General features: G+C 44.2%; 1 protein-coding gene across 4 annotated transcripts; it reads right to left on the bottom strand.

Moving 5' to 3' along the window:
- Nucleotides 1–18,497: 18,497 nt before the first annotated feature.
- On the bottom strand, nucleotides 18,498–50,364 carry AMTN (amelotin). 4 transcript variants are annotated; one of them, XM_069230283.1, is made up of 10 exons: nucleotides 50,283–50,364; nucleotides 50,121–50,189; nucleotides 44,672–44,716; nucleotides 42,797–42,853; nucleotides 38,712–38,795; nucleotides 36,068–36,148; nucleotides 32,400–32,498; nucleotides 27,110–27,145; nucleotides 25,416–25,442; nucleotides 18,498–20,870 (listed from the first exon to the last, which is right to left on the bottom strand). In XM_069230283.1, the coding sequence occupies exons 2-10, from the start codon at nucleotides 50,172–50,174 to the stop codon at nucleotides 20,286–20,288; spliced, it is 1,068 nt and encodes a 355-aa protein (XP_069086384.1). In that variant the 5' UTR covers nucleotides 50,175–50,189; nucleotides 50,283–50,364; the 3' UTR covers nucleotides 18,498–20,285. The 4 variants fall into 4 exon arrangements, with proteins under 4 accessions (XP_069086384.1, XP_069086382.1, XP_069086383.1 ...); XM_069230281.1 differs by having other exon boundaries at nucleotides 38,712–38,798; nucleotides 50,294–50,363; XM_069230282.1 differs by having other exon boundaries at nucleotides 50,294–50,363.
- Between the last annotated feature and the right edge of the window lie 21,725 nt (nucleotides 50,365–72,089).

Genomic DNA, 72,089 nt, shown 5'->3' with positions numbered 1-72,089 from the left:
GGAATTTATCAAGTTGATTGGAGATTAGAGTTTGGTATATCTTTGCAATCTTATGCTCTCTCAGGTCTCCCGAGATAATCTTACTATAGCGGATTCAATTCAGAGAGGTCAATCAGTGCCACTACATATGGTGTAATGGCATAAAGGAGTTGTATGTAACAATGGAACTGACTGTGGTGAAGCTCATATTGCATTTGTAGAGTTTGAAGGGCTTTGAGGACAGTCCCGCTCACTGTATCACCCAGGGTAGGGCTCTCTACCAGGTCCCATTTCTGACTGTCCTCCAGTTCAGCTGCCTGCGGTTGCATGCGGCCCCACCAGAGCTGCGTTGGCTCCGTCAGCCTCCCTCACCACCCCATCTGTGAGAGAGTATTTTTCCATTGACTAAGAACTACTCTGGTAGCTGGGGGGAGGCCACCGAGGCTGCCTCCACTATACAAATATGAAACTAGAGGGCTGTCTCCTATCACCCACCTCGCGGACGCTAAGGCAGGATCACCCTAGAGGCCATTGCACCACTCATTAATGATTTTCAATTGTGAGGCTGGGTAGTATGATTTGATGTCGGCCGCTGAGATGCCTCCACAGTACGTAGATTGAGAGCATTTGCTGAGAACAACACAGGAGGTATCACCATTCCAAAGAAAGCTATGGAGGGTAGAGTTTAGTTTTCGAAACCACTGTTGTGGGATGTCACATGGGACGTTTTGTTATTGGTACAAGAAACAGGGTAATGACACCATTTTAAAAATGGCTAATCTTCCCATCAGGGAGAGAGGTAAGACCGACCATACCCGAACATCCTCCCTTAGGTGGGCCAGTACAGGTTCCAAGCCACAGTGACATCAGGGGACATAGATACACCTAGGTAACAAAAGCCCTCCACTGCAATCTGCTGCTCCAATGCCCAACGAAAGCCCTGCGGACAGCCATTTTCATGGAAGACTGTAAATTTGGATATATTGATTAGAAGGCCTCATGTTTTGCCAAATATGTGAAAAATGTGCAGGATGCAGGGCCCAGTTTGCTCAGGGTCAGTCAAGAAGAAGAGTATGTCAACAGTGTATAATGCTATTCAGTTCAAAGTCTCCTCCTCCCATTCAAAGCTGTTCACATGAGGGTCCATCTGCACTCATACTGAGAGGGGCTCCATAGCAAGAGCAAACAGCAGGCGGGGACAGGGGGCATCCCTGTCTCATCCCCCTCTGAATCCTGAATGCACCTAATCTGGCTCCGGCCACTCACACTGTCAATAGCAGGTTGGTGTATAACAGGTTAAGGTAGGAGAGAAATGTAGGGCTGAAATCTAAACAACAAAGGACAGCAAATAGGTATTCCCAGCTCATTGAATCAAATGCCTCATCAATGTCTGCAAGATGGACTGACCCCTGTCCGCCTAGACTATTGGCCAGTGCTAGCATGTTATATAATGCCTAATATTGTGCCAGGTAGCGTAGTGTGGAATGAGCCCAGCCTGTCCAGATGCACCAGTGAGCCTCAATAGACTGTTAGCCAGCGCTTTCACCAGTACCTTCACCAATCAGGTTCAGGTAAAAAAATTGGTGGTAGGAGAAGTGATCTTCTGCTGGTTGATTCGGCTTAAGAAACACCACAATTCTGTGTGCCTTCTGTCTGGAGGCAGGGCAGCGCAATTAACAGTGGAACGAATCAACCGCAGTATGAGTTCCTGAAGTTTAGGCATGTGGGCTTTGAAAAAGTCACACTGAAAACCATTAGCCCTGGGACTTGCCAGCAGCATGGCTTTGCCAGAGCTGACAACAGTTCCTCTCCCATGATGTCCTCTTCCAAAGAGTCGTGGTTCACTCATGTAATGGTCTTAAGGGGAACGGCATTTACAAACTCTGCTATCTGCTCCTGTCCGTGACTGGACTTCCCTCTGAAGGCGAGAGGCACCACCGAAAAGCTTGGCACAGAGACCCATACAGAGCTGCAGAATGATTGGTGAATGATCCAAGAGGCCTCATGCCAGTCTGGTGATGCCAGAAATTCATGGAGATAAGAGTGTGGTATAAAGAAGTAGTCTAAACAGGAGAAGGAGCCATGTACCTAGAAGAAGAAGCTGTATCCCTCCCTGGAGGGGTGGTGAGTCATCTATACATCTACCAGACCAAGAGTAGCAACAAAAGGAGGCAGGTAGGTAGTCAGAGGCTCCTGGTGCTGACTACGTAGATGCCACTGGTCTTCCAAGTGAACCAAGAAGCCATTCCAGTGACCCCCAGCATTGTGAGTCCCTCAGAGAATTCTCCCCACAACCTAGTTATCAAATCATTAAATGACTTGCTCAGAGGAGGTGGCGTGAGGCACAGAGAAAGGTAAGGGGTTCCCCATATAATGTTCCCGTCACAGCAGTGTAGCTTTCCTGTGAGTCCACCCATGTCTTAATGTGTTGGAAAGGGACTTTGTTTTTAGTCAGAATACTCGTTTCCCTTGAGCCCCTCATAAACCCAGAGTGAAAAACCTGTGTGTAGCCAGAATCCGCCATACAGGGGACCTTGTTGCCCCTAAGGTGGGTTTCAGGGAGGAGTGAGACATCCACCCCTATTGTCCAAGCGTATTTCAGAACCCCACCTAGTTTCATCTTATCAAGGAGGACATTTACATTCCAGGACACAACATAAAGTTGTCCTTGGGTGAGAGTTCACTCATGGTGTGCTAGGTAGGGACACTAGACAGTTCAGGTGGGCAGAGTGAGCAGCGCGCCTCGGATCTGTGTAGCATGAGCAAGAACACAAACAACTCCCCAGCTCCCCACATACTTTGAGAACACGAAGTTTCTGTTGTAGGGTAGGCTGTCACCAGGTCCCAACAGACAACCCAGTTAGACCCATCCCAATGAAATATGCCGCCCTCATTGTTTTATGGTTATAAAAGTCTTGGTCCGTATCGGGGCACAGAGTCAGCACTTCCTGGGGGCCCAGTGCTCACCAATGTCATCAGGGACGAAGCATGGCAGCAGAGGCCGAAGTGACAGGGGAATCTCTTTCCCCGACAAGGCCCACCTTGAGAGCTCCTCCAATTTTGGCTGGGGTCTTGGAGGATCAGCTGTACTCCCCCCCAGATGAATCGGAGTCCGGGCACGAAGGGGTGTGTGGTTTCAGGTGTACCCTCTCATCAGTCCCTTGAAAGACCTCCTCTGGTGTCTCAAATAAGAGTGTTTCAGACTGGGACATCACCTTCAGTTTAGCTGGCTACAGCAGCATGTATTGAATATTGAGGTCGCAAAGCCACTTTTTAGCTGCTAAAAAGGATTGCCTTTCTTGTTCCACCGTCCTGGTATAGTCAGGAAAGATCACAATGGTATGGGACTGGAATGTGATCTTACCTTGGAGCCGGGCATGCTTAAGGATAGCACTCTGTCCATGTAATTGAAAAGCTTCACAATATCTGGTCTAGGCAGGGCTCCGGATGGAGGGTGGCACATCAGAGCCCAGTGAGGTCGCTCAACCACAAAGCAAGAGGATATTACCCCAGGAGCATAAGGGATTGGAACCATTGATCTAGGAAGTGTTCTGGTGTTGCACCCTCACACCCTTCCAGATATCCTCCAAACCATGGGTTATTGCTGTGGGCCTGTAGTGTGGTTGGTTTTATGTATCCTTTGAGCGTTAGCTTCAGGCTTTAGGCCTTTGTGCACTTTGCCCTGGATGTATTTTATTCATTTGCTGGCAGCATAGAGCCTCTGTGCACTTTGCTCTAAATGCTTTTTATTAGGCTTCGTACTGTTATTTTTCAAATAGCCAGTTCTACGGTTTTGTTTTTTATTCATATCACACTGTTTTGCCTACTTCAGCACTGGAGTTCTCCATAACACATTCACTCTGTGCTTCAGTCAAGGATACGGTCTGGTACATTGCCGATAGACGTGGTAGGAGTTTAGACTTGGCAGTCCTGCGTAGGGACATTTTGTGATCACGCTGACATGTTAGTTATAAAATCACTTCCTTGTCCCAATACACGTAAGAGGGAGATTCCGACCAGGGAACCACAACTAGACGCTGGCTGCCTCGTTGCAGATGCTGAACCAGATCACAGGTCTTTTCTCAGGTATGAAGGCTGATGTCTCCCCAGTGATTCAGAAAGGCAAGCTAGAAGCTTAACATGCTGTGCTCTAAATAGAACAAGCAGAGGGAGTGTAGAAACTGTTAGGCACTATGATAGCTTTGTTCTTATTTTTTACTCTCCTGGTGACTATTGTGTTGTATTGTTCTGGTTATTGCGGCTCACGCCTTATTATCTAAAATACAGTTGTTTTATTAAAACATTATATAAAACATATACGTTCTTTGTCATTTGTATATGAGATCATATTATAAATGAGAGAGTTGGTTTGGATCTGAGTGACCACGACTTCCCTGAGAAGTTCCAAAGATGTCATGCGCTCGGCTGCCCAATCATTTCTTCCCCGTGGGAGAAATGAGGCACTGCTAGTTAGCCGGAGCAAAAACCGGATTTAGGGTGACAGAGTTCCTTACACGTGGGTCAGACTCAGTCCCCCACACCGTTATCGATCCTGCTGCCTAGAAATCCAGTAGTCTCATTTAGGATAATGAGAGCCCACCTGGCATGGCGCCGCCAACGATTGGTCTGGCTCTGATTTTTAGGGTCCGGCTGACTCTCACGGTCTCATACAGTATATATATTGACTCCTTGGTTCCGTATACGGAGACGTCCGTGGCACTAAAGCCTTCCGCCACCGCAATATAGGTAGATCCTATTAATTGCGGTTGGTTGTTCAAGCTTGAACTTTAAAAGGAAAACCCCGATATTGGTGTGCCTTCTCTGATCTAGTGCTCTTTTTACAAATGGCGAATCCTAATGTAGTGAATATAGCAATCAATATGTGTCATCCGCTCACAGGACATCTGATAGCACATGGAGTGACGTTCCAGGGGTGTCCGGTCACTTTTGTGGTGGACTCCCATGCAGCCTATAGAACAGAACTTTTTTATTCTTGGGTCGTATTTCCGGCAGTTGATGGGGGTACAAATACTTTTCACGAATACACTGTTGCGAATATCCCTGGACAGTACAGGGCTTACGCATACTTAGAGATACCTTTATCTTATCAAGAACACCATAATTGGCTTGATGGCGCCCTCCCACACAGTAGCACAAGTGAGGTTAGGTCCACTGAGTAATGATGGTCCGACCTGGGCTTTATTGGCTACTTACACACCATATCCTGCGGTTGCAAATTTGGCAGTGGCTGACGTGCGTCGTTTATATATAGACTTAGCAACTACATACAGAAGACTTGTTCAGTTTGTAATGCAAGCATTAAATACAAATGCAGCGCGTGCTGCTCCGGCGCACCCACAAGCAGTGGTTCCGGGTATCAATCCGGCCACTGTACACTCAGTTATGGGTAAGGTACCGGCTAAACGTGAGGAGACTCCATTTTGGCTGGTGCAAAAAATTAATATGCTGGAAGCAGTATTTCCCCATACGGGACCTCAGGATAAACATAGAATATTGACGATGTGTTTGCCGTATGGGATGGTTCCTCCGGTGGACCTTTGTAATACCTGGGGCACGGTGTTTGCCGCGCTCTACTCTACGGCACACGGTACACCGACATTAGCTAATTTACCGGAAGTGCTTAAACAAATTCAAGATGAATCTGGGGCTGCCCCTGCCTTAGATTTGGGCATGCATTTGATGGGCAATTTTGCAGCGGTTTCTTCTATTATTTTGAGTAATCTCAAGGGAGAGGCAGTAGCACTAGCAGTGCGAATGCGTCTTCGGGACGTTCCGCAGATTAATCAGGAGCCGGAACTTCCGAGAATAATAGCAGAAACATATTCCAGTATTGGTCGCGATAGCCTAGGGGCTAGACCACAAAAACCCCAATTACAGGGTAAAAATAATAAAGATAATGCTAAACAGCAGCAACCTGAGGGTACTAAAAAGCGCTGGGAAAAGAAACAGCAAACACCTAAGAAAGATGGGGGACAGTCTCCGCAACCGGAGACCCCACAGAATAGGTATAATCTCAGGAATAGGGATAATTTGAAGACGCCTGATTGATATCAGTATACTGATACATGCCAATCTCGTTCCTTTCATGGACTCCTCAGAGAAGAGAAGTGAGAGAGGTGGGCGGTCAGAGCAGAGGACGGAGTACGTGAAACCGAGACAGGATTCACAACGCTCAACAGAGGTTTCTGTTAAACAAGAAGAGAAACCGCTGCAACAAAAACAGCAATTTAAAAAGAAGAAAGTGGCAGCAGTCTCAGTTAGACATGCCGCTCAAGAAGAGAGTTCTCTTGACGAACAAGACATGGGCGTTAGCACTGTTAGACAGCGCGGCAGAGGTCACAATAGTTGGCCGGAGTCTTCTAGAGCATCTGGAGGTGAAAGCAACTGATAACTTCATACAAGTCGAAACGGGGGATATGCGAGTCTCTGATCCTGATAGGGTTTATCAAGTGACTCTACGATTAGAAGGGGACATTGACCGCATTGTACACGCCATCTTTTGGGACCATGTGGTAAAATCATATGATGTTCTGCTGGCCGAACAGGATTGGCCACCTGACTTTGTTTGCGACTGTCCGGTTGGGGAGGAGGTTATTACACCTTCCTTCTCACCACTTGTTCCGAGAGAACTAGCGGAGTTCTATGGTAAAACATGGGCTCTAGCACAGGCTCCCGCCCTATATAGAAATAACGTGCGGTGGGATAGACAATCACCTTATCATGTAATTCCAATAAAGGGCGAACCTCAGCCACAGCCGTAGTATCCTATCAAATTTGAGGCAAGGGCATCGGTTAGGAAAATTCTTACACAATTGGAGTACCAGGGTGTAATTGAGCCCTGTGTCTCGCCGATGAATAATCCCTTATTTCCGGTTGCTAAACCGGACCATTCATATAGGATAGTGGTGGATTAAAGACATTTGAATAGTCATACACGCACATATGCAATACAAAATTCACATAGCGCAGCTCTTATGAATAATATAGTGTGTAAGAAATACAAAACAACGTTAGATATCTCAAATGGATTTTTCTGCCAAAATATAGCGCCCGAAAGTCGGGACTATACCAGTTTCAGTGCGTTTGGCTCTCAGAAAAAAAATTGTTGTTTGCTTCAGGGGTATAAGAATAGTCCAGGACTGTTTTCGGCTCGTGTGACTGAAATGCTGCACGAGTTGGACCCTGAAGCGTTATCATATGTTGATGACATATATCTGACAGACAATGAGATTCTGCAACATCTAAGGCGTGTATCGCTCATTGTTGTGGGGTTTGCTGATATTGGCTATAAGTTTAATTTTAAGAAATCAAAGATTGCCTTCCTCAGCGTCATTTTCCTGGGATATGAGCTGTCGAGTGAGGGCAAGAGCTTAGCGCCACATTTTTTGGAGAAATGTGCTTTATTGCAGCCTCCTAATACGGTTCGGAAGCTCCAGTCATTGTTGGGGTTTCTGAATTTTGGCAGAACTTACATTCCTGATTATGCTACGCGTATAAAGCCCTTATACGAATTGATTCGCCCGAATTTTTTGAGTAGATTTTTGTCGATTGAGCATACACACATACTACGAGAGTTACAGACTGATCTCTTAGCAGTTAAACACTTACACACACGGGACAATAAGACACATTTAGTCATCAGGGTGATACCTGGGGCTGTTGGGTTTATGTGTGTCACCTTTAATGAGGGTGAGACAGTCCCGATTGCATACAAGTCCCACTTGTATTCTGCTGCGGAACAACGATTTGCACAGATTGACAAAATACTCACTGCAGTACAGATGGCTGTGATTAAAGAAAGACTGCTTGCCCAGGGCCAACGTATCATTGTCGTTTCCCCGATTCCGGCCTTAGAGGCAGTTACAAAAGCGAGTGTTCCTAATTCGAAAGCTTTACACCCGCGATGGACACAATGGGCTACGTCTTTGACAGCCACTGATGTAGATTACATATTTGACCCTAAACTGCAGACTCAAGAATTTCTTCAATATGAAATGGAGTACCCAGTTCCTGCTGGTACGTTGCCTATTGACCAGTTTCAAGTGGTCATGTATACCGATGGCTCTGCGCAACCAGCGGTTGGGACAAAACAACAGTATTCTGCTGCATGTGCGGTGGTGAGCGGCACTATGGAGGGGGAAGTGTTCTGCCCCCGACATACTTATACTAAAACCTTGGGAGATTGCACGGCACAGCTGGCTGAGCTCAAAGCTCTATTGTTAGCGTTGGAACACGCGGATCCGGCGATTTTGACCTTGCTGGTCTGTGACTCCTATTACTGTGTTCAGTCTTTCAATGAATATCTGCACTATTGGAAGTTGAACGGGTTCAGAGATTCTAAAGGCAACACCATTAAACATAAATTGTTGTGGGGTAAGGTTGCGGATCTGAAAGAAACGCTTCCTAAGGTCCATGTTGTGCATACACTTGGACACCAGCGCGTTGGAATACATGTTGCTGGGAATACTTTGGCTGATGAAGCCGCAAAGTCAGCGTGGCTGTAGCCACTGTGGCCGCAGTGACTCGTTCAAGTTCCAAACCAGACACAGAGATTTCGGCTGCCATAAAAACTACGGCTGATGGCACGCCATTTCCTAAAGGATTTCCTTCTAAATATAGTTACTGCTTGAGTAGTGCGCTGAATGCTGTTGTTAATATTCCAAGCATTGGTGTACGTGAACTACCCAATAGAATTGAGAGACCTCAATTAATTTCTGCAGCACATGAGGGGGTGGCGTCTGCACATGCTGGTGTGGCTGCCACGATTTCCCTTTTACAGGCTTGTTACTGGTGGTCTGGTCTCTATAAAGAGACAAAGCAATATGTCCTTTGTTGTGACGTTTGTCAACAGATTAAAGCTTCGTCGGCTAGATTCCCGCAGCAGACGCCCCTTCTGATTTCAAATAAACCTTTACAGTGTGTGTACTTGGATCATTGTGGTCCGCTGACACCAGATAGTGCATACAAATATATATTGGCTGCTGTAGATAGTGCTCCAGATTTGTGTGGGTATGGCCACAACGCTCGGCTGATGCTTGAACTGTTATTAAAGATTTGCGCATCTTTGTCAATACATTTGCAGTCTTTTAATTCGGACCAGGGCCCTGCTTTTGCCTCTAAGGCATTCAGGGACACCATGGCTTCGTTGGGGGTCCAACTCCAATTCTCGTCTCCATTTCATCCTGAGGGAAATTCTGTTGTGGAGTATTTAAATTGTGATTTAAAGCAATCCTTAACAGCCAGAGTTATAGGTACGGGTCGTGATTGGCTAGCCCACCTGTATGGAGTACAGAGAGCACTTAATAACTTACCTAGAAGGTCACTGGGGGGTCGTACTTCATATGAGTGCCTGTTTGGAACACAAATGTATATTCCTGATCTAGATGGTCCTGTTGTGGAGGCGGCAGTTACGCCCTCTGACATAAATGATCGTGTCACTGTTTTGCAGGATTTACAACAATTCCGTGAAGATAACTCTTCTGCAAGTGCTGCCTCCTCAGGAATTAAGGATGAGCCAGTAACACCTACTGGTTGGATACCCAGGATTGGAGATCTAGTGCGTGAAAAGGTCGCAGTAAAGAAAGAATTTGGTCCTTCTTATCGAGCACCTGTCCCTGTGTTAGGGGTAAGCGGCACGAGAACTGTGATTTTACCGCCGCTGCAAGGGACCAAAGGAAATCGCTTTGTTTCCATTGATAATGTCAAGTTACAACATGTGGCCGATTCTGCACAGCAGACCAAGAGGGTCACCCAGTAGTTCCGGAATCCCTCTCACTACTGGGGAAGAAGTCCCGCTGCAGGTGATTTACACCAACGCTGTTTCCTCTCCGAGCTTTGGGAGGGTGGATGATGATCTTGCGATTGTTCCACAGACGACGATTAATATGGAATCTTTTGATCAAGTTGCTGTACGTTCTACTGATGTTTCTGAACATGTGGTTTATAGCGTGCCTAGACGAGAGCCTCCATCTGCTTCTTTGTTCACAATTGCATCTTTTGCAAGAACTGCCTCTGGCTGCTTCAATGACGCTGATGATGCAGTGTCCAGCTCCTCGTCCTCGATGTCTTCTGTCCGGGGTCCACGTATGCTGCTAGGTTGGCTAAAACGCACATATTTTGTTTTTCCTTGGAACTATTTGTAGCTTTTTATGGCTGTAATGACTCTTTTTTTATGGTTGGGATTTGTGGTTACTTTTTTTCTAGTAATACATGGTCATTTTCTTCCTGATCGATCTGACATTGAGCACGTGGAGACTGTATTAAAACCACATTTTTCGTCTCATATGGTTCGAAGAGACTTGTTCAATGTAAACATTTCTGCAATACCGATTCCGGATGGGATTGTGTGGGATAAAGTAATGTTTGATATATATGGTCCCACTGAATTGATTCAAATACCGTATGTCCTCGAGTTATCAATGAATGATATTGTTATACCAGGCATTGTTTCTGATGATTGGGATGTGAAGACAGTAGATTCTATGCCAACAGATTTGCAATATTATACTGTCTATGACGATGAAGATGCTTACCAATTTAGAGATAATCATGGTGACATGTTTTGCGACAACTATTATGGACACCACTTTATTCATAAAGCTAGTAGCCCTAAGTCCGTATTTAATTATGTGCAATGGGAACACTGCTCGACTCCTCCACAAGGGAGTTCGAAAACGTATTATGATAAATTTGCATATTTTTCTGGGCATGATCAGCGAAATGCTAAGTCTTACTATTTTAAAGTTGCACTGTATTCTAATAAGCAAATGTTATTGACCGATACTAAATTACTGTATTCAAATTTGTTTGTATCTAAACTTTCGGTCGAGGGGTATGAATACTGGTTTAAGACTGTTGACTTGAAAAGTGTTTGGGGTTCGAAAAATTGGCAGATGCGAGGCAGGGACACATTATTTCGAGCATGTATTATCCCTGTGCAGATGATTTTCCTAAATTACACCGTACAACAGACTAGCTGTTTGGGCTTGGCAACAATTAGAGAGTTAACTTTGCCTAGTATACCTGTCCCTTCCAAATTAAACAACTGGCAGCACTATGTGAATGCTACTTTTAGTGAATTTGCACATTGGGTCCAGAATGGTACGCTTAACACTTCATCGATACATCCGGGCGGGTGGTTATTATGGCCTGTAGACACTAATAAGTGTCATCAACGTTTTGTCACCTCTTCAGGGGGGTTCAGGACTAGTAGGGCAGACCCTCGTTACATTTCACCAGAACATGCTGATGTTATAACTACACACAGCGTGGGGAAGCTTTGTCAGCAATGGTTGAAATCATCCACGCTCGATGCAGTTAAGTCACATCTCACGTTACTGTCTCATGATACTGATTTACAAGATTTTTTGTCAGGTCCCAAGGTACCACGGAAGAAAAGATTTTTATACAAAGTTTATAATGAGATTTGGAAGCTTTCACAACAGGAGGCTGCAGCCCGGTTGAGGCAGATTGATCAGGGATATCTGCTGCAGACTTTGTCTGTTGTTGATAATGGCATGCATACCCTTTCTGACCGTGTTTACACGATTGCACAGCATTGTTTCCTCTGCTATTGACATTATTAAATCGGACATGTCTTCTTTATATCATGGGCAGAGTCAGACGCGGTCCATCATGCAGCTGGGTTGGACTCTTCAGACCTTGAAGGCAGGTCGCGTTCCATGGCAGCACATTCGTGCCAGAGAGATCTTTGTCTCCTTTAATTTGACTCGTCAACAACAGCTGATGGCTAAAAAGGAAGCGACGTATGTCATGTTGAATATTGAGAAATTGGAGAAACTGCCTTTCACGGTTGCTGAGATTCCGTCATCTGAGTGGTTGATTCATGGGGTTATTAATCTGCCTATCTCCTCTCTGCAATTTACTTCTTGTTTGAAGCACATTCCGGTGGGTAGATATGAACTATTGGGAGACAGTTACATACACGAGGTGTGGGAGCTTCCCTTTCAATACAGATGTATTAATAGTTTGAGGGAGGTTTTTCTTAGCGGTAGTGAATGCAAAACTTCTGTCAGCCATTCTATGGTTTGGAAACAGCTGTCCTTGCACGGAGCGTGTAACGCTTCGATTGCTAACTTAGCTTGTTATCTGAAGGGAGTTCCAGTCCCAGTTATTAAAAACACTTTCCAGGTGCTTTCTAACGGCAGTTACATTGTTCTTAACAGCGAACGCTGCTGTGGCATGCGTGCCGGAATAGTTTACGTTGTCGTTGTCAACAAGGCCGTTACGTGCTGCGGGAATGTGTTGTTTCCCTGCACTCAAATTAGGGAGGTGGCGGACATCTGGCCTCATATTGCTACTTCCAAGGTTAATTTCGACAAGTTGAGTCGACTAAAGGCTTTATTGTTTCAAAAGCATGTGGCCCTTACATCTGCCAGCGAGACCTACGCACTTCAGGTGGCAAGGTCATCAGCGGAAATACAGTCCCTTTTGAATACTAACTTTCCGAGTCATTTCGGTGAACTCGTGAGACGTATATTTAATGCATCCAGCACTGCTGGTATTGTACATTTTTTCAAAGCCATTGGTGTTGGTTTTGCTCACACCTTCTCTTCCATATTCGGTTTGATACCTTCGGCTATACACTCTATTTTCGGAAGCATTTTTGGGGGTTTCCCGATTACTTTGGCTTTATTGGCTGGAGTCTTGCTGTTGTTGCTATTTTTTCGCAATGGCTGTCCCGCCACGAAGAGATCCTATATTGCTGATCCCGTCAGCGCAGCTGTGTCGTGAACGGATGATGCAGCATTTTGGAGCAACACTCCTGGGCCATTTGGAGTGTGACTGGTCTCTGTCATTCAGACCGGTTTTGGATTGTGTGCAACCCGTGTTTCGGTGCCTTTGGTGCTCGTTTGAACATGCACTGGCTCTCTGTCTCTCACTGCGGCCCCCTCCAGTGGTCGATCCTGATCTGTTGATGTTCCCGATTAGGGCTCATTCCCAGACTTGTGCACTACAGTTGCGTTTGCTTCGTGAGGCAGTTTATGAGATTCCCTTCCTGGAGGAAGATGGTTTTGTCTCATTCATAGGCCCTGCACGGGGTGCCGCTCTGAATGGTTTTGGGGCTTTGGAACACACCTGCTCGATGGTACTTTGTGGCGTGGATCTTCCGATATTGACATATATCGAAGTGGAGGAGCTCCTACTCTCTATTGCTTCTGTTTAACAATTGGATTTTTTTTTTTCCTCTCCTGCAAAATTGACATTATATTGAATTTGGCTTTATTGTCACATGTTTTCTAAATTTATGACTTTGTTGTCTTCTGACCTTGTCGAAATATGTATATAATTTTAGGTATTGTTTATATCTGGGGCATATTTTTATATTATTGGAACCACTTGCTACCGACAAGGGGAGGGTGTAGTGTGGTTGGTTTTATGTATCCTTTGCGCGTTAGCTTCAGGCTTTAGGCCTTTGTGCACTTTGCCCTGGATGTATTTTATTAATTTGCTGGCAGCATAGAGCCTCTGTGCACTTTGCTCTAAATGCTTTTTATTAGGCTTCGTACTGTTATTTTTCAAATAGCCAGTTCTACGGTTTTGTTTTTTATTCATATCACACTGTTTTGCCTACTTCAGCACTGGAGTTCTCCATAACACATTCACTCTGTGCTTCAGTCAAGGATACAGTCTGGTACATTGCCGATAGACGTGGTAGGAGTTTAGACTTGGCATTCTGGCGTAGGGACATTTTGTGATCACGCTGACATGTTAGTTATAAAATCACTTCCTTGTCCCAATACACGTAAGAGGGAGATTCCGACCAGAGAACCACAACTAGACGCTGACTGCCTCATTGCAGATGCTGTACCAGATCACAGGCCTTTGCTCAGGTATGAGGGCTGATGTCTCCCCAGTGATTCAGAAAGGCAAGCTAGAAGCTTAACATGCTGTGCTCTAAATAGAACAAGCAGAGGGAGAGTAGAAACTGTTAGGCACTATGATAGCTTTGTTCTTATGTTTTACTCTCCTGGTGACTATTTCAATCCAACTGTGTTGTATTGTTCTGGTTATTGCGGCTTACGCCTTATTATCTAAAATACAGTTGTTTTATTAAAACATTATATAAAACTTATACTGTCTTTGTCAATTGTATATGAGATCATATTGTGAATGAGAGAGTTGGTTTGGATCTGAGTGACCACGACTTCCCTGAGAAGTTCCAAAGATGTCATGCGCTCGGCTGCCCAATCATTTCTTCCCCGTGGGAGAAATGAGGCACTGCTAGTTAGCGGAGCAAAAACCGGATTTAGGGTGACAGAGTTCCTTACACGTGGGTCAGACTCAGTCCCCCACAACGTTATCGATCCTGCTGCCTAGAAATCCAGTAGTCTCATTTAGGATAATGAGAGCCCACGCGACAGGCCCAGCCCGCCACATCTTCCACTCTTGTTGCCAGCTCTGTAGTCGCATCCATGAGTCTGGTTACCATCTGTTGCAGAGTATAGATAGAGTCTTCCACCCCAGATACCTTGGCCTCTGCCTCTGTATCTTGTTCAACAGCCTTCCTCAAGTCTTGGTGCAGCAGAGTAACATCTGTCCCCACTGGTTCAATCTTAGCATCCAGCATTTCTCTCAACTGGGCGATAGCTGCCTGGGGTGTGGCATTATCTTGGGTTGGGCCATCTTGTCCATTCATCCTCAGCAATTTGAGCTGCCCATCCCCAAGTGTGCATACTTGTCCAGGGTACTTTGGCTCCAGGAGGGATTTTTGCCTTAGACATGTTAACTGTCACAATAGGGGATGTAGAAGCCACGTTGTTGTAAGTTATCTCTCCCGCTCTGACCTGCCTTGCCACAACTGCAATGCAGTGTGTGTGGCATCACGAGCAATCAGATCTTGGGGTCCTCTCTGGCTGTGTGGTCATGTAATTGTTTTCAGGGCTTAGGGGGATGAGCCAAGTCGTCCAAGACCAGGCCAGGGAGGCATCCTGCTGCTGTCCTGGCTCAGCTGTTTCTGCCTTAATGGGGTCCCATGCCAAAACTATGTAGAGGTCCACCAGGAGCACAGAATAACAGTCACACTGGGCCCAGGAAAAAAGCGAGTAATACCATTGCACTCCCAGCTTCAGTATTCATCCCTCTGGCCCCTCTGGCCCTGCTCCTGCTCCTACCTCCTCTGGGGCCAACTCTCCCATACCACAGCCTGCCCTGCTCCCTCTGCGAGCCATAGAGAGTTATCTTCAGAAGAGGGGTTGGGGTCTATAGCCCACCGCCCCCAGTGTCCACGTCATGTTTCACATGACCTTGTCTGGCCAGCACAGCCGCATCCAGGAGCCCAGGCCCAACAGGTCTCTCTGATATGATGGGGTGCAGGTGGTCACCACAGTCCGGGGGTAGCGGCGGGCCCTCCGATTGCACACCCTACTCCAACACCAGGGCAGCAAGGGCCATAGTGGGGCAGGTCGCAGAAGCTGTCTGAGACCTTTAGAGCGACTGCACCTTCCCAGCAGCCTCAGCTTCCTTCTCTCAGCTCGTGGGGGCGCAGGGGACACTTGATATTGGAAATAAGTCACCCCACCACTTCAACAGCTTCGCTGGCCCTTTGTGAAGTGGACAAGGGTGCTTCTGCCCCGAAGTGGACCAGGGTTAGGGAGTATGTAATGCGACCATGAGGATCGGTATTAAGCCACAGCTGCAATGTTCGCTGCTCAATCCGCTCACATCAATGCAATCTTACTAAGGAAAAGGGGACATTTGTCACTTTTTGACAGATGTCCTAGATCTACCCAAATCAAAATAAGGCTCTTTATCTGCCTAAAGGAATCATTCAAAACGTTGATATGTTTAAGTGAAAAACTTTTGGGAAATGATTGCCACACACTGCTTTATTTTGTTTTATAGCTTACAGGACAGGAAACCACTGGCTCAAATTAAGAACAGTGGATGCACAGGCGTGCTCACCCTGATTATGGTTCATCACTGTCTGGGGCCCCTGATGGCTATTACATCCTGGGGACATAACTGTCGGGAGGCACTGATTTATAGTACTGCTATATTTCATTGGTGATCGTTTCTTTCTGTTACCATTGGACTCATTGTTGCTTGAGATCATAGATGTTTATGCATACTGCCGGAAATTGATGCTTGTGCCCAAACTGATACTCACACCTCTCTGTGCAATTTATGTTCTGTACTGACTTGGAATAATTGATCCTCATTCATGCCAAAGCCATTGATGTTTTTTGCACGTGGAGCAATTCATAATTATTACTGCCTGGGGCCATTGTTGGTCAGGGAAATTGAACTTCATTACTGCCTGGGATCATTGAATTCTTTACTGTCAGGGGCAATTGATGCTCATTACTGCCTTGGTCAATTGATGTTAATTACTATAATGGCTCATTGATACTTACTGCCGTCTTGGGCCATTGAGCTCTCTACTGCCTGGAACCATTAAAACCCATTACTATCTAAGGTCATTGATGCAAATACCATCTGGAATCAATAGTTTCCATGTATGCCTCGGTCCATAGAGTTCAACACTTTTGCATTTGCACCAAAACGCTTAAGTAGGTCCATATTTGCAAGGATATTATTTGCACTGCCAAATTAAGTCTATTAGTTTAGTCAATGTTCCTGTGCCATTTCGGCATCGTGTCAATTGTTTTAAGAATTGTTTATTTCAGATACATTGCTCTAAGTCTACTGTTTAAGTAATTTAGTTAAAACATTATGTTTCAATTCACATATTTATTATTTTTTATTATTATATTAATTATGGATTTCAGTTGGGTTGCTCTACATCTTACCACATCCCTCACTACGTTACATAATATATTGATTTATTTGTTAAGTGCACATACATATTACCTTCTTGCCTGTCAAGGGACAGCAACACACATGACACAAAAATAGACCAAGGCAAAGTTACAAAGTAATTAGCTACGTTTTAAAACTTTAAAAAATTCTGAAATATGGGTTTTATGTGGAAACTGAGGTCGATATTTATGGACTTTTGGTGCAGGGCAGTATGACAAGTCACCTTGCTACGCTGCCGTGCATCAAAGGGCATCAAAGTGCATCAAAGGGAAAGGACAGGAATGTACAGCATCTATGGCATTGTGCATTCCTGGCCTTTCCCACTGCACTGGCGCTGTTTGGCAGCCTAGTGCCAATGCAGGGGCCCTTGCACCTTGGGTTGGAGGCAAGATTGTTTTTGTGGAGGAAGGGGCATTGTCCTAAACTAAAACAATCCTGAGGTTTTCTCCTCTTCCTATGAATGCAACACACATAGAAAGAGGTAGAATCAAGGAGAAATAGTGATATTTCTCCTCGTTGTTCCTCCCAGGGGGAGGCTTAAGGTTTTGGTGCATCCCCAAGTTTACAAGGTCTTGTAAATCTGGGGATGCATCAAAATCCATGGGTACTGCGGGGGAACACCCACCGCAACAACCATGGAATACCTCCCTTGTGCAGAGTAAGGCAGCACAGCGATTTGCACTGCATTCCTTTATTCCATATCTATGTATGGCTATGAGGCCATTCAAAGCCACGCAAAGTGGCTTTCCATGGACTGATGGATATGATTTCAAGGTTTGCGCTGCTGTTGCTGTCACAAACAAATATGCAAAGGTGGAACAAGAGGCTTTTAAATATGCCCCTTAGACTGTGGGCATCACATAGTTGTACGACTACCACTGAGAAAGTTCTATTAAACATGTGGACAGTATTAGTGATGGGTACAACAAGAAGAGCCAAGGTGGGCAACCTATGCTGAATATGGGTGATGCCAGCTGAATGAAATCTCCATGAAATTGAGGGTTGGTGAAAATACTGCCTGGTGGACAGTGATAAGCATTTTGAAAAGCTGCCTTGGTGCTCAAAGTGTGCATGTCCTCTTTCTGAGCCACAGAGTACTTTAGTAAAAGAGAAGGGGCCATAGATGTTTGTCCAATGCTTCTGTAATGCAGATCGTACTGGTGTAAATAAAGCACACCTTGATCTCAAAGGGGCATTTCTTCAAAGTGAATGGGGTTGTGGCACATGCAAAGGAAGGAGCACGTTTCCTCTGCACATGCACCATATTATAGATGCGGGTCCAGATGTCAATGAGTGCACTGATTGCACCCAATAAAGAGGTGTTACAGTGGCAGTGTGCCAACCTGTCAGTGGCCCTATAAAGAGAGAAACTGTAGTTCATGTCACATTCCTAGCGCTGCAGTGCTGTATTCTACTGTCAAATATGTCAAAAAGTCATCCTGTCTATTTGTAACCCTACTTAGGAGAACATCAACTACATATGGTAGAATTCGGGTGATCAATAGAGGTTTATTAACTAAACCTGCTGTTTTGGGTGTAATAACATGCGTTTCTTTTATACAGCCAGATTACAGAATGTAAGCAGAAGATGACACGATATAGGGTAGACAGAGTCAGATCAAATGTTGAAAATCTGAGAAGAGAAATAAAAATACTCATACTGCTGAATGAGATCACACGTTTGTATTAAAACATAAGACAAAAGCACCTGTAAAGACATTTTCTTGAAACACAATTTATTTTTCAATTATTGCTGATTCTTTGTTACTATCTAAAGTGGACATCAAGTATCAATAAAAAAAATTGTATTTAGGAGCCTGCAAAAGTTCAGCAGGGAACGTTCGACATTGTAGTAGATCAAACACCTTTATTCCAGACATCAACCAGACTAAAATGGACTTATGAATTTAGCTGCAGTCCATTTTGCATGTTCACAGAAATTTGCCCTGAACAGTGGGCCTACACTAATAGTAGCAATAACAGAATGCTCGTGAGAGGAGATAGAACGGATGCAGTCGATAAAGATACACTTTGATCCCTGCAGGGTCCCGCTCGCTGCCAATGTCTGATTGCGTGCTATACAAGTCTGCAAAATAAATGCTAAATAACAATCAATGACAATTAAATATTGACACATTTTGTTACATGACATTTGAAGCAGTGCTACTAAACGATGTATTCGTAGTTAAAAAGAACGACTGACACACAAAGATTATTTCAAAAGTGAGCAAGACTACTAAGAGAACATTTTTTATTTTTTATTGGGGTCAGAGAGCCGATTGGACAAAGATTTTGCTATGAGTACGTGTAACTTACTCTTGTAATAATTGTGTCTTAATCCTGAATTTTAGGAGTATTGGGGTTTACTCATGGTTTACTCCTAGAATTCAGGAGTACCATAAGAGTATATTACATCATAAAGAATTCACAAAGATTCTGCTGTAACTTACTCTTAAACCATTGTTGACTTACTCCAGAAATCCAAGAGTAAACCACCAATGCCTTTGGAATTCAATTATAAACCAGGGGTACTACAACAGTCATTTCTACTCGTGGCATAACCTTTGTGACTCGCACACAAAATCTTTGTGAACCTGGTATCAAGTGCTAATATACAGGCATTGGTAATGGCATCCCCAATCTCTTAATAAAAGCGAGATAGCAAAATTGGGCGAATTATTTTCTGCAAATCCTATCTAAAACTATGCCTTTTACAAAAAGTTGCCCTATTTGCTCGTAGGATTAGGAAAGGTTAGTCACTGAGTCAGACCATAATAAAACATACATACTCCACAGTTTGATGATTGTTATCAGATGGATGGGAAATCTATTGCTACAATTGTAGTTGGCATTAGCTTTCGAAGTCCCCCGTTATCCTTATTTTTATTCCATCTCATGCAATACACAGTGCTGCAAACATTTGAAGAAATAGCCTGTAGGACTCCCAAAGCTCACGCATTGCACCACTGATGCATTTAATTTTCAGCTTATCAAATAAATGGTATTCAATCTTAAGTTTTTGGTTTGCAGAATGCAAGGCAAGTCTTTTATCTTCCAAATGTTCTCTTTTGTCCTTCCACGTGCGTAGTACTGCTTTGAAGACTGCGAGGGTCTAATCATGATCTGGGCAAATGTCGGGTTTAAATTATGCAACTGGCAAATATTAATGGGGGAGGATTTGGTATTTGCTGGGTAAGTTATTAAGGCCGGATTCCAGCTTCAGACCTCTGAATGGGGCTTATTGAGCACATGTGTAGCTTTTTGCCTTGTATGTCCCCATAATTAGGTCACATTGTACCTGACGAAAATTGTGCAGGGAAAATCTCTGGAGTTCAGAAACTGCACCAGAGTTGTATTCCTCTTTGGGGGCCAAATTTATGTTTGTGCCTGAAATGAGATTTTTGCCCAGATTGTGATCGTGGCATTCGAATTTGGGTCACTTTTGATGAACATTAAGGTACCACTGCGCAACGTAACTTCCTCCTTGTCGTGACAGGTGTATTTTAAGCCCGCCTCTTCTTGTGCTTCCTCAGAGGCTTGAGATCAGGCACGGCCATTGCCAGGTTTTGATCACCTCTCGCTACGCTGTTGAACCTTTGGTTCTGGGGCCTGTATGAATGTGGAAGTCTCTCATCTACTCCATCTGGTGAAGTTTCGGTTACTAAACCAGTGGGTTCCACGAACATGACCTCGGTTGCGCTCTCAGTAGGAAATTGCCTCAAGCCAGCTGGTGGTGTGAACGTTTGCAGGAGGCCTGCACTGTCTGTTCCTGTCACCCCCTTCCTGAGTCCTGCAGGTACTGTGACTGCAAGAACTTCCCCGGTGTCTTGGGCTGGTGTGACACCAGGGGCGGGGCTTGCCGTTTCTCTCTGTTTGTTGGGGTTTAACCCTGCTTGGCCCATTGGAATGGCTTCTTGTTCATCTAGGCTGATTCCAGCACCAGCCGCAGGACGCGCTGCCCCTTGCAACAGTGGTGGTAATCCTGGTAATCCTGCAAAAGCCGGCACTCCTGGTAATACTGGTAATGCTGGTAAAATAGGCCCAAAGGGTGGCATAATCACTCCAGCAAACACCTGTGGCAAAAACGGCTGCATAGAAATGAGAAACATGTGTTAGTATTATTCGAACACAGTGATACATAAAAAGCAATATAGGGCCTGATGTCCTAACATTAGGAATACCTATTTTCTAATTGCGATTGTATCCAAATCACAATTAGGAAATTGGTATTCCTGATGTACAAAAACGTATTTTTCTAAATGGCTTTTCCTATTATGTTGCCAATCGACCTACCTCATGAATATTAATGAGGTAGGTTGCAATTTGCGACCCATTAGGAATAGCAGTCATCACAGGGATAGTGGCCTGCTGAGGTTAGAAGACATGCATATCTGCAATTTGTTTTTAATGAAGCATTCTTTTTTGTTTAAATGCAACCCATTTTCCTTAAAAAGAAAACAGGATGCGTTTAAAAATAAAATAAAATGAAACTTTGAAGGTTAATATTTTTAAGACTAGGCAGTGGTCCGTGGGACCTTCCCTTAAATAATATTTTTTCAACATTCTCAAAGAGGGGAGGTCTGGGGGGACCCCTTCTCATTTGCGAATGGCTTAGCAACACTTTTAAAATGGTGATAAATTATTAATGTTTCGTGACTGGAATTCAGGTGCAAAACAGGAATACATACTGAGTTGATATTTGGAAGGGAAGCCCAAAACATGTCCCTTCCAAATGCTGATTCACAAATGTAAATTGCAATCCTGTAACAAGTTACTGAATCACATTTTGCATTTTTTTGCATTTGAAAAGGCATTTTTCCGGTTGTAAATGGCCCAATCCTGCAACTTGGTCATTTGCGATCGGAAAAACGCTTTTTCCATCTGGCCCCTAGTGGCTCAAATTGAGGGCCACTGGAATTATGCGGCATTGAAGGACTAAACTGCGCAGCAGGTGACTAAATTATGTGGCAGAAAAGGGCTCATGCTTTTGCTTTACGGGGACACTTTGTCACTGACTTATCTTGCTGTTTTATCATTCTAATACAAAAGGGAGCCCAAATGCACAGCAAAGCAAAGGTCTCTTAAGAATAAAAAGTAAAATCATACTTTAGATCCTACCTATAATGTTTTTCACCAAAAATAATTACATTTTGCATTGAAAACAAATATATTATAACTAAGATATTAACTCTGCCTCTTCTAATTCCAAGATTAAAACATAGGGGCATATTTATACTTTTTGACGCAAACCTGCGCTAACGCAGGTTTGCGTCAAAAAGTTTACCGCCAGCTAGTGCCATTCCTGGAGGACGGCCAGGAGCCATATTTATGGAATGGTGCTAGCCGGCGGTAAGGCTTGGTTAGCGTCATTAAAAATTATGCTAATCGGGTGGGGAAGGCGTAGGGAAGGTGGAGATTGGGTGTCAGAAAATGACGCTAGTCTGGTTTACAGGCAAAAAAATCGCCTCTAAACAGACTAGCGCCATTTCCTGGTGTCCAACCCCCACATTAATTACTCCTGTCTTAGAAAAGACAGGAGTCATGCCCACCACCCCAATGGTCATGTCCAAGGGACAAATGTCCGCTGGGCATGGCCATTGGGCCCAGTGCCATGCAGGGGGGGCCAAGTTAGGGCCCCTTTGGGGAAATCAAAAGAAAAACAAAATACTTACCGGGACTTACCTGGGATGGGTCCCCCATCCTGTGGTGTCCCTCTGGTGTGGGTGGAGGTGTCCCTGGGGCTTGGCATGGGCACCTGTGGGCCCATTCAATGGTGCTTCACCATGTAAATGCGTCCACAGGTCCTCTAACGACTGCCCTGACCCAGGCGTTAAATAATGGTGCAAAGCAAGGTTTGCACCATTATTTGACCCCTCCTTCTCCCCATGCTTGATTTTAGCACGGGGGCATAAATATGGTGCCAAGGCCATGGAGTAATTTTTTGCACAGGAACGCTTTATTGACGCAAGGCAGGTTTCCATGTTCAAAAAATGACTTTATCTCCAAAACTTTGGCGCTAGATGGGTCTAGCGCCAAAGTATAAATATGGAAGTAGTTTTGTGCCAAATTTGCATTAAAAAATGACGCAAATTCAGCACAAAACAAGTATAAATATGCCCCATAGTGTGTTAAAAGAATTGTGAAAGCGTAGTCTTGCTTTCCACTAAGTGCAGCACGCCGCATTCAGCAAAATATATGTTTACATGTTGTTGCACTCGGCAGAAAATTCGCCTACATGCTTACACTTCTTGTAATAATAAAAGGCATGTTTCATTTATTCCGCCAATTACACGGACATATCAATCAGACCTGGTCTTCAGTTCTGGTTGAATTCTGTGCCCACCTTTTAGAAACACCTCTTTCCATTAAGGAGGAGTTCTGCAGAATATTACCCACAGCATATTATTGTACAGTGCATATGTAAAATGTGAGTGCTAGGCATTAGATTTAAACCTTAAAAGCGGAGTAAAATGCTTGAGATGTATCTGTGCTGTGAGTGGCCCTTTGAAATAACTGCTGCTAGTTGCAGCATTAGTTTGTCTGGTGCAACATGGATTAGGCTGGATATTGAAGCATAAAATTATCTTGACGGTGAAGGGTTAAATGTTTCCTCCCTGTTTGAATTACTTTCGAATATGTAAGGATTTTTTTCATGCTGCAGACAAAAGACCTTTGCTTGTCCATCAACTAGGGATGTTGACAAACAAAAGTATAAAATCTGTATTCGATTATTAAAATAATCTAAAAATCCCCGTTATAAAACAGGTGCAACCACATACATAAAGCTGGAGAAATCTTCGCAAATGACGAACCGAAACTCATATAAAAAGCAAGGATTTGAGGTAACTTATTGCTGATCTGAAAAAACCTCTAAACCTTTACATATAAGTGGCGTAGTTAACATCTAGTCTGTCAACTAGGGATGTTACTACTTCTTGAGCAACAGTTTCACCCCCTTTGGACCATTTTAACGCCAGATAATTGGAAAAAGCAAGAGCTACCTAATCACATGATTCATGTGGCTCTCCCTGTGATAATATAAAAGTACTAATGAGTAACTGCATTAATGCTGTAAAAAATAGGTGGCTGTCATGTGCACATGCATTGTGTTGGTAAGGGTGGGTTAAAGAACATACTTTTTTTTTTATCATTTTGTATCCGATTCCAAACAAACCACCATGGCCCATTCACATTGCATTGCTCTAGTAGTAAACTCACGCAAAGAAAAATCTCTTAATTTAGACTTCTTAAAACTTTACAGATGTAAACCGTTGAATGGTGCTACATGTTAATACTCCCTATCGCCTCTGGAATGTGTTATCGTTTCAATATAACACTTGGGCTCATGCGTCGGTTTTAGGGGTTTGCCACAACCCTTCTTTTATGCCACAAAAGAATAATCGCTGACCCGCAACAAACTAGAGACAAAGGGGGTTATTCTAACTTTGGAGGAGGTGTTAATCCGTCCCAAAAGTGACGGAAAAGTGACGGATTTACCACCAGCCGTATTACGAGTCCATTATATCCTATGGAACTCGTAATACGGCTGGTGGTATATCCGTCACTTTACCGTCACTTTTGGGACGGATTAACACTCCTCCAAAGTTAGAATAACCCCCAAAGTGTTGTCCATGCGAGTACTGAAAGTAGAGGCCTGATCCATGACACTGAAGGAGGCCTGTAGTCCAACCACAGTGCAGATCCATGATCACAGTAACCATTCTCTGCTTCACTGATGCTTCTTCTAGGCTGTGGCAGAATCTGAGTTGGTTGTCTGGGAGTCTGCGCTGTTAATGTCCTTATGGCGCGGCCCCACTCCTGTACAATAGTGATCCTCATACGTTGTGACTGTGCCAACACGAGGGCTCAACGGAGGCTTTGGAATTACTAAGGTTTATAAAAGGGACAGAATGGACACTTAGAGGTTGTTGCATGTTTGCTGCATAGAGCTGTTCATGTCATTCCATGAGACATTTTGTAAGTCACTCTTTTTAGCTGAAGAGTGTATGCTTTCTGGTCAGCAATGGTGTAATGATGTACAGCACATTAGGCAAAATCGAACTTTGAGTGGGAACACACCCCATCCATTATAAGAGCAGCAAGGTTTTTTGTTTGTTTTTTGTTTACTTTTCCTGTAACATGCGCCATCTAGTGGTGATGGTTTGAGGATGCTGCCTTATCTCGCCATCTTTGAACGCTGGCCTTAGGGCATGGTTTTATAATAGTAGAGAAATGAATCGTTAAAAAAAATAGTATACTTCTGTTATGTCTGTGCTCACTGTACTGGCAGTCAACGAGGCCTAAATTTCAAATGTTTTACACAAGGATGTATAAGATTAAAACAGATGTAGGCTGGGGTCTCTCAGCGCTTGAACAAGAGGCCTGCTCCAACTCCGAAAAGTGACATAAAAATGTCCTTGTTGCGCCGAGAATGGGCGCAACCACACAGCAAAATGTAATTTTTCCGGGTTCCAAAAACCACTGTACCAGACCTTCTCAGTACAGCGTTTGACCCTGCCTACATTGCTCAACACAGAATTATTTAAAGGTCACAGAGTTTGTTTGATATATACATCACTCATGCATGTAAATAAGGTTTCACAAGAATGTTGCTGGTTATTAAATATTGTTACCATTTCCTCCGAGCTCATTAGCAGGCCCTAAAAGAGAAAAAGGAAAATAGATTAGTCGGTGATTATTGCGTGTAAAGTGTAAGCGACTAGATCACATTTCTGATTTACTTTAAACATTTCCTTTTATAAAGTATCCTTTTATAATGTGTACCTTTACTGACTTTTGGCATGCAGCTAAACTGCACGTAAATCACATTAGTTGTCACAACATGTTTGGGGTTGATCTACATGGAAAGTGAATGATATGAAATTGGCCATGAGTTGATATCGGGGTAATTGTTCTAGAGTTCTTTGGGTTACTTTTAACTAAACCTGTATTTGTCTGCCGTGAAAGGAATAGGCAATCGTGTTAAGTATTAGGCAAACATAAAAATAATATCGGGTGTGGATAGCGTCTACGTTATATCTGTAACACCCTATGATTTGAAGGTAAATACGAATGCAATATTAAGCCAGGGGTGTAGCTACCGTTTGTGCAGCAGGTGCAGGGGCACCAGGGCCCAGCGACCTCACGGGCGCGGTGAACTCTGAAGATTGTAGTATTTTACTATCTCAGCGGAAGTCAAAGTGGGCATTTTCTTTGCTTGCACCAGGTCCCACGGCATCCCCGCTACGCTACAGTAATAAGTAACTGTAATGTCCGTATGTTTCATATTCAATTATGATTTGACTACCGAAGGAGGTATTGTACATGTATAGAATGCATTGCGACTTTCATAAACAATCAGGTGGCATGTATCAAAAGCGAACACGAGACAGGTGTTGGTAAGAGCTGCACTCACTGTGTTTGATTTATGAAAATATTAACAGGTTAGGTGACATATACAAGTGTTGGAGGAGGGGGAGTATGACACTAGTGAGAAAGAACATAGCAAGTTAGTCATTCAATCAGTTCAATAATTAGCAGTTTAGGTAACATATACGATTGTCTGAGTGGGAGTCAGCCACTAATGAGAAAGAAGAAATTCATTTGAGATTCAGTTGAGATTCTTCTTATTGGAAATCTAAAGAAGAATCTGCTAAAATAAACAAGTTTTGGCAAAGTCAACAGGTCTGACTTTTTGGTAAGGCAAATGTATGGTAATGAATGGGAGACTTAGGGCCTGGTTTAGAGGTTGGGGGATGGTTGCTCTGTCATAAACGTGACAGATATCTCGTCTGCCGTATTACAATCTCCATAGGCTATAATGGAATCATAATACGACAGACGGTAATGGTGATTTACTCTTTCTTTGTGTGCTGCAGAATGCAGCACACATAGAAAGAGAAAAAAATGAGGAGAAATTAAAGTATTTCTCCCTGTTGCGCCACTCTAATGCGCCACTCTAATGCCGCCCCTGTGGCAGTGTCAAAATGCAGTGGGTGTTGCATGGGTACACCCTCAGCACACGTATTGCACGCCCCTTGGCCGCAGAAAACGACGTCGGGGCAGCCCATATGTACAAGGTAGCGTTAAGCCACAGAAAGTAGCTTAACGCCACCTTGTAAATATGGCACAGGGCATTGCCTCACTAGAGTGTCGCAAAAAGTGACAATCTGGTGGCACAAGGGGCTTGAAAATATGCCCCCAATTCTATTTACATAGTCCTAGCATACTTTCCAAAATCAAAAACTAATATAGCCTCAGTCATCATGTGCATGAATACCCCACATTAATGAGTATATAAATATAAATTTACTATCAAATATCTTACCTGTTGTCCCATTTGTGTTATTATTAGTGGGAAAAGCTGTAAAATAGATAATATATTAATACATCAATGGGACTTCACATTTGGGACATATGGAAAGTGAAGTTTTTGTTTATATATGGATTTGCAATCATATTTTTAATAAGCCAGTGACATAGTCATATCCTCCAGTTATGAAATCCTTTTGATTATTCTAATTTACCCATGGTGTTGTTGCAATCTAAAGGGAAATGCCTAGGACTAAATCCTTTTTTTAAATAATGAATGTCACCATAATGAGGCCTTAAATGCCCATAAGGCAGGATGTATGATGTTTAAAAGTCGGAAATGTAAATGTTTAATGTTAAACATGCCCTTACAGTGACAATGCCCTACAAGCTATGTTCACTGTAGCGGGGCTAGTTGTTCCATAGCAAAGCACTGGGTTTCTGTATTAAAGTTAAAAAAGTTATCTATACCTTGGGATTAGATAAATATTTAATTTTTGGCCTTTTAAAAATATTTACTACAAATGCAATTCAATGGCAAAGTCATCTTTGTAACAAATATCTTACAATAGGTAGTTTTAAAAAGTCACCTTTAGCCTGCACGAAGGTTCTAGAAGCCTTTTTGCCTGAGCTTCCAATTATCACTCAGGAGCCGAATAGCTCCTTGATTAGGTGTGAATTGGTTCCCAGAGCTGAGGGTATGGGAAGAAGTTGACCTTCCCTTAGCAGGATGGCCTGAGGCCCAGTCTCATGTGTAGCTTCAAAGGAGGCCTACCCTTTTACTGGCAGAAATAGCACACATGTGTGCCTGTGTCCCTTTTGTCTAACCAACCAGCAAGGCACTGATACCACTGGGAGAGGAGCTGCCACAGAACCAATTTTGATTGATCACAGGGGAGGAGGGTTTGCTCATATTCCTGGACACACTCCTATGGTGGGCACAGGAGCTCTGCACAGGGGTGAAAAGGTTCTGCTATGTTGGATTTGGGTAGAGAGGGGCAATGTGGGATTGTTTGTCATAGGTCACACAGGAACTGTTGCAAAAGAGGGCAGGGTCACCTCTGGGATCTTTTTCCCTATTGGTCAGGGAGAGGCCAGTAGTCACTGCCACTCACAGGCTAGTGCCAGGTGCAAATGTAGAACCCCTGTGCACCCTTCTCAGAACAGTGCTGGACCAGGGGAAGAAAGAAGAAGGACGGGACCTGCATTGTCACCGGTGAGGCGGACCCTAAGGACTGGACCTGGCCCCACTTGTACCCTAGACTAAGAAGTGGACTCCAATGCTCAGTTGCCTGACCTCCTGTTAAACTACAGGAACTCAAGAGCTGCAAGAAGCCCACTTTCCTGGAAGAGCCCAGCTGACCAGTTTCAACTGGACTGGCCCTGGACCCTGCTCGTGGCACCTGTTGGAGAGAGTCCTGATTCCCAAGTTCTGTTCTTGAGGTCCTTGAAAGTTTGGCTAATGTTAGAGTGTACACCTCCTGCCCAAACTGAAAAAAGCAAAAGCTAGGACTTAGAAACTTTTTGCCAACTTTCTGCCCAAAGAACTGTCCGAGACCGGCATAACCATTGAAGCTACATACATCAAAATTGAATCACCAGTCAGCCTCAGTTTGCTGGTTTGAACTGCTGAAGGAAATCTGAATTTCAGAAAAGTTTCTCAGTCTGAATGTAAAGGATGTAGAGGGCTTTGGTGGGACCAGTGCTGAGAAGCATTCAATGTCATTGCCTTCGTGGGCATGGACATCCGCCTCTCACATTTCTCCCACATTTGTTGATGACATCACTGTGACCTTGCACTTTAGCAACCCACCATCATTGAGGTCCACTTCAGATTCCTGCTTGCAGCTTGCCCCGCTGATGACTCTTCGACAACCATGCTTTCTCCATAAAAAGTTCCAAGTCAGAATGTACATTTTCCACCAGGATTAACCTGGATCCTGTCCCTGACTGGTGATCCATTGTGGTCGGCCTCAACTATTGACTTTGACCTGGTCTAGTGTGAGCAGATATCTGCAGTTGGTACATTGTACCTTTTGGCGCTATTATTATTAAAACCTTGAAAATTCATATCTCCGATAACCCTTTTGGGATTACTCTAAATGGGATTTTTATTCTGTTGTGTTATCAATTTTGAACTATTTTGGTACTTCCAAATACTTTACATTTTTTGTAAGTTAAGCCTGTCTGATCTGTGCCATAACTACCAGGAGCTAAGCTCAGGTTTGAATTACCAAAACCTTTACTGGAGTTAACATGAATAGTGGCATTATTGCCTGTGGTGGAATGTCATTCACACCAACTAATAATCCAGTTTCTCACACAATTGTATTAGAACATATAGGAAACATTTAAAACACTTCTGAACACAACAAAAACCTATGGGGAAATAGAGACTCTGTGTATATACTAATGGAGGTGATATTGATCTGGCAAACTATTTTATACATCTTGATATGTAAATATCTAAGATTGGTAAGGAACTCTATGCTCATCTAGGTTGCACCACTAGGGCTGCTTTAAAACAGTTAATTCTGTTCAGTTTCTCATTGCGTATTTGCTCTAACAATACACTCCAATCCCAGTATTTTTCTCTTTAACATACACTAAATTTTTTCCCCAAACTATTTTATTCTAAACGTTTTCCTTCACGTGATTTGCATGAATATTCTTACTTAGGGGCTCATTTACAAGCCACTAGCGCCACTGGAGCATCACTTTCAGCTACGCTCCGGTGGCGCTGTGTCCTTTTACATATTTACAAGGTGGGGCTAAGCCACTTTGCGTGGCTTAACGCCGCCCTGTAAATATGGGCCCCAAATGCAGTTTTCTGTGGCAGAGGGGCGGGCAATGAGTGTTGCTGTGAGCGTTAACACAACACCCATTGCTTTTGACACTGCCCCAGATTTAGGAGAAATCATGAACCTGAAGAAGCATAAAAAAACAACAACACCCCAGGGGTGGGGTCAGAATGGCACAAAGAGGAGAGATACTTTTATTTTTCCTCATTTTGCTTTTACCATGTGTGCTGCATGTCGCAGCACACATAGAAAGAGCAAAATGCCACTAATGATTGTTTATGTGAAGAAAGGTATCCATTCCTGCAAATAAAGAATCAATAAATAATGACGATTTGCTACTTCTATGTGTGCTGCATTCTGCACTATAGTGCACCACATTCCGACATTGCCTCGTAAATGAGGCCCTTAGGCCCATGTTTATACTTTTTGATGCAAAACTGCATTTGCGCAGTTTTGCGTAAAAAAAAGAATAGCACCTGCATGCGCCATTCCAGGATGCCAGCTGGGTGCCATATTAATGGAATGGCGCAAAGGGTGGGCTAGCGTCAAAAAAATGACGTTAGCCGGGTGGGGGTGGCAGTACAGGAGAAGGGAGTTTTGCACCAAAAAATGACGTTAGGCTGGTTAAAGGCTAAACAAATGCCTCTAACCAACGTAGCAACATCTTAGGATGCAAAGTAATTCATACCACATGACTCCTGTCTTTGACAAGACAGGAGTCATGCCCAACACCCCAATGGCCAGCACAGGGGACCAGAGTCCCCTGGGCATGGCCTTTGCACCCTGTGCCATGCAGGGGGCCCCAAGTTGGGCCCCGATGGCACTTCAATTTAAAAAATAAAGTACTTACCTTTACTTACCCTACTTACCTGGGAGGGGGTCCCCCATCCTCCGGTGTCCCTCTGGTGTGGGTGGGGGTGTTCCTGGGGCTTGAGGAGGGCACCTGTGGACCCATTACATGGTGTTCTACCATGGAAAAGGGTCTACAGGTACCCTAACACCTGGTCTGACACAGGCGTTAAATAATGGTGCAAAGCAAGCTTTGCACCATTATTGAGCCCCTCCTCCCCCTCGTGCGTCATGTTAGCACAGTGGATAAATATGGGTCTATGGGGTTAGCACCATTTTTTAAATGGGAACGCCTACCTTGCATCTCTTTGATGCAAGGTAGTTTCACGCATCTAAAAAATGGTGCAAACTCCAATATTTTGACGTTAGACGTGTTTAGTGCCGAAATATAAATATACAGTTAGTTTGAATCTAATTTGCGGAAAAAAATGCTGCAAATTCTGCACATGGAGTATACATATGCCCTCTAGGTTGTTCTGTTCTCACTCCATATGTCTTTAAATGCTGGCACAGCTTCTTGTCTTTTGTTTTCTCCTCACTTCTATGTGTATATTTAGTCCTCCATTTTTCTATTATTCCTGACGTAGTCCTTTTGAAATCTTAGTCTCTTTTCTGGACTGTCACACCTTTCTTATTCTTCTGCAGATTGGCTACCAGGACTGAACAGAGGATTATGTGTGGGGGATCCCGTTACAGTAACAGCTAACAGAAATATACATCGCCTTTAATGCTCCTGTTGTGGTCACATCTACCTGTCAGGTTGAACCAGGACTGAATTCATGAAGGAAGACGTTGTGTTTGACTGTGTTGACTCCAAATTGCCATCCTTCCCAGAATGCAAATAAAGCCTGTTATAGATGAACTAGTCATGCATGCTGCTGGATAAAAGAGGAAACCTGACAGTCGCATCCATTTCACTGAAGAATAATTTCATAGCGCTCAGTACACATAGTTAGGCCACTGTCCATATAAATGGAAGATAGAATGACATATCATAAAAGCAATTTCCTCTCACAAATCAATATGAGAGTTTTTAGGATGGGCCCTGCCATATATTAGGTGATGCATTCCCCCACATTTTACTGATTCAGTGAGTAGAGCAAAGTTGATGTATGTGTTAGCAAAGGAGAGATATCAGCTCTTCCTTGTCAGGGGGAGCATAGTAAGAGATGTGGTCTGAAATCTTTATTGCCTTCCAAGACCTAGGATGAGCTATCCGTAGATCTGCGATGTGCAACTTGTGTTAAATACTCTTCCAAGCCAACCAAGAATCATGAGCTTTTACCTTTCTGTTGTCTGACTAGACAGAATAGAAGGAAGCATGACATTGTTAAGAAGTGCATTGAATACGTTTAATTTGCAATTTATGCCGTTTCCTGGCACAGTTTGTGCACTACATAAACTAAAATTGTGGGGAATTGCCAAATAACATGCAAACAGTTTGTTCCTCCCCATTTCTAGAAGTCCAAACAGCACTTAAACTATGCCTACATTTACTAAGGTATGTAATTGGTGCTTAGGTTGCAATGTCAAGTTTGCACTCAAGTCGGTAGTAGTCGGTATCGGTGCACCAATATGAATCTCGTGGAAAGTGTCAAATACATGGTCGGTTTCTGACTGAAATAAATTACAAAAAGAAAAGAAGCACGTGCTTACATGATGAGGATGGGGAAACATGGAATGGTGGACTGTCATTTCTCCCACATTCATCGGAAGGGCTTGTGGATATGGCATGACTCCTGGTGGTTGGTTACCCTGTGAAACAAGAAAAAGTCTTATACTACAGCCTTACAAGAAATATATGTTGCCAATCATCCAAGTAGCTGTAAATTGAGGTATTCCATGCAGGGCCCTCAGTATTGTGTTGTTATGTGTAATGGTTGTGAAGGAGTAATTAAAAGAAAGTAGTTAAAGATTGTCAGTCACTGAGAGTTCTGAATCCCGCTGTTGGTAGTTGTATGACCCTCATCCGATTTGACTTGGCTACACTAGCACTAAATCCCAGTTCCCAGTTAAGTGCTTATTCAAATAATACCATCGAAAATGTTCGCATTTTCGGGGTATGATTAGGGGCTTTCTATATGATAAGGAACTTGAACAACAGAGACCAAGCTGTAAATGCCTCTCTCATTTTCAGACGTATGCTCAACTTGTAAAAACAGCACGACATACACTGGGAAAAGGTATACAAACCATTTTCCTGACTATAATAGTTTATTTCCTGAAAAGCATCAAATGTAGAGCTTTTGAAGGATGCCATTTCAATTACCCACAATTATTAAAGGTAGGTTTTCGCTAAACAAAATTGCCTATGTTTAGTGATCACTTCCATTTTAGCACAACGGTCAAGTAACGCTAAAAGAAAGGGACTCTCTGTGTGTGGGTATGTGTGTGTGTATTTGTATGTGTTACTTTCACATGTGTATCTCCATAGTTTATCTTCTTGCAAGGGTGTGTGAAAAATCGATGTCAAAGATATCATCCTACAAGAATATCAATTATCGAACACTTAACCATTTAACCAGCAATGTCTAGAAGGCAAGAGATCAACACACATATATAGGTAACAATCCATCAAATGGTTCAGAGCAGAAATTAAAAGTTGTCCTAACTCTTTGAACACCTTCACTAGACATGGATTGTGTGGTGATCTAGACTATTTGCTTTTGTAAAGCAGAAGCACAAAAATGTGATTACACGAAGAGGTCAAATGGGGGCCCACTAAATCATGATATCATGTAGGAAATATGGCAGATGGTTGGGCTTATCTACTGCTAGTTCTTTTTTGATCCTGTCCACTTTGGCAGAAAAGAAGGTTGCCAGGCAGTCACCTACTCTTCGGATTGGTTGTCGAAGTTTAGAGAATTCTTTGATAATGGAGAAAAGTCTTCTTTTCTACCTGCAAAGATTGGTTGCACCACTTGTTGGTGGACTATTTGTTTGACATAATGTGGAGTGTGGCTGCGTATTCAAAGGTACTGGTCAGAAACTTCCCAGCAGTAATCTAGGTCGTGAGATAAAAACAGGACTTGATTTAAGCATCTTTTAAAAATATAAAATACAAGCTGTTGCATACAAGCTGTTGAATAGAACTAGAAAGAAATTCATAGGAGCACAGCAAAAGAACAAAGGTCCAAGTGTACAAAACATTTTTTTTTGTATGTATATACATTCTGATTCAAAGACTGAAAACTCATTTCGTATTTGGAATGGTTGTATTTTGGGCATCCCTTGAAAATACCAAATCTGTATTAGCTGTATCAGTGGTTTGAGACCAGAGTTCTATTTGGAAACTGTTGAAATGCTACTGACTTCCACGTTGGAGTGAGACCTCATTCACAATGGGAAGAAGGGATACCCTTTGAGCGCCTTACATTTTGTGAATTTCGGAAAAAGTTTCTGGGGGAGTAAGCAGTAGACCAGGGGACCACTGACAACTCCAAGGGAAACTTCTTAAGCTCCATTTTCTTTAGTGAAATCAAGCACCTTTAAAAAAAAATATGTAAACACAATCACAGACATGGTGATTTTCTGACCCTGGTAGGCCTCCATTCATGTGATTATATTCCGATGGAGCAAGTCACAATTTGTGACCTTTCTTATGAGTATTAATTATGAAATCGGGTTGCAGCCCACCCCGATTCATAATTTTATGAACTGAATTATTAGTACATAGGTGGGCTCACAAAATTCAATACTGGTCACAAAACTACTTGTTGTTAATTAGTTGTAATGATACATTGGTCTCAGAGACTTTAAGACTCTTGCTGCAAAAGGGATTTATGGCCATACTGGTAAAGAGGCAAATTGCCCTTTTTCTGATGAAGCATGGTTGCTGTATGCAGCTCCATCTAACTGCACTCTAGATTGTATTCTATTTTGTGCCAGACTTGCTAATCAAACAGATTAGTTATTTGATTCATGTATCAACAGCAATTTTGTATTTTAAGATGGCATTTATTTGCATAAAGACCCGCATATTTTTTACAGTTCAGCATTTTAAGCATGCTAAAGATGAATTTGTCTTAAAATGCAAATTGTACATTAATTTCAGCTTCTATGCCAATACTAGTAACATTTCTTTAGGATGTTTATGTCTCATGGGCTACAATATGTTTATTAGAGGTGAGCAAAATACAAACCTAAAAGTGAAAATGATTTGCACTATGAAGACTTTGGTGCAAAGGATCCCTTCATATATAAATAAATAAATCCAGGATTTGTAAAGCACAGCAAATCACCCGTAAGGATCTCAAGGTACTGAAATGTAGAAATGGGAAGATAAAGTGATGTGCCAAGAATCACAGGACGTTGAGCCAATGCTGAGACTTGAACAGGATTTCTACAGCTCCATATTTGGCAGCTCTGGCCATTATGCCACACCCTCTCCCCACCAGTATGAACCAGGCCATGTCACGCTCTGCACAGCAATGAAAAAGGACGTTTTTAACAAAATTGGTAGGAATACTTCCACATGTAAATGCACTATTTAGATGAGCAAATTTGAAGGGTCAAAGATTAGGCGACGAATAGAAGAATATAAACAATGCTTTAAATAGAAGTATAGAAGTGCAGTTACACACTCTTTAGAGTACCTATGTACTCATAAGAAGTGCTGGTACTCTTCCATGAAATGTATTGCAGCAGTGCTGCGAAGTGCATGTCCTCTCCCTTTCATATTAAAAAAGTGCATTTATTCAGTTCCGTTCAGAACCTGTGCATATAAAGCACTGGTAACAACTCAAAAAAGAAATGGTCAATAGTATATCTTACAGGATGGTACGTTACTTCTGAATAATGAGGCTGTATCTAGGTGCACTTTAAATATTTTAGGTATTTTGTCTCTGAATTGACATGCCTTATATGAACAACAGTTAAGTTTTATAAAGAAAACTGCGCACATGCGCCACCACGTGCCTGGAGGTCGACCCCCTGCAATGTGTGTTTTTGTCCACCATATAATCCTTATGTGGACCTGTTATAATGGGTGTCTTAACTACGAGTTGAGTAGGAGTTTTCCGACCCCTCGAAGTTTCCTCTCATAAAACCCTGATAATCACACAACCTGTAACTTTACCAGGTGAAAAGGCGTGATAAATACATTTTCGGGGGGAAAGATAACAATCTTCGCTCCCCACGTTTGAGGGCTCAACATGAAATAGGTGATATTTCTTCACATCTGTTAAGTTCCAAACCTCAGTGATTTGACGGCAAAGGAGTAGAAATATTTCACAAATTCATAGAAATGACACCTGATCCATGAGAGCAGTCTTATGAAAGTAGCACAGAGTATGCCCAACACGGGGATAAAAAAATCTACTTACTGGTGACTGTGGAAAGCCTGGTGGCATTGAAAGCGGTGGTAAAATTGGCAGATTTCCAAACACATTTTCAGAAGGTTGAAACTGATAAAGAAGGTAGATATAGTTAAACCAAGTCAGAGAAAATGTTTCTAATAATGGACAAAGCATCTCTTTTATGAATGTTTATGGTGGGAGCACCTTATAATGTAATATTCGAATGGCAAACACACACACACCAGTCATACATCGTAGTACAGAGACCTGGGAAGACTGTGGCCAGCATTTTTTCACCACCAAAAGAATGTGCTTCTGTCTAGTGAAGAAGGACAACTAGCATGAACCAAGTGTCTGGAGATAAACGCATTGGCTGCACCAACAAGGGTGAAAAACTAAAGACTGTCACCGAAGTAAATGTTGTCATGTCCTGCATTTACCATGATGCATTGAGGCGAACTGAGTGCTGGGGCGTGGGGCAGTGTGATCCACCCACTTTTTATACATAGTAGTAAGACAAGAGTTTATGTGCAAGCATGTTTGTCCATCCATACCATGGAAAAAGAGAAAGGATTTCCAAATGTATGTCTCCACATCGGTTTTTAATTTTATGATAATGCTGGCAAATGAGTTATATTGAGTTCCCTTCTCAAGTGGTCTAATCACAAAGTACCAATTGGTGTGTGTTGTTGAGTCGACCATTTGGAAAGAATGTCTAGTCCAGTGGTTCCAAACCTGTGGGTCCACGATGCCTCCTCTGGGGGTCTGTGACTGCTTAGAAAATTAAATAATATCAACAGATTAGGTCCACAGCTTTCGGTAATGGCTCAGTTGGGGGGGGAGGGTCTCTGGATTCCACAAATGATTCAGTGGGGGTCCCCGGGTTCCAGTAATGATAAAGTGGGGGTACACAGAAGTCAAAAGATTGGGAACCACTGGTCTAGTCCATAAGTAGCCTTGTCCTGCTCTTTAAACACTATGGGCGAGATTTACAAATGTTCAAACAAAACTGCTCCGCAAACAAATGTACTGTTTACTGTGCTGCTTTGTGCAAAAGGGAAACACCACACAGACGTAGATCTATTACATTTGGCCTGCGGATGATTCAGCCACCCAGTTGGGGTGCAAACAGGATACCTTGCAAGACATGCCTTCTTATGCCATGGTGCATAGGTGAGTTTGTGCTGCTTGCCATAGGATTTGTACTGGAAGCATACCCTTCTAGTGCAAATTACTATGTCTAGTACAAACTTTGAAGAATTACACTCATTGATAGTGCATTGTTGATTGCAGCACACTTGTAATGGATGAATATTTTGGAGAAATAAATACAGTTCCATGTGTTAACACCTCTGTCATTTTTTGACGCAAGCACAGTCCTAGCTCTCTTAGTAGGGTTGGACTTTGTGTTAAAGCTTTTGGGTATTTGCACTAAACTGCCCCAACACATTTACCCAAAACTTCCCCTCTAAACACAGTGATGGGAAGGAGCTAAAAGGGGGTTTTCAGCTGAGAAATGGGCACCTCTGGAGTGTAAAACACTATTTGTGCTGGATAGTAAATACCCCTGTTAGGCTTTGTATTGCGTTACACCAAGATGCATTGCTTTGCACCAGAGCTAAGCCTCAGTAAATCTGGACCTACGTCTCTTGGAAAACATGAAAAAGCTGCTTCAGTCTTAAAGTATAGTTTGTGGCAAAGGTCACCACTTTGAAGGGACAGCTTCAATTTTGCCAAAATAGTTTATTTTGTCTTCTTCTTGTATGGCTGTCACCTCCGAATCTCAATCCCTCTTGGCTAGGGCATAACCTCACTTCTTCCTCAGCCTCCATAGCCCTGCTTGTTTAAAGGCATCCGCAAATAGGACCTTCAGCCACTAGTGAAGCCTCTTCTAGGTGTTCTAATACATTTCTCTCAAGAGGACTCTGAGGTTTTTTTGATGCCTCTAATTATGCCTCATTAAAAGGCCTCCACAGAACTCCCTGTTGGCTAACTATGGCAGTAGTACGAAAGTCGCGATGGGACAGAGCATTGACATACACTACGTTAAAAGGCAGCATTAAGAAATATAGATTTCAGGGTTATAGATAGGTTAATTTTATCTGTTCAGTAAATCAGAGACACCCACTCTCCAGGTAAAACGAATCCATCCATAGGCTTGTGGATTCTCATAAACCAATCTTCTATGAGCCATTTTGTCCCATCCATGCCTCTTAATAAGGGTAGCATGCCTAGTCTAAACTTCTTTCGATTGCTGATCTGTATAACTCCAGTTTGTTACCTAAGCAAGGGAAGGCCCCACAAACTGGTGTAGGTTTGGAGGAGTACTATTGTTATTCTTTTATAAATTCTATCAAAATCGGAACTCTACTCCAAAAATATACAGGAATAGGTATTTCACACAGCCATTATGAGGCACTATATAAGCATTTGTAAACTGTGAAACCAAACATGTAAGTGGTCGCAGTGTTTTAAATATACATTTTACAAGCAGGTAATCTTTATCGGATTTTCAAATTGTGTATTTTTTAAATTGTCATCTTTCTCAGTTTCTACAGCACTAAATTGCTTTTATTACCATTTCACACCTGCATCCTAATTTTTAAAAATGACGAACATAAAGGGCACAGTGTGCAATAAAAAAGCTATGCATTATATCATGGTTGCTTACTTGGCTGAGCTGCTGTTGTGTTTGTTGTGCTGTCATATCCGGTATGAGTTGTGCTGGTGGAAGTCCATGGCCAGGGTGGACCTGCTGCTTTATTAATTGGACATATTAGCATAATGTACAAGACTGTGAAGTTCTACAGAGAACATACATTGTATTTGGTGCTGTTCATTCAAAAGGGAACTATGATTTTACCAGCAAGAATCGATGTATCCTTGTTTTAAATACCACATTGAACAATGGCTGTTGTTGCAAGTGTCTTAATGCTAGCTCATCAAACAAAGAATATTCCAGCAAGCATTTATGACAATGTTGCTCTTGTTTACACCATATTCTTTAACAAAAACACCAGAAATTTCTCAAAAATAATGGTGATCTGAGAATTAAGTGAGTAACAGAAAATCTGGCTTGGTTGATAATTATGTTCTAGATAAGAATTTTGTTTGCGGAAAAACGAGATTTTCAACATGCCCATGAAGCACAAACGTGCTTTGAAACTTTAATTGGAAAATATCAACATTTGAACTTTAATGAGAGGCAAAACAATCCATGCAAAAATGCAAAATGCAACATAACCTATCTTCAGGCCCGTTACTTCACATTTGTGATGTACTACACACTCCCTAGTAATTTATTATACGACTGTGAATCAAAATCTGAACTGAACCCAAAATGTTACCAATGTGTTCAGTTTTAATGTGACCATACTATGAAACTTCTGGCTTTTGAGTCCGAAATATACGTAAACTAAATACCTACTCACCAGGGGGCGCTGTATCATGAAGAGCTGCGCCAACAGCACAGAGACGAGTGTGTGGTTTTTAGGTCGAGTGAGCAAGCACTCTGACATGTAATCTATCTGTGGGTTTTTAACCACGCCCACCGCACGCCCATGACTATCACTCATTTGTGGGCTTGCCTTTCAAAAATCCTTTGTTATCATTGGTAAATGCTTTACGTTTGTTCCTCCTTGGGGCAGTTTGATTACCTCCTTGGACATCGACCCTGTTACATGGATAATTGCACGATTGCCAATACGTTAGACTGCGAGCTAACTTCTTTTTCCTTTTGTGTCTCTCCTTTGCTGCGCTGATGGCGCTTTGAATTGGCTCGCTTATGTCAACTGTTTTACTTTTCATTTTCAATTTATGTGGCAAGAAAAGTTCAGTTAGGAATTTACAAACAGCTCTAACTCGAACAAAAGTGAGACCCATTGCATTACAAATGCTTGCTTTGTCTTTGAGGTGGCTTAATTACATATAAATAACAAAGTTTCTCCGAGTTAATGCATAAAATGTATACAGCGGAAGACGGAAATAAGGAGCAGAGATTGCCCCTCTCTGCGACTCGTTCTTTCTAAAGTTAATGCATTAATTCAGAGAAATTCTGGGTTACATGTAAGAACATTTGATAACTCAAACGTAAACAAGCGTTCGACTAGGTTGAAGAGCTAAAACATGCTCAGGATGAGGAAAAGCCTCCCCTAGATTATTATTGTTGTCATAACCATGCTGCGATGAACTAGCGGGTTCGGTTTTATTGGGGACAGGTTGGTTGAATGCAGACATTTACTCCTGACATCAAACCACCCTTTTCCGATACCGGAATCGTTTTATTCGTTCCATTCAAAAGAACCTCAGGAAAGTAGTCCTGTAGTGCTACTCTATAGTTAGGAGCAAATTGTGAGCTTCATCTAAAATAATTAAGATTTCAAAAAGCACTTTTGGGAAGCTGTGACTGACATCGCATTACAGAGGCATTAACATGCAAAATCATTTAGGTATACGGAAGTGTAGCACGTGCATATTTCAGAATGGCTTAATGCTGTGCATAGGTGCATTTTCGTTTTCTGACATTTTTTTCTCCACGTGGAAAACACTTTTCCTTGCGGAGAATCCTTTTCTAAATTCACCACAATTTTCATAGTGTTTGATTCCCATTTTGAACATGGCTTTACTTCTGCCTTTTACTCCATTTCAGGGTGAGAAAAGACCTGCAGAAGTTTGAGAATATACGCACATTTCAGCGCTTGAGGGTGTTCTTTATGTTTGTACCTGTCTCAATTCTGGGGCATCCACAAACCTGTCCTTCTGAATCGTACTAACATGTTATATGACACCATTCGTGGGTCATTTGCATGTGAAGAAAGTTATTCATGAGTGAAATCCTCATTTTGTGAACAACAAAGTGAATATGCAATATGCATTCCTATTCGATAATATCTTTCTGAATTTGGCCAAGAGTTGTTTTGCTCTTCATCTAAAAAGATATCAACTGAACTGAGACAGGCACGTCTTGTTTGTTAAGACGGTTGGACTTAATGTTATTATCACACGTTATGCAATTGTTATAGTTCAATAAATAGCTGTCTCAGAACCTGTTAGAAGGAATCACACATACCAAGAAAGATAGTGAAAATACAGGGATAGTTCATCAAACGATGGGCCCTGTGAATGCCCTGGATGGGGAGGCTAACAGGAATGACATAACATTCTGAACTTGAATAGGCCTGCATCAATTAGTTTCTTTGCACCATTTCAGTTATATTACACATGTAAACCACAAATAGTTATTAATAGGAAGAAATGGCATGCTCAGTGTTTGTAGTTAGCTGAGTTTGACACTGTAATCTTTTAGTGAACTCAAAATAAGATTTTTCACATGAAAAGAAAGTAGAAGCCCGAGAAAGAGCACTGGTGTTCTGCCAGTGCAGCTACGTGTGCTTATTGCAGACTTCACAGAGAATAAGCTAGAAATAGAATCTTGAGTAATGCAGGTAACCTAGGTGATGGGCAGCATCAGCCCCACTGGCATCCCGGAAGCTGAGAGAAAGTTTCCTTGCGCAGTGGTGAAAAACATCTGCAAGATTGTTTTGATAAAATACAACCAGGGTCTGGAAGACTCCCGAAGGCATAAGGGCCAGCATTTCGAATATTTAAAGCTACATTTTAAACATAATGGAGAGATGTATTGCTAGAGTGCACCAAAGTGTGGTACACTGCCCAGTCATCCTGTCCCAGAGCTTGCGCCAACAATACTATTCAGTTAAGGAAAAGGGATGTGTGTGACACTATCTTCTCTTATTTTCACTATTTTGCTAATTTCTTAAACTTTGCAAATACACCTTTTATCAGATCATATTTATGTTTGTTTAAGTAAACGAATAACAAACCCGTCCTGGGACACTTTTTCTTTGAGTGTACCCTTTAATATTATCTATCATTTACAAATGACATGGTTGTGTGTATTTAGGATAAAAGTGCTGGAATCAGTAGACACTGTATGTCGAGGGCTCAATAACACAGTTGGACTCCCAGTGAGAATGTGTCTCTACACTTGCTTGTACTCTGAGACACTTCTGGTCTGATACCTGCATGTTTCACTTCTAAAGCAGTGTCAGAGTTATTACTGTGACAATAAATCAATTTTCCCACCACAGGTGGACATTTCTATAACTCAACATTTAGCTTTAATCAAGACCCTGGCTTTTTAAATGTTGTTGCTAACAGTGTGTGGGCAATATGGCCATTTGCACCCACCCGAGCGGACCCAACATACGACTCCACACATGCTTGCCATCAGTATCTGTTTCTTGACCCTGCTTCACATTGTCACGGAACGCATAATGCAAGTGAATAGCACTGGTTATTACTAGAATTCTGAATGGCTGATAATACATTGATGTTCATTGTAGGGTGTTAATATGACATTATAGGCCTCTGTTAAGAACGTGCCCAAGGGTTAAAGGCCATCTATAACGAGGAGAGGCCAGCTAACAAATGGGACAAGCTGAGGAAGGATAGCCATAATTCTATTAGAACATTCCACCTATTGAGGGTAGGTTGTTGTAAATTAAACAGGGAGAAACAAAGACAAACATTGGAATGTTGATACTAATGGTGTACTCCAGCTATTGTTAACCTGCGCCCTCAAAATTGTCTTCAATCGAGATATTTTCATTTCAATGTTATGACTTTAATTTACACATTATCCTCTAACATTCTACAATCTAAATGTTACGAATGTAGTGTCCGGCAGCTATACAACAAAAAAAGGTGCATCAAAGCCGTTAATAGTTTCACTCATACCTGGGTTTGCTCTGGAGTATTTCCTAGCATATTATATAATTGCATCAGTTGCAACATCTGTGAAATGAAAAATATGAGCAGATATTTTCCACTTGGCCAATTTTCAAAACAATTCATACATCCAGGTTCAAAATAAAGTCAGACTTTTGCATGCTGTTCACCACAATTATTGATTATATGAAGCAAACGTTCATCTATGGGTTAAAAAGCTAGTTTATTTTTTAAAATTAATTTTAACAGGACAGAGGGACAGGACAATCAATATTAAAGCAGAATCCATGTGTAATTTTAGAAACATTCGACTGATGGTCAAATTTAGAAAACTGTGGGGGAAATTTGCAAATGTTTAAGGAGTCATTCAAAAGTTAGGTTCCAGATCTACTGTGGCATTCATGGAATGACTCTTATAGATTCTCTTGTTTTAAAATGAACCATACCCAAACGTTTCTTTTTCTTGTGTCTGTTCAGAATGCACAAATCAACCCAAAATGTTTTAACACCTCCAAAATGTGCTCTGTAGAAAATATATGAGAAGAGGGCTTCTCCAAATCTCACACACACTAAGGGCCTGATTATGAGCTGAGGCGTTATTTATCACCCTTATAAATAATGATACCATGGGGTATGTTATTTATTGGGTGTGATAATTACCACCTATTACAAGTTCATGGGGAATAACATGCAGATTTTGTTGTTTAACGCACCAAAATCCTCATGAAACTATAAATAATGTGTGACCCCCATTAAATATTGCCAGGTTTGACCTGCCGAAATTTAACAAAGGTTTAGTTACTTAAATCGCATAATTATCGGATGCATTAAATACCGTCAAGCTCATAATTCCGACCCATGCCTAAACAAGGTTACGGATGGATGTGAATATTATGAGGACCTGATTCTTGACATTTTTAATTCACACCTATCCTTTGTTAAGGGAACTCCAGTGATCCTCCATTCTAACTCCTGTCTTATCCTTACCTAGAAGAGTTATTGTAGATGGAAAGAACCCACTATGGGTGTTTGCAGACCTTCCCCTGTAGCTAGGGCCACTGGAACTATGCTATTCTGCAGCAGCTGCGTTTTTTACATTATTATGTATTTGCCGCACTTACCACATAATCCATCAGTTTCTGGAGAATCTGTATATTATAACAAAAATGTTTCTAGACTGGTCAAAAGTTATTAAAAATCTTATCACACGCACATGTTGCTGTGCACTGGCTGGCCTTATTTTGTGCAGACACAGGTCATCTTTCAGCTGATGATTGCAGCATTTGGGTGTTAAATTGATAGTAATGAGGGTAAATCTTTGCTCATACAGTATAATCATGTGTAATAGTGCTTCAGAATATGCCACATTGCGCCATATAATTTGCTTTTTCTTGCCACATGATTTAGTCAACCTTGCTGAAAAATGTGGTCCTACCCTGCCGGAAGAGGCAGATCCTTTAGATGAATCGGCCCTACACTATGGAACTCATTGCCTTTGGCCTTGTGGTGAACATGCAATTAATTTACTTTCTGGAAACTATTAAAAAAGTGGCTTTTTTGATTATTAACGCACATACAATGGACTCAAGTTAGTGCTGCCTTTTTCAGCGCTGAGATGCCAATGGGTCGCCACACCCTCTACAAGTGCGACTAGTATAATAGTAGCATAATTCCAGTGGCCTTGCTTGTAGTGTGCTATTTCAGTTTCACTCTGAAAACACTGCCTGCACATATCATGGATCATTCACTGCACTTGAGGACATTAGAGGGCAACGAGGCCCGACTTAGAAATGGATTCTGGACTGAGCTAAGTAACATGTGCTTCATATAAACTATTTACATTCATGACATAGTCTGGACAGTTCTGTTTAATTAATTAGTTACCTCGCCACTGTTGCTTGCAGAAAGAATTCTTTCTGCTTCTCTTACCTGCAAGGCAAAGAAAAACATGACTGAACGGATGACTTGATATGATTACTGTGGTTTGGGGAGATAACTCTACAACTGGTATACAACTGTGAAGTGACAATATCTTATTGGAATTCGACGTACGTTTAACACATATATGTAGATTCCATTTGGCTATCACGGGAAGCACAGAAGATATGTTTAGCCATGGTGATGTACACACGCATACGGACAAACACACACACGTGTCTCTTTTCCAGTAAATCATTAATCAACTATTTGTTTTTACCCTTTACCCTTTAAATCTGATTCATTTTTATGAATGGAGGAATGCAATGTAAATAAAACGCATTCATTTCAATTAAGAGGTTGAGGGAAACTGTGGAAAATATCATGGGATATGGACAACCAACGGGATGCAAGGAAGAAGAAATGTAAAAAATAGAGCTAACAAAAAACACAGGCCCATTAAGAGGGCCTACAGCCTCCTTGAGCCACATTAGCGTCATTTTTTAATGCTAATGTGGCCCAACGAGGCCCAAATCACTGCACTGTATTAACAAAGTGATACAATGCATGCATTCCACCACTTTGTAACCCCTTGCACCACATAATGCCTGTTCCAGGCATAATGTGTGCAAGTGGGGCATTCCCCCCGTTAGAGAGACTTCAAAAATGGCACAGAGGAATCTAAGAGATTCCACTGCACCATTTTTTGTGGCTACTTTTAATGCCTGACAGAGCACACCATTGCTTTCAATAGGCCCCTACGCACTGTGCAGGATTAGCGGAAAAATGTTGGTGCTGATCCTACACAGTACATCAATAGTGTCAAAAATTATGACACTATTGCCCGGCCCTGCGCCATAGTGCGTCGTAAATATTAAATACAGCACACACATGGTGGCGGTAGGAGGTGCTAAGGGGCACAAGAAAAGTGGCGCTGCATTAAATGCAGCACCACTTTTCTTAAATGAGGCCCACACTCTCATAGCTGTTGCCTTGCCACGGAATCACAGCGAGCTGCATTCATAAACGTTGGAATCTTTGCACAGACTAGTAATTTGCATGTTCATGGACAATAGTAGCAAGAACCTGGAGAGGGGGTGATTATCAGAAAGGTCAAAGGACATGGGAATGTATCACAGAAGGGAACAACTCAGGCAAAGTTGAATAATATTATATGTCTTCATCTTTCAACCAGTTCATTTCTGGCTTTTTCTGTGGTTACTACCCAAGAAGCTATCACAAATATGCTCATGATAAAACTATTACTGGAGAAAGTGTTCATCTGGGGCCATATTATACATAGTGCCCTAAGGTACAATGTGAGTGCCTGCTTTGTGCACCTCAGGGGCACTACGGTATTACAGAAGGTGATGCAGATGCCTGTGCAGCTCCTTTTACAATAATGATAGTGATGCTGCACATCACTATCGTGAAGGGGCGTTCCCTCATTTGCATGGGGGCACGGACCCATGCAAATGAGAAAATCACTTCGCCTCTGGATCTGCACCATATTACAGATGCAGACCTAGAGACGGAGAGGCCCTTAGCACGTACAATGATTGTGCTCCACAAAACGTTATCACAGTCAATGCTCCTTCCTAAGGCATCCTGCTGGAGGTGGGAAAGGGTTTCCATTGACTGCTAGACATTCCCCTGCAGATGGGTTCAGTCAATAACTGCACTGGCCTGCAAGAGGTTAACTGGAACCACTTGAAAGTGCAGCTGGGTTGCTGCCTTCACTGTGAATGGAGGAGAGTCTTGTAAGCAGCTGCTCTGTGTTTCATTGAATGCACTGCCCTCAGGGTAGGCATGGGTTTACAACTGCCCTGAGGACAGCACATTAATTACAATAGGGTGCAATGTCCCTGTTTGCACCCGGCACAGCTATTTAAAGGTGCAATGTGGCAAAAGAGAAACAGTGTGTCCTGTCAATAATAGGGGATTTATTTGTTCTTGGATCATTTTGTGACATCATTAGGACCACTGGAACAGGATGGATCATTTGAAGTTTTTATGAAGTACTCATTTATCCTCGATGTATTTTGTTGAAGAATCCTTGTTCTTAGACTACAGACTGTTGAGGAAGTGCATATTGTTTTTTCATACTTCACCAAGCTTGTCTCATGAATCAAGTCACCCTCATGAAAATTTATTTGTGGGTGACCCAAAAGTATGCCACCAGTGAGTTGGTTAGCCTCCATCTTGATAGTTTAGTTGGTGCCTTCTGTAGCAAGATAGCTTGTTGCCCAGTCTGGCATAAACAGCCAAGTGCCAGTTCAGAGGAATAATATTATCATGGGCCATGAAAACTGTCTATTATCACTATGTGATAAGGACAATGTGTTATAGGTGGTGAATGTTTCTAGGCAGATTATACTTATTTGAATGATCTTGTAACTACCTTCTCCTGAAGTAACTAATTTGCTGTTTTAAAAGTGTGTTCATTGTCCTTGCTAAGGCTGTTGTTGGAAGCATGGGCCAGGATTTTCCTTGTTTTAAGGTTTGAATTTACATCTGTTGTCCGTGGTCTATTAATTAAATATTACACTGAACAAAATGTTCACCTTATTGCAGAAAGAGTGGGGCATCAGGAGTCCTGTCTTTGGATGAATTTCATGCCCCAGTTTGCACTTCCAACTTCACAATGGGTAGTTGACTCCAGAACCACAAAGAAGCTGTATGTCTCTCTATACAAACCAATTGATTATATATCTTCTAATCCAAGAGATAAAAATCGTATAATGTTCAACATCTTCATCAATACTGAAGGCAACACAACGCAAGCCATAATACAAAGTGGCCATTGATAGACCTTTCAAATAACCTAATCAACAGTGCCCAGAACAAATGTAACACAATAAGTCATTGATGGTGCGGTGAAAGAAACATGAGATATGGGGTGATGATTAAAAGGATGTCTATGGTCTATGTAACTGGTTAAAACTGATAATCGTGAAATTATATGTGCGGGGTGTTGCATGCATAGGTACAGCAATTCATGTGCATGCTCATTCATTCATAAGGTTCTTAAAAAAGGAGGGCAGTCCTTTTTCTGATCCTCACAGGTCCATGAGTGTTCTGATGAGAAGTCGCTGGGGTCCCAGTGCCAGGCTCTGGGTGGAAGGCAAGCCTTAGTCCATCCCCTAAAAATTCTGGTTTGTTCCTCTTCCTTCAATAGGTTTGGTTCCAACAAGACTACAGTGAAAGGGTAGGTGGCCCTAAGTGTGACCTATGTCTACAGTGACAAGCTGACAACTTTTGAAGTTGAGTAAGGGGCTAGGGAAAGCCCCCAGGTCACCCACTATGGAGAGATGTCCTATGTTTCAATACCATTCATGCTCCCCTATGGGAATTTAGGGTCTGCTTTAGGGGTGACTTATAAATATTATAAAGGAAGGTTTAGGCCTGGAAAAAAACTACTTTGCTAAATTGAAATATTAGTTTAAAACTACGTCCCGATGCTGCGGTTTCCGGCCTGGAGATGGTTTTTTACAGTACTGTTTTGTGGGTGGCACAATAAGTGCTGCATCCCACTAGTAGCATTTAATGAACCCATTCTGGGCACAGGGAGTAACATACACTAGGCTCTTATAAACAACTTAAATGTGCCAATTAGGTGTTTGCCCAATGTAACATGTTTATAAGGAAGGGCACAAACACTTTACTCCTGATTAAAGTCCTTAAGCCAACAAAAAACGGGCTAGGCAACAGAAGGCAAAACATCTGTGCTAAAACACAGTGATAAGTGCTATTTTAAACTCTGCATAATTTCGTGCAGTTTCACATACTTTTTGTAGAATTTTGTGTAATCTTGCAAAAGAAAGTTACTTGAATTTCCCACATCCCAAGTAACTACAGCGACCACAACACTTCTATTTTCTGGTGTATGGGCCCCATTTCTAAGACAACAATGCAAGTATTTAAACAAAACTAATCATATTATAAGTACTGAATCTGAAAGTGTTTACTGCCAAAGGATTCCAAACTGGAAACAGTATAACACGTTTTACGATAGTGCAAGCCTTAGAAGGATAAAAAGATGAGCGGGCATTCTGGAATTTACAGGTGTGACATTATAAGCTATACAGAGAGAGCACAGTTGCACATAACTTAAAAAGGATTTGATAAACGCTAGTTTGTGTGAACCGTATGCTGCCGCCCCCACACACGAGTCACACATTTGGGAATCAAATACATTTAAGCATATATACCTAACTCAAATATTCTAACACAAAGGGAATATAACAGGATGTTTGCACTGTAGCAAAGGAACACTGAGGGCCATCTCCACCCCAGGTATGTAACTCTAAAATAGGGGGCATACGGCAAGGTTTGCACTGATGCAAAACACACATCGCAGTATTGTTTTGATTGTTCTCAAGTATGGAATTCGACAAAAAACGTTTGCTACAGTCAATTTTACTGGAATATTGTTCGATTGAGGTAAAACGAAAGGAGACTGCTTGTGAAACAATAACCAGAAAATAAACCACACACCTATTATTCATTAAAATATGTTTGGAAAACAGATTCTGACAAGACATGTTCGACCATGAATAAATACAAAAAATCCAGAGACAGCTGATTTTACACTAATTTTGCAAAGCATCACTTAAGAGCAGAATCGACTTAACTTTCATTAAGGTGAGTCCGATCTTTCATATGTGAAAAGTAAACAACATGTATTATCGCTATTTCTTATTATGTAGACACAACAAAAATATGATGACACCAGTTTCCTTCATGTTTTGCCTTGATGTAAAACCTTTGTTTGTAGTAATATGTGCTACATTCATACTTCAGTGGTGCAGAGGCAGTTGCCCTGCGTTTATTTCTATTTGTTTTGCATATGTCAAACAGTTAGAAGTATACGTGCAAGGTTTCTGTAAAGTTGCACTAGATGAACCAGCGTCTAAAGAAGCTATAAGTTACCTAGACTAGTGTTTGTTTATTTGCGAATGAGCATTTTATGCTCTAGCACAGAACCTGGGAGGATGCCCCATGTAATTAGGTGAGATTTTACAGCATTACGTGGACTACTAGCAGGGATAGCAACGGGCACCGTGCTGTTGGTGATGGGTGGGCCGCCACGGGCCAAAATACATTTAGCCTATTCTATCAGTAATCCTTAAAATATTCCCATAGAGTCGTGGACTCGGCAAAACAGTATATATCAACCCCGATAGCAGATTGTTTAATTTAGACTTTTCAGACCTGCACGAATTACACGGTGGTTTAAAAGTGTGCGACACAGCGCATTTACAAACTTCAATCAGTCCAGAGTCCGCTTTAACAATGTCATAGTTAAGCACAGCCATAATATTTTTTGCCGCACTTTCTAACTCGACATTTTTGCGTTTACAAAACCAACAGAGGCCAGTAAGCAGCGGGAACATATTAATGATTGTGTACTTACTGGAAAAGCAATACTAGTGCCCAGAAGACAAAGGAGCAGAATTGTGGTCCTCATGTTTGAAATTGCAACCTGCATCGAATAAACAACAAGATGTTAGCTTTCGGTGTCTGATTTTTCACCTATGGAATCATAGCACTTAAAAAGTTAACTGTACTCACTAACCAGATAATTACCTTCAGGGGGTGATATAAATAGAAATGATAAGCGCGTGCCACCAGTCCCGAATGTTTCTCTCAAGGAGGCCTCGGTGAATTGTGATGTCCAGCACCCAGTCCCACAATTTAAACTCATCTTCTTCCAACAAGTGACCAATCACAGCACAGACTCAACGCTGAAGTCATTGGGTTTCTGCGTTGCCAACCGTCCAATTAGCCTTCTAATAGGTGCAGACACCATTATACCACAGGGCGCCTGTCTGTTTTAATAGGAGGTAGTTAAAGACATCTTTCGTAATCTGAAAACACAAGCCATGACCTACACTAAACCGCAGCTCCAGCATACACACACACGCGGTCACGGGAGAGACCATGTTATCACAAAAACACCTGACACTCGATAAACTATATTCACACCGAAAATTATTTGAGTTGTTGCAGTTAAAGACACCAAACATCTTTCTCTGACCTAGTCACGCAGGACAAGCAGGTAAATGATACGTAGTAAAATAAAATAAAAACTCGTAAAAAAAGGAGTGAGCCTGACGTTGTCACATCACGTTTTCTTTAGAATTTATTGTTGTAAAATAGGTCGATCAAAAATAGTTTTTCTTTAAAACAAAAAACAAAAAACGTTCAAAAACAGAGGTCTTTTAACACAAATCAAAATGTCAAACAATCAGGATAATCTAAGAATAATCTAAAAAAAACTTCTGGTTCATTAGAGTTTGGCAGAACATAAGCCCTACTGTACATCAGGATCACTGGCAGAATAGCGGAACCAAAAATATTATGTGGATAGAATTTTGTGTAAAAAATATAGAGAACCAACATATAGAAAAGGTCCGTGCAAATTGGTAAGTATAGATTTACTTTTTCTGACTCCACATCTTCGTACCTTGAAGGTATATATCTCCAAAGTTCATATATATAAAGTTATATATAGTAAAACTTTGCTTACCTATGGAAACGTATCTTCACCATATTTTTGTCCTCAATATTCTATTTGGTCCACACAATATTTTTTCTCCCATATTTTGTCAAAATAGTGTAAATTAGCAGCTGTGACGCTCCATCAAACTCAAGGTTCCCTCATCCATTTAGAGTTGGGGTTTAGTTCTGGGTTTTCACCGATGGAGCCTTAGCCAACTCAGCTAGCTGAAACCCTGCTGCCCAAGCACCACAGGATTGTTAGGTGTTAATGGCACTCACCCCTTCCTAGCTAGGCGAAATAGCCACCACTATTTTTCCCAACCCAGGGTTGCCATGCAAGGCATGGTGATCTTGGAAATGAAAATCACTCAATAGTCTCGAAGTGCAAGGAGAGAACTCCATATGCACCTGGCCATTGCTATTTTGTTCTGCAAGGAAGAAGAGGAAAATATTTTACTGACCCAGTACACCAAGGATGGTGCCCACTCAGAAGAGAATTGGTGCAGCAGCAGCTCCACTGAAGGCACAGAGATCCCTCCCACCGAGGCTCTCCAAAGATGGAAGGCAGTTTTCCACCAAGGGAACAGTGGTCATGACCTCCACCGATCTGGCAGGCTGAAATAAGACCCTAAAAAGATATGAAAATTACAAAGTTATTTACTCCAATTTTGTTAGACCTGACAGCCTTAGGGTAGTCATCCCCCAACTTTTTACCTGCCTCCCTCCTTTTTTCTGACACTGTTGTTGCTGGTTTTAGGTCTCTGTGCACTTTACCACTGCTAACCAGTGCTAAAGTGCATATTCTCTCTCCCTTAAACACGGTAACATTGGTTCATCCCCAACTGGCATATCTGATTTACTTGTAAGTCCCTAGTAAAAGTGCACTACATATGCCTAGGGCCTGTAAATTAAATGCTAAGTTGGCACGCAGCACTGGTTATGCCGCCCGCAGAAGTATCCCCATAACCATGTCTCAGGCCTGCCATTGCAAGGCCTGTGCGTGCAGTTTCACTGCCACTTTGAATTGTCATTTAAAAGTACTTGCCAAGCCTTAATCTCACCTTTTTCTACATATGAGTCACCCCTAAGGTAAACCCTAGGTAACCCATAGTGCTATGTAGGTAAAAGGCAGGGACACATATGTCTGTTTTATATGTTCTGTTAGTGGAAAACTCCTAAATTTGTTTCCCACTACTGAGAGGCCTGCTCCTTTCATAGACTAGCATTAGGACTGCCCTCATATACTGCTTGAGTGGTGGATTCTGATCAGAAAGGGGTAGACAGGTCATGTTAAGTATGGCCAGAATGGCAATGGAAAATCCTGCTTATTGGTGAGGTTGGATTTTATATTACTATTTTAGAAATGCCAATTTTAGAAAGTGAGCATTGCTCTGTGCTTAAACTCCATCTGTGCCTTACAGGCTGTCTTTAATAAACATCTGGGCCAGGCTGGTAGACAGCTTCCTTGTGCATTTTACCCAGACAACCACAAACACAGGATACTCAGTCACACCTGCACTAATCTACTGACTGAATGGGTCTTCCTGGGCTAGAAGGGTGGAGGGTCTGACACTTACATTTCAAAGGCTGGTAGCCTGCCCTCACACTATGGACAGCCAAGCCCCCTACTGGGACCCTGGCAGACAGACCTGTACTGAAAGAGGACCTTGTACACTTCAAAAGCACTCTTTGAAGTCTTCCCCATTTCAAAGACATGTTTGGGTATATAAACTGGGTCCCTGACCCCCACCAAATCAGACACTTCTGGACCTGAATCTGTAACCTGTCAGGAGTAACTGCCTGGCTGCCCAAAAGACTCACCTGGACTGCTTTGCTGTGAAGGACTCCTGCCTTGCTGTTGCCCTGCTGCCTTGCTGGCCTCTGGCTTTGCTTAGAAGTCCTTTCCAAGGGCTTGGTTTGAGCTTGCCTCCTATTTTCGGAAGTCTCAGGGCCAAAAAGACTAAGGCCCTCATTACAACATTGGTGGTAAATCCCGCTTTCCGCCGTGCAGAAGACCGCCAACATACCATCGCGCAGCGGAATTCCGCCACAGGTATCACGATCCACAGCTCGGAATCCGCCACAATACAGACACCCACACAAGTCCGCCACACCAAAGGTCAGTGATAAACTGGCAATATCAAAACCCACACCGTCACGCCAACAGGAAAACGACCACAGTATCACAACCCACGAATTAACGCAGCGGTCTTTCAACCGCGGTAAACCATTGGCGGTACACACCGCCGCGCTCAAAATACACACACACTTACAAAACACAACCACTTTGGACAATTCAAAATACACACACCTGATACACATACACACACCACACCCACACACCCAATCCAATATAAAGCACACACCCACATCACCCACAAACCCTTACAACCAGAAATTTGAAAGAAGGCCAGAGAGAGAGACTACCTAACAAAACACCAGCATCGACAGACACACAACACCATCACTCATACAACATCCACGTACCTCAAACAACACTCACCAACACATCCCCTAACACATCACAACAGACACCACCGCACACATCACCCGCACCACATCATGGCACCCCAAAGACACCCCACGTTTTCAGAGAAGGAGTTCAGGGAAATGGTGGAGGAAATCGCCCGGGTAGAGCCACAGCTATCCGGATCAAAGGTGCAGCAGACATACATTGCAAGGAAGATGGAGCTATGGCGCAGAATTGTCGACAGGGTAAATGCAGTGGGACAGCATTCAAGAACACAGGATGACATCAGGAAGAGGTGGAAAGACCTTCGGGGGAAGGTACATTCCGTGGTATCCAGACACCAGATTGCTGTACAGAGGACTGGCGGTGGATCCCCACCTCCTCCCCCACAACTAACAACATGGGAGGAACAAGTCTTGGCAATTATGCATCCTGATGGCCTCGCAGGAGTAGCAGGAGGACTGGACTCTGGTAAGGCAAATTTTTACTACTTTATCCCCCCATCCCACCTGCATGCCATCACATACTCCTGCCATCACCCTCACACCCATCACCCCAACAACCCACATATACCCCACCAACACTACCCATACATCCCAAAACCAAGCCCTGCATGTAACACCAATGCATGGACTCCTCTCACCAAAGCATGTCCAGTAGAGAGACTCACTCATGCCCCAGAATCACCAATCACACAAGGACCAAGCCAATAATGCAAGCACAGGAGTAGAGGGTAACTCACCCATTACACAAGATGGCACACACACATACAATAACTATGCATTTACACCCCAACAGGACCCTTACCCAATGTCACCGGACAGGAGGTGCCAGACATATCTAGTCCCCACACAGAAGAGGCCCACAGTGACGACAGCAGCTCTGCATGCCTGGATCAAGATGACCAGCCCTGCCCATCTGGGACCTCGGGACAGTCGGTTCCCCAGACACAGTCACAAACCACCATTGAACCTCCCCCCTGAGGAAACACCACAACAGCACCCACCCAGTGGGCTTATCCCTCTGTCCCCAGGACACGTCAATCAGTAGTATGTCCACCAGTACAGGGAACCCAGGCAACCCCACTAACACAGGACGGTCAGGGACCTATGGGAAGTGGCAGTGGGCACACGGTTCAGGGGACAGAGGCACAGGATAACAGGGAAGCTGGGAGGACTGCTGTGCGACAGGGGGAGGACAGGCCCAGGGAACTGACACCCTACGAGGCACTCTCCAACATCATGGGAGCTTGCCACAATTTACATGAGACCATGGGCACGGTACTGGCCAAGTTTCAGGAGATCCAGCGGCTGCAGGAGGAACACTACCTGGGGATCAGGGAGGACTTGAAGTTCATCAACGCCACCCTGGTCACCATTGCAGGGGTGCTGGCAGACCTTCTCAACACCAGGAGGGACACAGTGGCACACCAACGGGCCGCTGACACTAGCCTGGACAATGAACAGCCCTCCACCTCCGCCGGCGCTAGTGGACAGGAGGCACCACCACAGGAACAACAGGACACCAGCACCCCACCCCTGCAGAAGGAGAACCACCCCGCAAACAGTCCCTGAGATCCAGGAACAAGACAGAGAACATTGCCAAGACCCCCGCCAGGAAATAAGACCCCCCTGAATGTCACCCTTCTGTCCCACTTTGACACCCTGTCCACCTGAAACTGCCATTGCTCCACTACCTATGCCCCATTGGACAATGCGCCTGTGAAACAAATAGACTGGACTCTTCCATGGACATTCCTCCACCATCACCACAGCCCATTTTACACCCCCCTCCACTTATTTGCACACAAATAAACACACTTAAATCACTAAACAAGCTGGAGTCAGTCTGTGCTTTCACAAATTTGTAATTGCTAAATCTCTGGACTATAGCAATGTCAATGTACTTGTTCACATACCAATGTAACACAGCTGTAGGCCAGCAGTAAACATAGCAGAGGGCACAAAGTGGGAGCCAGATCTGTGAAATGGAAAGCCAAAGTAACAAGTCAGGGTCCATACACTGAGTGAAAATGACAGACTTATGATAGCTCCAACAATAGTATGAGATGTGGGAAGCAGTTACATCTTCTTACCTGTGTCTCACTGGAAGTATGGCATGATGATGTTGTTTCGGTTGTCGACATCTTCTTCTTCTGCCTCCTCTTCTTCACTGTCCACAGGCTCCACAGCTGCCACAAGACCACCATCTGGCCCATCCTCCTGCAGAAAAGGCACCTGCTGTCGCAAAGCCAGGTTGTGCAGCATACAGCAGGCCACGATTATCTGGCACACCTTCTTCGGTGAGTAGTATAGGGAGCCACCTGTCAGATGGAGGCACCGGAATCTGGCCTTCAGGAGGCCGAAGGTGCGTCTATAATCCTCCTAGTTCACCCATGTGCGTCATTGTAGCGTTCCTCTGCCCTTGTCCTGGGATTCCTCACTGGGGTCAGTAGCCATGACAGGTTGGGGTAACCAGAGTCACCTGCAAATGTCGAGGGACAATTGTTAGACACACACTAACCCTTAGGGACAATCCCATACCCAGACACCTATGTCAACTGTGTTGGGACCCTGGCCTCACCTATTAGCCACACACGGTGCCTCTGGAGTTGGCCATCACATAAGGGATGCTGCTATTCCTCAAAATGTAAGTGTCATGCACTGAGCCAGGATACTTGGCATTCACATGGGAGATGTACTGGTCTGCCAAACACACCATCTGCACATTAATCGAATGGTAGATTTTCCGGTTTCTGTAGACCTGTTCATTCCTGCGGTGGGGGACAAATGCCGCATGTGTACCATCAATTGCACCAATGATGATGGGGATATGTCCCAGGGCACAAAAGTCACCTTTTACTGTGGGCAAATCCTCCACCTGAGGGAAAACGATGTAGCTGCGCATGTGTTTCAGCAGGGCAGATAACACTCTGGACAACACGTTAGAGAACATTGTCTGGGACATCCCTGATGCCATGGCCACTGTTGTTTAAAAAGACCCACTGGCCAGGAAATGGAGTACAGACAGAACCTGCACTAGAGGGGGTATTCCTGTGGGATGGCGGATAGCTGAAATCAGGTTTGGCTCCAACTGGGCACACAGTTCCAGGATTGTTGCACAATCAAGTCTGTATGTGATTATGATGTGTCTCTCTTCCATTGTCGACAGGTCCACCAGGGGTCTGTACACCGGAGGATGCCGCCATCTCATCACCTGCCCCAGCGGACGTGCCCTATGGAGGAGAACAGCAAGTAGAGGGTCATTCAACACTGAGGTATCACAATGTGTAATTTGCTGAAACGTTGGTAATTTGCAATGTGCCGATATCTGTCTGTATTCCCAGCCTAGATAGGTGTGACGCAGTTTTTTTCCATCCCATGTGGCCCCCTGAAATGGCGGCTGCCTGACCTGTAAGGTGGGACCAGGGGAAATGAGGTAACTTGGCTGGCGTTGTTCACCATCGCGGTGGGTGGTCGAAGACCGTGGCGCTATTCAGCATTGGTTAACATTGAGCTCTATGGGTCCCAGGATCCAATGACGATGTACCGTGACCGCTATTTTCTATCTGTTACCTCACTTGATACCTGACCTTCAACAGGAGAGGACCTACACTGCAAGTGCTCCTGTTACCTGTGTCTGGAAGCGACAATGGCTACGGTGTCTGGGGAAAGGGCCCCTGCCTTCACTTCGGAGGAGTTGGAGAAACTGGTGGATGGGGTCCTCCTTCAGTACACGCAACTGTACGGTCCTCCAGACAAACAGGTGAGTACACTGTGAGCATGCTGTGTGGGCAATGCCTGTTTAGAGTGGTGTGGATGGGAGATACATGTGGGGGCTGAGGCCTACATGTGCGGATGGTGAGTGGATGTGCGTCAGGGCATGGGTGGGAACTGGTGGGCAATGAGTATGATGGTCTGGACGGGTGAGTAATATCCTGTACCTTTCCTATAGGTCAGCGCCCACCAGAAGAAGGGTATTTGGCATGCCATCGCCAAGGAAGTCCGGACCCTGGGGGTCTACCACAGACGGAGCACTTCCTGCCATAAAGATGGGAGGACCTGCACCGCTGGAGCAAGAAGACGGCGGAGGCCCAGCTGGGGAAGGCCTCCCAACGTGGAAGGGGTGCCCGTGGCACCATGACCCCCCTGATGTCCCGGATCCTGGCGGTGGGCTATCTGGAGTTGGATCAGCGCTTGAGGGCATCACAGCAGCCACAAGGGGGTGAGTACACTCTCATGCAGCTGACTCAGCGTGCATTACGAGGTGTCTGGGTGGGGGAGGTGGGCTGTGGGTTACCCTAGGCCAGGGCGGATTTGGTAGGCAAGGTCCTTTGTTAGGCAGTATCTCTGGCACCCCAACCCCACTAGTGGTAATAGCCATCTACACCTAGTCAGGATCCTGTGACTTCCAGGTGTGCAGCGATTGGGCTTAGGCCTCGTACCACATAGGCATGGGAATTTGCCAGGAACTGTTAGTGCATCGCGCAGTGGAGAGGGCTGCCCCCTGTGTGTTGCGTCCGCCAACGGTAGTGCTGTTGCATGCACTGAAATTTTTTTTCTTCTGTCTTCCCCCCCTTTTTGTTTTGTCTCCCTGTTCTTGTGTGCAATAGCATAATCTGGCGAAGGAGCAGTGGCACCGGAGCAGGAGGGAGCTGCAACTCACTTGGCCCTGGAGGGTGAAGCAACGGAGTCTGAAGCCACCAGTGGGACAGAGGGCGAGGGGAGCTCCACGATGGGGACTGGAGCATACACCAGTGACAGCGACTCCTCCTCTGATGGAAGCTCCCTTGCGGTGGTGGGCACCTCTGTGCCCACCGCATCAACAGGTACACCCGCCACCACTCGTACTAGCACCGCCCTCCCAGCAACCCCTCAGCCTGTGTCCCATGCCCGCTCACCCAGGAGGGTGGGCATCTCCTTCGCACCAGGCATCTCAGGCCCTGCCCCAGTCAGCCCTGCTGCCCTCAGTGAGGAGGCGATTGACCTCCTGAGATCCCTCACTGTTGGGCAATCTACCATTTTGAATGCCAACCAGGGTGTTGAGAGGCATTTGCAACAAACAAATGCATACATACCTGGAGGGCCTTCATTCTGGGCAGGCGGCCCAACAGAGAGCATTTCAGGCTCTGGCCTCAGCACTGATGGCAGCCATTGTCCCTGTGTCCAGCCTCCTCCTTTCCAACTTCCTCCACCCCGTCCCAATCCCCTGTACCTCAGCCTATCCCAAGCACACCATCAGACCAGCATGCACACTCATCAACACACAAGAGTGGACATGGCAAACATAAGCACCACACATCCCACAAACACTCACACAAGCACCATCACCATGCAGACACAGCAACATCCACTGCCTCCACTGTGTCCCCCTCCTCCACGTCCTCCTCCTCCCTCCCTGTCTCGTCTCCACTCACACCTGCATGAACTACATCCTCAGCCACTACATCCATCAACAGCATGCCCATCACCACACACAGCTCACGTGCAATCACCACCCCCACTACCATGCACACATCCCCAGTGTCCTCTCCCAGTGTGTCTGTGAGCCCTCCTCCCAAAGTACACAAACGCAGGCACACACCCACCCAACAGCCATCCACCTCACAACAGCCTCCGGCCCATGCACCTTCACCCAAATTCAACAAACGTACACCTCCTACAACCACTACAACTTCCTCCACTCCCAAACCCCCTCCATCTTCCCATCCCAGTGTGTCTAAAAAACGTTTCCTGGAATACCTTGACCTCTTCCCTTCACCTCCCCTGTCCTTCCCCTTGGGCCAGGCTTTCCAGGTCCCAGCCCAGCACCTCAGCCACCAAATCCCCAGGCACAGTGATGCCAGCAACTGTGGGGTCATCGAGTGTGCCACCCATCAGGGCTGCCAGTGTGCCACCTTGCGAGCCCAACGACATTCCGCCACCTGCCAAGGTGAAGAAGGTGCCCACATCCCGGAGGGAGAAGCTGCACCTACCAGCCACCAAGGGCTCCACCAAAACAAAAGGGGACAGTGGCAAGACACCTGCGGCACCATCAAAGGTGGGGAAGGGAAAAAAGCAGAAGAGCAGGTCAGGACAGGGCATGGTGGCACCGACTGAGAGACTTGTGTCACCCCTTCTGTCCACGACTCCACCAACCTGTACGGCGGTGAAAACCGCAACCTGCCCCGCCACCAGCACTGCCACCTGCACCGCCACCTACCCCGCCACCTGCACCGCCACCTGCCCCGCCACCTGCACCACCACCTGCACAGCCACCGGCACAGCCATCGGCACGTCTGCAGCCTCAGCAACAGTACCCAGCATCTTCCCCAGTGGGCAGTCGTCCGAGGCTGCAGGAGACGTCCTGCTGTGTCCCTCAACAGGTGCTGACCCATGCACCACCGCCATCACTGCCGCCGCAAGCACCGCCAATAGCCCCGCAACGTGCTCAGACAGTGGCACCACCGCTGACATGGCTACCATCCCCAGTAGTCAGTCGTCCGATGCTGGAGGAGAGTTCCTGGACCCTGCCCAGCTTCCATGAGGCATGACTTCCATCATTGTTTGCACCTGCAGGTGGAAGGCGAAGCCACATCAGTGTGGGGTATGTCTCTGCCTCCTTGGCGTATCATGCTACCTGTTCCTAGGCAATCTCATGGCCCACACACCCAGGTGAGGGGATGGGACCGGCCACATTGCATGTGGAGCACTCTGGGCACCAGGTCCCCTCCAGAAACAGTGGAGATTGACATCCACTACCTCAGTCCTTGGCAGGATGAAGCACTCTGGGCACCAGGCCCCCTCCAGAACTAGTGGATATTGACATCCACTACCTCAGTCCTTGGCAGGATGAAGCACCCTACCAGTGGAGATTGACATCCACTACCTCACTCCTTGGCAGGATGAAGCACTCTGGGCACCAGGCCCCCTCCAGAACCAGTGGAGATTGACATCCACTACCTCAGTCCTTGGCAGGATGAAGCACTCTGGGCACCAGGCCCCCTCCAGAACCAGTGGAGACTGTTATCCACTTGAGAGACTGTGGCTTTGCTCTCCCCAGGATAAAGCCTTGGGCAAACCACCCACTGGAAAGACTTGAGAGAATGTGGCTTTGCACTCCCCAGGATAAAGCAGTGGGCAACCCACCCATTGGAAAGTCTTGAGAGACTGTGGCTTTGCACTCCCCAGGATGAAGCAATGGGCAAACCACCCACTTGAGAGGCTTGAGAAACTGTGGCTTTGCACTCCCCAGGATAAAGCAGTGGGTATTACCGCCGCTTTAACACCCATCGCCAGGGTTATAATGAGGGCCTTAATCTCTTCAAGGAAATTCCTTATGCTCCAAAAATCGACGCTCAGCCTGCCGGAAATGATGCACAGCCTGCCTTGCCACAAGAAAATCGCTGCACAGCCAAACAGAAATGACGCAGTCCTCCTTCCCAAGGGAAGATCAACACAATGCCTACGTTGCGACCGGAAATTAGATGAACAGCCCTATGGGATGGACCCACAGCCAAGCTGGAATGACACAGCCTGACTTCCTCAGTGAAGAATCGACAGAGCCTGCTGTACGTCAGAAAATTCCTTGCATCGCCTACCAGATAGATGCAATGCCTGTGACTTCATCCCGCACGCCCAGGATTTCCACGCATCGTCCCTGGGCATCAAAAGATCCTCGCATCGCACTGAGGAACCAAGACTGCACGTCAGAAATCAACGCAAAGCCCCTTGCAGCGTGGAAAGAAAATGACGCATCGTCTGTGCCACGTCGGAAGATCCGACTCACAGCTTATTTTTCCACACATCTCCTCCTCTGCAGTCTCTGTGTGTGATAATTTTGATGCAAACCAGGTACTTTGAGTAAATAAGAGACAACTGTTGATTTTTAAGATTTAAGACCCTTTTTAATCTTGCAAAAGTGATATCTTAACTTGTGCTTATTGAATCTTTATTGTTTTGACCTTAATTTAATTTGATAAATATCATATATTTTTCTAAGCCTGCGTGGTGTATTTTTGTGGTGTTTTCACTCGTATTGCATGATTTATTGAACAAATACTTTACACATTGTCTTCTAAGCTAAGCCTGACTTCTCAGTGCCAAGCTACCAGAGGGTGGGCACAGGATAATTTGGATTGTGTGTGACTTACCCTGACTAGGATTGTGGTCCCTATTCTGACAAAGGTGAATACCTTTGCCAACTAGAGACCCCATTTCTAGCAAATTTATAAAGCTATTTTTCCAATGTTACATTTTTATTGTGCTTGTTTGCGGAATGGTGCTCTTTTTTTATGGACCTGTACAACATTTGTCTATCTGAGCAGGGTAAGAACGAGAACATATTAAACATCATGATTGTTTTCAGTAGGTTTCTTCTACAGATATGCAGTAGCAGATCTTCCACTTATTGTGCTTGCTTGGGTACATATCAAGTTGCACTGTGTGAACAGACCACACCGCCACTCGAACACATGAACACCAAAGTACACAAAAATACACCTGCAAGAGATATGCTTAAAGATAACCTTAAGCCATGAAAAAAATAATTTATTATGTTTCAAGCATTTGCAATCGTAAGAAAACAGAACCTGCAATTAAAGGAGACTAACTAACTTACAATTTAAAAGTGTTCTAAAAAGCTAAGTAAAGATAAACTGTGAATAATGGTGAAAAATAGATTTGTCACAGCTTAACATGGAAGAGATTATTTGTGTTCTCTGCTCGGTAAGGATGTGAGAAATGTCGAAAGAATTCCTTTCGTCTGCTGTTTGAATTCCAGACTGTTTCTTATTTATGGTATGGAAATAGAGAACGCCATATAAAATTGGAGTGATTAACCATAGCTCTTTTGCCTTGTAAGTCAATAGCTCAACAATTCACTCTTTGGCATAAGGTGGAAAACCTATTTGATCTCGCAAATTTTCCAGTGCTCAATATTTAATTAATCAGACCTTGATACATCAATTCCAAGTTCAAATAACATTTTCTTCATTGTCATGTTAAGAAAGACAAATTTATGCAATCCATGTCCTGCATTAGTGTAGCTTCTCAATGCTTCGGTGTCTGATACACCTTCCCTCTAATTTTGAGGATACCAACATAGATGGGACATAGATGGGAGCTTAGTTAGGCTTATATACTGCACTGCCAGTGCTGTGTTTATATTTCGGTTCATTTGTTTGTTTATAGTAGATCGATTAATAGGTTATGAAGTTTAATGGGGATGGCTGGAACCGCTATTGCAGTGTCTTATTATGTAACTTATAACTGGCATTAGTTACATAAGAGCGATTTAAGTACAGTAAGTGGTGGATTTGGGGGGGGGGGCATGATAATTATTTACTGGCCTTTCTGTATTGTGCTGGTTGTATGTTTAGATTTTTGTTTAAAGTGTTCTGTCGTCATCTAACCTGTGAAGTGTTAGGTCAGGTATATGCTTGTGTAAACATGGCAATGCCCTAGTATGCCCTCATTATGAGTCAGGTGGAATGGAATTACTGTATGGAATTCTGCTCTGCCTGATTCCTCTTGGGGTTACCCAATGTATTGGGCTGTAATTCTGTTGGGTAAAATCATATGAGGCTTTGGCTGCAACAGGAGCCAAGGCTTTTACTCTGTTGACAGAGGGTGCAAACAATATTCCCTCATCTGACAGAACATAATTTTACCCCTTCTCCTCTGCTCCCCTACCCTACGCAGAGGACCCGCATACCAACTTAGAGTATTCATTAACCAGCTGCTAGGAGCAGGTGATAAATGTATGCACTAAACCCCATGGAATTGGGAATTTAGGGCCAGATGTATCAAAGGGTTTTACCCATTCTGCGTCTATGGGAAAATGTTTTGTACATATGGCCCTTAATGTGGTTGTACGACCGAAAAAAGCAGTCCCACATGCACATTCTCCATTCCATGGGGCTTTACTGGATTGGACGGTACTTGTGTGGATTTACTGCATTCGATTTTACGATTACCAAATACTGACCAACTCGTAGTGAGGGCATATGGGGGACATCGATTCTGCATTGAATGTTCGTATGCTGCTCTGCCAGGCATGTTGTCTTAGATGTTTTCATATGTGTTGTTCGTTAGTGTTACTATCCAATTATGTTATAACTCCTGTGTTTGATCTTTGTGCTGTGCCTGTCCATGATTTCCTGTAGGTTGCAGGGCTTGAGTTAAGTGCTAATGTGGCACAGTGATAGCTATTTAAATTGCATATCCGTTCTATATTGGATGTATATTCCATCTAAAGTGGTGTGTAGGCAGTGCAAACAATCCAGGCCTTACAATCACCGAAGAAAAAAATGCATTGCAGTCATTTTGTTTCCAATGAACCCTTGAAGAAGAGAACAAGTACATTAAATTGCATTGAGCTCAAAGACAGCAGGCGAGATGATGTCTTGCTCCTGGTGTCCCATGGCCCTGAGCTGAGAATGTACTTTCTCTGTATAGTTCTCATTGTGAAGCAAACCACGGAGGTCTAGATCATGAGATGTGGTCACTAACATTCACTGATCAACATCCATGTCAGAAAAATGCCACAAGAGGAAGTGTTCTTTTTCTGTCTGTCTCAAGCCTTTGCTGGCACAAACTTTGTTGCCCATTTTCCCACTTATTTGTTGAAAGTCTACAAACTGTGGTCAGGTGGGTGTCTGCAGAGAGAAGCCGGGAAGAAGCCTCTTTCCTAGGGGAACTAGAGCGCACACATGGAACGATTACACAGGTTGCGAGTCAAAGGAAGGGAAATGTGAGGCACCAGAGGCAACAGAGGCATGAATAATGTAGGTCCGCAACACAGTCATAAAACAAATAATTCTAATACTGGATCAAAGTGTATTTACAGGGGCCTCCCTCATATCAAGGAGAAAAGACAGGAGAAAACAATGCTTAACAGTAAAATGGGTTTATCTCATGTATATTCAAATACAGAATGGCAGAAAAATGTGACAGCCTTAGGGTGGTCACCCCTAACTTTTTTCCTGCCTCCCTCCACTTTTTAGACACTGTTTTTGCTGGTTTCCAGGCTCTGCCCACTTCACCACTGATAACCAGTGCTAAAGTGCATATGCTCTATCCCTTTAAACATGGTAACGTTGAATCACACCCAATTGGACTATTTAATTTACTTATAAGTCCATAGTAAAGTGCACTATCTGTGCCCAGGGCCTGTAGATTAAATGCTACTAGTGGACCTGCAGCACTGATTGTGCCACCCACTTCAGTGGCCCCTTAACCTTGTCTCAGGCCTACCATTGCAAGGCTTGTGTGTGCAGTTTCACTGCCAATTCGACTTGACATTTAAAAGTACTTGCCAAGCCTAAAACCCCCCTTTTTCTACATATAAGACACCCCTAAGGTATGCCCTAGGTAACCCATAGAGCAGGGTGCTGTATAGGCAAAAGGCAGGACATGTACCTATTTAGTTTACATGTCCTGACAGTGTAAAACTCTTAGATTCGTTTTTACACTGCTGTAAGGCCTGCTCCCTTCATAGGCTAACATTGGGGCTATCCTCATACATTGTTTGAGTGGAAGCTGCTGATCTGAAAGGAGTAGGAAGGTCATATTTAGTATGGCCAGAATGGTGATATAAAATCCTGCTGACTGGTGAAGTTGGATTTAATATTACTATTTTAGAAATGCCACTTTTAGAAAGTGAGCATTTCTCTGCACTTAAATATTTCTGTGCCTTACAATTCACATCTGGCTGGGTTTAGTTGACAGCTCCTTGTGCATTCACTCAGACACACCCCAAACAAAGGATACTCAGCCTCACTTGCATACATCTGCATTTTGAATGGGTCTTCCTGGGCTGGGAGGGTGGAGGGCCTGCCCTCACACAAAGGACTGCCACCCCCCCTACTGGGACCCCGGCAGACAGGATTGAACTGAAAGTGGACCTGGTGCACTTCTAAGCCACTCTTTGAAGTCTCCCCCACTTCAAAGGCACATTTGGGTATATAAACAGGGCCTCTGCCCCTACCAACTCAGACACTTCCTGGAGAAGAAATTTGAACCAGAACCTGCATCCTGCCAAGAATAACTGCCTGGCTGCCCAAAGGACTCACCTGTCTGCTTTCTGTGAAGGACTGCTGCCTTGCTGTTGCCCTGCTGCCTGGCTGCTCTCTGGCTGTGGTGAAGAAGTGCTCTCCAAGGGCTTGGACCGAGCTTGCCTCCTGTTCCCTGAAGTCTCAGGACGAAAAAGACTTCACCTCTTCAAGAAGGACTCCTTGTGCAGCGAAATTCGAGCCACAGCCTGCCAGAAACGATGAACAGCCTGCACCCTGGTGAAAATGTCACCGCACTCCGAATCGGAATGACGCAGCCCGACTTCGCAACGAGAAGATCGAGGCAGCGCCAGCATAGCAACCAGAAGTTCAACGCACTGCCCACCGAATCGACGCATAGCTGAGCCAGAACGATGCAGTCTGACTTCCAGAGAGGAATCAACACAGCGCCTGCCGTGCGATAGAAAATTTGACGCAACGCCCACCGGATCGACACAGCTCCTTTGACTTCGTCCTGCCAGTGCAGGAAATCCACGCACCATTCCCGGGGCATCTGAAATCCCCGCAACCCGAAGAGGATCCACGACCGTGCACCGGAAATCGACGCACAGCCATCCCTGCGTGAAAACTAAATGACGCATTGCCGTGTGCGGCCCAAGAAATCGACGCACATCCCTTTGTTTCCACGCATCTCCTCCTCTGCTGTTCTTAGCGGAGATTTTTCATGCAAACCAGGTACTTTAAAGAGAGTTTTTTTGCTTTTAAAAAGACTTAAGACGCTTTGGCCCTCGTTACGACCCTGGCGGGTGGGGGAGAAGTGGCGGTAATAGCGCCAACAGGCCGGCGAAAAAAAAAAAATTGAATTATGACCATGGCGGTTACCGCCATGGTCATCCGCCACTTCTCCACTCTGGCTGCCAGGGTGGTGATGACCGCTGGGCTGGAGACTTCGGTCTCCAGCCCGGCAGCCGTCACCAGACCACCGGCGGTATCGGGGCCCTGCATACCGCCATGGATTTCGGGTGGTTTGGAACCGCCGCGAAATCCATGGCAGTAGGCACTATCAGTGCCAGGGAATTCCTTCCCTGGCACTGATAGGGGTCTTTCCCACCCCCCTCTCCCACCCTGAGTCCTCCACCCACACCCCGACCCCCCTACTACCCCCAAAGGTGGCAGGACTCCCCTCCACATCCCACCCCAACATCAATATACACATCCCCCTCCCCATCCCACCCCCAACATCAACATACACCCCCCCTACACGCACATATGCACTACAACAACACATATCCGCACACATACAAACAGCAATGCAAACAGACCGACCAGTACACCTTTTCCAGACACACAAAACACCTGCATGCATACATGCACTCACACACCCCCTCTACATACTCACACGCACACCCCCATGCACGCACACAACACCCCCCTCTCCTAACGGACGGTCACCTTACCTTGTCAGGTGATCCTCCGGGAGGGGACAAGATCCATGGGGGCTGCTCCGCCACCAGCTCCCAGTCACCAGAACACCGCCACACCGAATCCTGGGTTGGGATTCGGTGGGCGGTTCTCTGATGACGGGGCGGTGGAGGTGGAGCAGCCTCCACTTCCCCGCCATCCACCAGTATGGCTGCTGGCGGCTCTCCGTCCAAAAGATTCATGATTCGCTGCGCTGAAAACTGCCTGCACTGGCGGTCTTTAGCACAGCGGTACCTTGGAGGCCCTTTATATCACTTTTCAGTGGTATCTCAACATTTACTTTTTGCATTTTAATCGCTTTGACCTGCATCTTACCAGAGAAATAGATATTGTTCTAAACACTGTTTGGTGTACTTTTGTGGTGCTGTATGGTGTTATAGTATGATTTATTGCACAAATATTTTACACATTGCCTTCTAAGTTGAGCCTGACTGCTCAGTGCCAAGCTACCAGAGGGTGGGCACAGGATAATTTGGATTGTGTGTGACTTACCCTGACTAGAGTGAGGGTCCTTGCTTGGACGGGGGTAACCTGACTGCCAACCAAAGACCCCATTTCTAACAGTTAGGCAATAGCAATGTGTGTTTATAGCATGCTAGAGCATCCACACAGCAGTATTCGCTAAACAAAAGAAACATCAGTCAGCAATAAAATGGCATCATGTCTGCAAAGCAAACACATCAAAGAACACACACTGGTTGTGAATTTTAAATTTAAAGGCATGTTGAATTTGCAGTCTAACAAAAAGTCTACTTCAGCACCATTACCCAAAATGGGACAATGAAACCATGGATGAAATGTAATGGCCTTGATGGACATACTATTCAAGAAACAGAAAACAATGGGAAACATATAAATGTTAATGGCTGAAGGAGGCCAATCTGATACTCACTGTCCCTCCATTCTTCTTATTGTACTTCTTTTGAAGAATTGGTGACACACTGTCTATAAGGAAGGTAAATCTTTCTATAGTCAGACCCTGTTATTAGGTTTCCTTCATGACTTTTTGGACAACATAAGGATCTAAAATATTTGATTAAACTGACCACAGCTTCCCTCCTAATTGTGAAAGAATGCATAAGGTGGATATGTTAAATAAAAAGCATTTCATGTTACAACAGGCAACTGGACAAAATGGCAAAATATTAACTAACTACAAGATCAATCCCAAAATATTCAGTTTATGGTTACCACCACTGGAAATCCAATCACAAAAGGATATAGACCAGACAGACACAAAATCTAATCCATACAGAAATCCAATTACTAAAGGATAAAGACCATCAGACACAAAATCCTTTCATGAAGAAGGATCATGATCTGTATCTTGCCCTGGTGTGTTTGTTAGAAATTTTAAATTAAACTTGAAATCAATTGAAATATTCCAAAAACATCCTTCCAATATTATTAATTCCTGCGATGGTATTTCCCACCCCCAATACCATCTCGAATGTATTAGCCTATTGCATATACTGACATATGTTGATTCTGGTAATGGACATGAAGATATAATTTGAAATAGAAGGAACAATTAATGTACTGGAGAAATTGAAGCACAATAGCAATTATAATTGAATGGTGAATAACATGTTATTGGTACAACATTGTATTACTGACACTGTGTACAGTTCAGGTCCATTATGTATTGACTTACACCTCAAATAAAAAAACTTAGGCCCTCATTATGACATTGGCGGTAAACCCCACTTACCGCCACGCTGACTGACGCCAACATACTGCCGCGGATATCCGTTCACCATATTATGACACACACACACCAGTCCATCACTATTCAGCCACATACACAATTCTGCCACACCAAAGGTCAGTGATAAACTGGCGGTATCAAAACCCACACCGTTACACCAACAGAACAACGCCCACCACATTATGACCCATGAAACACCACAGCAGTAAACCATTGGTGGTACATACTGCTGCGCTCAAAATTGACACACACAAACAAAACAACACCACATTGGATAATTCAAACAACACATACCTGACACCCATACACACACCACAACCACATACCCACACCATTATAAAACACCCACCCACATTACCCACAACCCTTTACCATTACAAACAATTGCCACCAGAGAGAGACAGCAAGACCACAGACACAAGCAGAGCCACACTCTACTCACACCTATACACCACTCACGTACTCCACATCACACACCCCAACACATTACCCAACACACCCTCACCTACACACCTCACACAACACCCATGGCACCTCAAAAACACCCCTGATTCACAGAGGAGGAGCTAAGGTTCACAGTGGAGGAAATCATCAGGGTAGAGCCACAGTTATTTGGAGCACAGGTGCAGCAGATACCGATAGCTAGGAAGATGGAGCTATGGTGGAGAATCGTGGACAGGGTCAACGCCGTGGGACAGCACCCCAGAACAAGGGACAGCATCAGGAAGAAGTGGAATGACCTATGGGGGAAGGTACATTCCATTGCAGGAAGGCACAAACTCGCTGTAGAGAGGACTGGCAGTGGACCACCCCCTCCTCCTCCACAACTAACAGCATGGGAGGAGCAAGACTTTGCAATCATGCATCCTGAAGGTCTGGCCTGAGTAGGAGGAAGACTGGACTCTGGCAAGTCAACTCTTTACTACTATCACCCCCCCACCTGTATGCCATCACATACCCTCACCCTCACTCCCATCACTCCACCACATCCCACACACCCCACCATCACATCTCACTCAACCCAATGCCAATCCCTGCATGCTCTAACAATGCATGGACACCACTAACAGCCCTGCATGGACACCCATCACTAAAGCATGCACACTAGAGAGAATCAGCTATCCCACCATACACCAACTTATACAAGTGAAAGCTGCCAGGGCAAATACAATCAAAGAGGGCAAGCAACAGATGCACAATATGTCAGACACGGAAACAATAACAAATCATTTACAGCCCCACAGGTACCCCAGCCAATGTCTTCGGAGAGGAGGTGCTAGCACTATCCAGTCCCGCAAATGAAGAGGCCCACCGTGATGACAGCAGCTCTGGTCTTCAGGATCTGGCTGATCAACCTAGCCTATCAGGGACCTCTGGACAGCCGGTTACCCAGGCTCAGTCACACACCACCACAGAGCCTCCCCCATAAGGAAACACCACCACAGCACCCACCCAGCGTACCCACATCTCTGTCCCCAGGACACACCAATCAGCAGTGTGTCCACCTCTACAGGGACCCCAGGGCACACCGCATACCCAAGACAATCAGGGACCTTAGGTCTGTGGCAGTGGGCACACTGTTCAGGGGACAGAGGCACAGGCCAACAGGGAAACTGGGAGGAGTGCTGTGCACCAGGGGGAGGACAGGCCCAGGGAACCGACTTTCCTGGAGGCACTCGCAGAGATCCTGGGAGCCTATCAACATTTACAACACACGATGGGCCAGATCCTGGACAATGTGCAGGAGAACAGGCGGCTGCAGGAGGGACAGTACCAGGGGACCAGGGAGGACTTGCAGGCCATCAACACCACCCTGGTCTCCATAGCAGGGGTGTTGGCAGATATGGACAATATTATGAGGGAGGCAGTCGCACAACAGCGGGCCCCTGCCACTAGCCAGACATCTGAACTGTTTTCCACCTCTGCTGCAGCTAGTGGCCAGAAGGCCCCGCCACAAGACCAACAGGCCACCAGCACCCCTCCCCCTGCAGAAGGAGAACCACCCTGCAAACATTCCCTGCAATTCAGACAGAAGCCAGAGACGCTTGCCAAGACCACTGTCAGGAAACAAGACTCTCCTGATTGTCACCCTTGTGTCCCACCCTGTCACCCTGTCCACCTTGAACTGCCATTTCTACCATTCACATGTCCCCTTGGACAATGCACCTGTGCTACAGACTGGAACAATACCCTGGACTTTCCTCCATCATCACCCCATCCCATTGCACTAGCCCGTCAATATCTTAGCACTTCAATAAACACCCTTGGAAAAAATTGAAGTATGGAGTATGTCAAATTTTTAAAGTATGTATTCGTTTAACCAGGTTCAAACATTGCAAATCAACTGTACAGTAAATGAGCATAGGTTAATGACCTGTAGCTGGCTACAGTGATCACACCAGGAGCTATTGTGAGGCACCAACATCTGTAAAATGAATTGCCAAAGGGTACAGTAAGTGGGCATAGAAGTGGGAAATATCAACATGCCAATGCCACAGAAATTCAAAATAATGACAATGAAATGTGAAGTAACACTGTCTTACCTGTGTGTCAGTGGTAGTATTGTCTGATCACTGCTGTTCTGTTGTCCTCATATTCATCCTCTGCCTCCTCATCCTCACTGTCCACCGGGTCCACTGCTGCCACACGGGCATCTCCAGCCTCCTCCTCCTTCAGAAAAGGCACATGGCGTCTCAGGGCAAGGTTGTGCAACATGCAGCATGCCACTATTATCTGGCAGACCTTCTTGGGTGAATAGCACAGGGATCCACCTGTTAGATGGAGGCACCTGAACCTGGCCTTCATGAGGCCAAAGGTCCTTTCTATAACCCTTCTGGTTCACCCATGTTCCTCATTGTAACGTTGTTCTGCCCTTGTCCTGGCATTCCTCACAGGGGTCAGCAGCCAAGATAGGTTGGGTTACCTGAGTCACCTGCAATACTGAGGGACAACATTTAGCCACACACTATCCCACATGGCCCACACCATACACATACACCAACATATACTGGTGGGGTCCAGGGCTCACCAATTAGCCGCACTCTGTGCCTCAGTAGTTGGCCGATCACATTTGGGATGCTGCTATTCCTCAGGACAAAGGCAAAGGCATCATGCACCGACCCAGGATACTTAGGCCCATATTTATACTTTTTGACGCAAAACTGCGCTAACGCAGTTTTGCGCCAAAAAAATTAGCTCCGGCTAACGCCATTCTGAAGCGCCATGCGGG

This window comes from Pleurodeles waltl, chromosome 1_1 (assembly GCF_031143425.1).
Source record: "Pleurodeles waltl isolate 20211129_DDA chromosome 1_1, aPleWal1.hap1.20221129, whole genome shotgun sequence".
NCBI classification, from domain to species: Eukaryota; Metazoa; Chordata; class Amphibia; order Caudata; family Salamandridae; genus Pleurodeles; species Pleurodeles waltl.
Note: the sequence above shows the minus strand (reverse complement) of the source record. Positions and strands in the feature narration are given on the sequence as shown.

Coding starts and splice junctions, on each gene's coding strand:
- AMTN (XM_069230281.1), bottom strand. CDS start 50,174: ATGAGGACCACAATTCTGCTCCTTTGTCTTCTGGGCACTAGTATTGCT. Junction 32,499..36,067: donor CAGGCTTTCCACAGTCACCA/GTAAGTAGATTT, acceptor CTTGTTTCACAG/GGTAACCAACCACCAGGAGT. Junction 25,443..27,109: donor TAACACAAATGGGACAACAG/GTAAGATATTTG, acceptor TTTCTCTTTTAG/GGCCTGCTAATGAGCTCGGA.